The sequence below is a fragment of the Astatotilapia calliptera genome, chromosome 4 (assembly GCF_900246225.1).
Source record: "Astatotilapia calliptera chromosome 4, fAstCal1.2, whole genome shotgun sequence".
In the NCBI taxonomy this organism is placed as follows: Eukaryota; Metazoa; Chordata; class Actinopteri; order Cichliformes; family Cichlidae; genus Astatotilapia; species Astatotilapia calliptera.
Window position 1 is genome coordinate 20,907,449 of NC_039305.1, and position 68,355 is coordinate 20,975,803.

The 68,355-nt window shown below is 41.1% G+C and overlaps 2 protein-coding genes, 2 long non-coding RNA genes and 2 other non-coding genes across 11 annotated transcripts; 3 read left to right on the forward strand and 3 right to left on the reverse strand.

The window, feature by feature from the left end:
- Positions 1-334: 334 nt before the first annotated feature.
- LOC113021043 (uncharacterized) lies at positions 335-3,075 on the forward strand. Its single transcript, XR_003272257.1, has 3 exons — positions 335-349; positions 2,640-2,691; positions 2,854-3,075. It is a non-coding gene; the product is annotated as an uncharacterized LOC113021043 (long non-coding RNA).
- A 3,427-nt stretch (positions 3,076-6,502) lies between these two features.
- On the forward strand, positions 6,503-18,786 carry fbf1 (Fas binding factor 1). 6 transcript variants are annotated; one of them, XM_026165439.1, is made up of 33 exons: positions 6,503-6,625; positions 7,053-7,101; positions 7,257-7,287; positions 8,294-8,338; positions 8,434-8,479; positions 8,589-8,631; positions 8,725-8,775; positions 8,856-8,997; positions 9,128-9,208; positions 9,341-9,388; positions 10,631-10,756; positions 10,852-10,981; positions 11,194-11,348; positions 11,441-11,534; positions 11,621-12,064; positions 12,157-12,222; positions 12,309-12,379; positions 12,651-12,956; positions 13,084-13,133; positions 13,647-13,694; positions 13,789-13,917; positions 14,032-14,132; positions 14,243-14,449; positions 14,759-14,866; positions 15,015-15,154; positions 15,289-15,407; positions 16,087-16,209; positions 16,310-16,486; positions 16,564-16,740; positions 16,837-16,974; positions 17,045-17,144; positions 17,231-17,346; positions 18,601-18,786. In XM_026165439.1, exons 2-33 carry the CDS (start codon positions 7,099-7,101, stop codon positions 18,679-18,681), a joined length of 3,696 nt encoding a protein of 1,231 aa, XP_026021224.1. In that variant the 5' UTR covers positions 6,503-6,625; positions 7,053-7,098; the 3' UTR covers positions 18,682-18,786. The 6 variants fall into 6 exon arrangements, with proteins under 6 accessions (XP_026021224.1, XP_026021222.1, XP_026021227.1 ...); XM_026165437.1 differs by having other exon boundaries at positions 6,503-7,101; XM_026165442.1 differs by having other exon boundaries at positions 6,503-7,101; positions 12,651-12,671.
- LOC113021045 (uncharacterized) lies at positions 18,700-20,065 on the reverse strand. Its single transcript, XR_003272258.1, has 5 exons — positions 19,934-20,065; positions 19,575-19,642; positions 19,337-19,397; positions 19,087-19,150; positions 18,700-18,884 (listed from the first exon to the last, which is right to left on the reverse strand). It is a non-coding gene; the product is annotated as an uncharacterized LOC113021045 (long non-coding RNA).
- LOC113021581 (small nucleolar RNA R38) lies at positions 18,986-19,055 on the reverse strand. The gene has a single exon (XR_003272314.1). It is a non-coding gene; the product is annotated as a small nucleolar RNA R38 (small nucleolar RNA).
- Positions 19,224-19,295, reverse strand: LOC113021582 (small nucleolar RNA SNORD49). The gene has a single exon (XR_003272315.1). It is a non-coding gene; the product is annotated as a small nucleolar RNA SNORD49 (small nucleolar RNA).
- Positions 20,066-21,052: 987 nt separating the features above from the next.
- sphk1 (sphingosine kinase 1) lies at positions 21,053-37,500 on the forward strand. The gene is made up of 5 exons (XM_026165444.1): positions 21,053-21,537; positions 29,611-29,760; positions 33,530-33,624; positions 34,068-34,183; positions 35,143-37,500. Exons 1-5 carry the CDS (start codon positions 21,111-21,113, stop codon positions 36,041-36,043), a joined length of 1,689 nt encoding a protein of 562 aa, XP_026021229.1. The 5' UTR covers positions 21,053-21,110; the 3' UTR covers positions 36,044-37,500.
- The last annotated feature ends 30,855 nt before the right edge of the window (positions 37,501-68,355 follow it).

A 68,355-nucleotide genomic window follows, 5' to 3' on the forward strand; every position in this document is an offset into this window, starting at 1 on the left:
CAGTGCTCTTGAGTTTATGGCTACTAATTGACTTTAAGTGCAATCATCTCAGGCCCCTGGCCCTGCTTACCCACTCACACTGCAATAGCAAACAACGCCAACGGCTACAGCACCATGGAGCATGGCAGCATCTAGCTCACTATTAAGACTGAAAAAAGCAAACAGAAATAAATGAAACAGGAAAAACTGTGCGCACATTTTCCATCATCCAGATCTCAAGATTTTATCATGATAAAAGTGTACATTGTGCTCTTGTTATGTATCACCTCCCACAGGCAGAGAGAGGAGTTTGAGGAAGACGTGCCATACATGAAGAGCAACGGAGCAACAGAAACAGAGAAATGACTGGGTAAGAAAACGCAAACAAATGACCTGAAGGGAAGCATACTGAGAAAATGCAACACCTTTTCTTCAAATTCGAGAACATGCGAGCGACAGATTAAAAAGCGGCAGACAACAAGATCCGATGGCTTCTTTAGTGCTTAGCGCTGGCCAGGTTCCAAAGTTTTAGGATTTACAATTCCCGTAATTCAACTTACAGCCCAGGTTGTTAAATGCTGTTGAAACTGTCAAACATGCATGTCATCCTTCTACTGGCCTGACATGAGATAACGTCCACTGGGTGTTGTTATTGCAGCCTTGAAAAATGTTCTCTGTTTACAGGTTGTTAAATCGCAGCAAACCTCCAGTGCTCATTAAAACACTGTTTTTAATGAGGAATCATTCAAAAACGATCAGGATTTTCAAGGAAGTTTTCAAAATCCTGATCTTTTTTGAATGTGCTTGTGATGAAGATTACGCAACATGTTTTGTTCTAGGATTTGACAGTGTTTATACAGTCAGTTTTTAAGAATCCAAATCACACTACAGAACTCAACATATGATATGTACAAAACATTTTTGTTGTAAATCGAAAAGAAAACTCAATTCATTAAATAAAAACATTACAACATAAGACCAACACACCAAAATTGAGAATCACGACGGGTGACGGAAAGACAGGCTGACAATTATGAGGAAATGGTGTGTGTGTGTGTGTGTGTGTGTGTGTGTGTGTGTGTGTGTGTGTGTGTGTGTGTGTGTGTGTGTGTGAGAGAGAGAGAGAGAGAGAGAGAGAGAGAGAGAGAGAGCGAGAGAGAGAGGAGAGGTTTACAAAGGGGCTTCAGACAAGTGGAGAAAGTGGAGCAGTGGAGCATGTTGGAGAGGCACAGATGCATAAAGAGCCAAGACGCCTGCCCCACATTTGGCTTTTAAGTACTCACTGCTACACTGCTAACACTAAATGATTCAGAAGCAGAAGAAACAATGCACCATCTCTTTAGAGGGTTATTATAAATACATTGCCTTCCTGGAACCGCAGTGTTAAATGCGAATGTGAAAGATCGCTACATAAAATAGTAAACCTGTGCCCCACTGCAGGATGGAGGTTTCATGTAGGTCACAGGCCACCTTAGGAGAGCGCTTTTATGAGGGCAATTGGATTTAGCTGAGTCAGGATGACTATTCCTTCTAAATCATTATTGGCCAATGCCATTCATGACTTTGCAACTAACAGCATTTCAGCACCAAACTGTGTGTTCGCAGTGTTTACAGTTCCAATTGCATAAGTGGAGGAATTGTTTTCCTCTCCAGTGCAGATGGACAAAGTCTGAAATGTCATTGGCGTTTTTTTCTGAACTTCCAGCCATTACTTAGAATGTCATTAGCCATTGCAAACCGGAATTGTGAGTGGAAAACCTCTTCCCACTTTAGTTTATTTTAATTTAGTTTGCTTATGTGTGTCAGATACACCGTGTAGCATTTGATTGCAGTAAATTATTGCCTATAAATAAACTCTCTTTAAAATTTGCAGTGATGTCACGCGTTTCAAAATCATTATAGGATCATTTCCAACAGGAGTGAACTGAGGCACGCACCCTCGGTTAGCTTTATCACAGGAGATAATGAGAGAAGTCATAACTTACGTGCATTCTGACACATTCCTGAGTCGATCTAGTCTAACGTGTGCTGGATTTGGGCTGTTCAGTCTGTTATGATAGAGGAAGGAAAAACCCCACTGATAAATCAATTCTGCAATAAAAAAGAAGAAAAAAAAGAAAACATTCCAACATTTCTGACATTCCAGACGCGATATTTTAAACATAGATTGAAAGATCTGCCAGATCCTCTGTCATCTCTAGAACACCTGCAAACGCTGTGCTGTAGTGATGAAACTGAAGGAGGTTTCGTAACTTTTGTAAACCTTCGAAAGATGCACGAAGAACAGAGATGCCTGCCTCACATTTGGCTTTTGAGGACTCACTGTTACTACGCTAAATGATTCATGGGCAGAACAGCAATCCATCATCTCTTTGGAGGGGTAGTATAAATACATCACCTTCCTGGAACCGCACTGTTAAATGCCGGTGTAGAGGAACTTAATAAAGTAGTTGACCTCCATAATGAACCACAGCATGTTAGCTTCATGAATCATCTTCTGGAGACAGCTGTTTTCCCACATCATTCATGACTTTGCATTTAATATTTACATTTTTTTCCCAATTGCTTGCTCATCCTCCCCTGCAGATGTCATTTGTTAAATCTTAAGTTGAATAAGCCAGAAAACAAGTCTTAATTTATTTTGTGCTTCTTTTTTTCAGTGGCCTCTTGATGTCAACACTTGTTCCACTGATGCTACAGGACAGACTTCATGTAATCTTCTTTGTATTCTCTCAGTGATCTGATTCTAATTCATCTGCATTTGGCAGCTCACAGTAAGGCTCCCACCGGGAGTGAAAAAAATAAAATAAAATAGAGGGCTACAAAAACAATGAGGCTTGTTTTGATCATGCCTCCCCCCTATCTGTCCAACAGATGTTCGTTTTACTGAAGAGGAAACAGCAAATGAGTGAACATGGGTATGTTTCAGCTTGGAAGATGAAACTGGACAAAGGCTGAATTTACAACATTGCTACTACTGCTGTCTGCTTTAGAGTCAAAATGTATCTTTAGCTTGTGAATTTGATCAGATTTCCAGGGTTTAAAGTAACAAAAATGTGCCTCCACACAATAAAATGCCACAATGTTCTTCTCTGATTGTCTGATGTTTTGCTTTGACATATAAAATTATTTTCCATAAGGAAAAACAATAGAACAAAACATTTTCATACCCTCCAACAATATTACATTTTAAATCTCGCGAAATGTATGTTTCATTCACACATGGTGCAAGTAGCTTCTAGACCAAAGAAGTGAATCCAAGGCCATTGCCTTGGAATCCATTGCCTTAAAGCTGCATTCTTTCTAGTGGCCAGCAGGGGGCGACTACAGTGGTTGCAAAAAGACTTCTGGTTATGTTCCTGTGACCACTTGCAGTCAGCTGCCAACTTTAAACTAACTAACAGGAATAAGACGGCAATAAAACAGTTTGTCACTGAATGGGGTCAAGTTAGCAGTTACGTTCAATCTGTTTGTGATCAGCTGTGATAAATCTGTGGAATTACATACACAGAAATTCAATTTAACGATTAACGTTCAGAGTTCAGCAAAATTTTCTTCAATTTGAAACTGAAAATTTACAAATTCCACGAGAAAGTGGGAGGTAGTTACTCCAGGACTGGCAATTTAACTGCAAAATAGCATAGGTGCTCACTATATTTGAGCATAATCAGCTATGTCCATCCAGCTAATAACCACCCACATGACAGATGAGTTGTACTCATTGGAACAGACTGGCACAGACTGATTGCAAGGCAATTATTTGCAAACTTTTACCAATTTGTAATTACAGTCTGTGTGGTTTGGAGCATGATTGCTTGGAGACAGGTCGCCTCTCACCAGGCAACCTGTTCAATCGCCTCCTGATCAAAAGTAGTCACTCAGAGGTTGAAGGTGTTGCATGCTCGAACTACATGCAATCAATTGCTGAATGTGAAAGAATTCAATGTCCTTACCAGGCAACCCCAGTTTTTTTTTTTCCTTTTTCACAAGAAGGTTGGTGTCCTGTTTTTACTCTATTGTTACAGAGCTGTTAGAAGTCCTCAGCTCTCTCACTCGGCCACCGACGTAAACATTTTACTGATAACTTTATGGGTTCAATTAGAAGTTTAAAGTCATGCTGAATAAAACATGAAGTTCACTGTTTTAACATTATTATTAAAATGCTACCAGTTGTAATTGACTTTGTTAGCTGAAGGGCGTACACTGTCCTCGGTTTTATTGTCACTGCCACCCCTCCTTCATGAGCTGCTAAACTTTAGGCTTCATATGGAGTTCACTAACCAGTATGACTACTTACATCTTTTACTGTAAATAGTCTCATCTCACACTATGGTTAACCGTAGATTACATAAAAGATGGACGCCTGTTTGGAGGCCTGAAAACAGCTAACACCACTCAGGGCTAGCTAACTTGGTGAGCAAAGTCCATTGACATGCTAATTTTGGCTATTGGAAAACTAGGCCTAAAACAAAATGTTTTAACGAGAAAAACTGAACAACAAACTCCATTATATTTTAGTGCAACTGAATGCTGATCAAGACCAACCATCCATGCTCCCATGTTTTGCATAACTTCAAGCCTTAGCAGAATTTTAATGGGAACATTAGAGCAAAATTCACATGTCATGAATACAGAACTTAGCTACAGTGGCCCAAATGGTTTTTGCAAAAGGCTGTAAACATATTTATATCGGTGGTAAAACTGAGCATTTTAACATGGTGTATCTGCAGATCGACTCACTTTTGGAGTCAGGCTCTATTGGCTCAACCAAGGAAATGCTGTGCTCAGCACTTCTGCGTTGGCATTATTTTTCACCCCCTAGACTGCTGCTTGTGATTTTCTCAGGAAATTAATCCTTTCACATATTTTAATTAAACTGATTTTTTACTTTATTTGCAATCAGTTCTTGTGGGGGTTTTTCTCCAGGAGAAGACTGCAAATGTAACACTTTCATGGGTAAATCATAGCATGACACATACATTTTTTTCCTGCTTCTTTTCCATATGGTTTGTGTTAAATTGTTGCACGCAGAGGGCTAGACCTTTGGCAGGATGCATCTCAGCATTTCACAAGTGGCCTCATTTCTTCTGAAGTATTGAGTTTACGTCATATGTTGCACTGTATGTGGCATGTAAACATTAAAGCTTTATGCTGTTCTCCCAGAGGAACACCAGCAACTAAATATAGCATTAAAAGGCATTTATGCTCTGCTGTGTGCCACTGAACATCAGGGAGGCTTCTCTGTCATATGCACTAATAATAACTGTTTCATACTTAGGTGATTTATTAAAATGGTTTTCATATCATACAAGTATTTATTTTCCACTCGGTCAAAGTGCTTTTTTTTTTGCCTTCTATCAACATTTAAAATGTCAGCTGACATTACAGTAAACAAAGCATTCCTGTAAAGTATACCGATCACATGATATGCACAGCAGATAATTTGGAAAATAAATAAATTGTTATTTGCACACTTGTTATTTGATATTTACTTTATCAAAGGCAAATTGCCATAGATTATCACTTGTGTGCATTAGTCCGACAGTCTCGACAAAACTGCAGAGTCAAAATGAGGCCTGTCCATATTTGCCAGCAGAGGAAGGAAACCTGTCTGTTAACAGCTTCTGTCTGACTCACCAATTCAGCAAAAATGAAACAATATCGAGCATGTACAGACCTCATGCGCTAAAACTGTTTTGATACTACAATGAATAGGAAACAAAATCAGGTCTAGTTGTATGGAACTCTGTAACACGATGAATGATGGCTTTGAGGAATGTGCTTACTGTAAGACGACAGTCCTCCTGCACCTTCAAACACAGTCCACACAAATCATCACAGAAAATAAACTTTACAGTTCAAGTAAATGTTAAACATTAGATCAATATTGGAAAATGTCATTAAGACATAAAGCTCACATTCAGCCATTGTCTTTTATTTATCCATTTCAGAGCTCATGGGAGGGAGAGAGGCGGACTGAATTCGAACCCAGCGCTAACCACTGCACCTCTGTTCCACCCTACATGAAAATTAGTATTATGTATGAGCACATATGCATGTATAGCTTCAACACTGTGGGACAAACTTCCCTTTGCCATCAGAAAGGCACAAAAACTCAGTTTAAAAGGCTTTTAAAAATCTACTTGTAAACTTTTAAAGATGATTACCCTTTTTTTCATTTTTTTTATAATGACTTTTATAAAATTTCAAGTTTAGGTTAAAGGTACTCTTCTAGTCAATTTGCAAGCTGTTTCTGAGAACAGAAAAGGCTTTAGAATATTAATAGTATTAGTAAACTGATTTTAAAATATTACTCAGCTCTGATTTGCCTTGAGTCATTTTCTAAGCTTTGATGCCACCTGCTGGTAAACCACTTTGGCAGACCTCACTAAGCAGGCCCAAGCACTTTGGTTAAAAATACCAGCTCATGTTCAAAACGACTAACTTTAGTGTTTTTAGACAGCACAAATCAAAAGCCTTTTTTCAAACGCCTTTCCCCGAAGGCTTCCTTGAAACTACTCTACCCATAATGCACCTCAAACAGTAAACAGGAAACGTATGTTTTGCCGGTCGGCACGGTTGTGGCACCCGCTACTCCAGCACTGAGTGGCCCAAACACCGAAGCTGGTGGTTTACTGCTTATTTTGTATGTAGCTACATTTAATGCTAATCACAAGCCTAGCGCTGGAACACTAGTTAGCTTTTGTTTGCAGTGTAGCTAAGGTGCAACCCTCTGTGGAAATGGGTTGTGTGGGGGCGGTGCGATTTGTTTTTGTTTTTTTTACCGTTAGTCTGCTGGCCAACTTTAAGATGCTAAACGCTAAACACAACGAGCTGTATGAATACGTGACTATTTAAACCACAGTAATTAAGACGAAAGGCTCCAGTCGTGTTATGTTCTTGACAAATGCTAGCTAGAGTAGCTGAGCGGTTGCCAATAGAGACAGGAGGCGCTATGTGTGTTCATTTTATGCTGCTCTTAAACCCAGAGCTGCTAACAGTGACGATGAAATGATAAATAAATAAAAAATGGCAGTAAAAATGTATTCTGCTCGGTTCTGTTGCACTGTTAGCTTGATGACTACCCTTACACTGTAAACCCACCAGCACAGATTGAACATGGTAAGTCAAACTGTGCTCTCCCTCGACATTTTTTTTGTATTTATTCATTGACGATGTAACGGGGTTTCATAATCTTCGAGGATCATTTCATTATCATTCACTTTTTTCATGATTATCTGCTAAATTAATAAACTTATTTTCACTGCTATTTTCAGGCTACAAAGCCGAAGGGGAAAGCCTCGAAAAGTAAGTTAAACTTGTGCTATTTGAATCCTACTAACTTTCCTTCTTTTTTTTAATTTTTAATTTTTTTTAAATAAACTTTCAGGAGTATCAAAAATAAGGCCTGGGGCCCAGAATCAATTCGACAAAAAAGTTTAAACGGTCTTGTACCAAGTAGTGATTTCCGATGTTTCTGTGTATTTGTTTTAATGTGTAATGTATTTGCTTATATTGAGTGTAGCTAACATGATTTATTAAGGGGTTATGTATATAAAATAAATAAAAACGCAGTGTCTTTATATAACTATTATTTTGTATTTGTTGCAATTTCTGCTCCTTTCTTGGCCAGATTACTCTTTAAAAAGACACTTTTAATGTCAGTGAGACTTAGCTGGATAAATAAAGGCTTCTATATAAGTTAGTTTGCCCAAAACTGATTGCAGCTTCTACCTTGTGACAGGAATGTTGTTTGTGGCTCCAAACGACTTGATAGCAATCATGAAAGATATGTTTGACAGACAACAAGTCATTTACAAGAGTTTAAAAATGATGAATCTCTTTTGGTACAACACTGACCCGCTGGGTGGCTTTGAACAATCTAAAGCACGGCATAAAATTAGACTTTTAACTGATTTACAGCTTGATAAAGACCTCTCCCATGGTCATTCATACTACACCAAAGTAATTAAGTAATATATAGACAATTAAATGGCAGAAAAGTTAAACTTTTGTACAGTGACAGTTAGGGGAGTTTCACTGGTCTGGTCCACTTTAAATTAAAGTATGTTGTATCTGGCACACAATTACATCCTTGTCCCTCGTGATTGTACCTCAGCAAAACATTGACTGTAAAATGATAAAAGCCTATTTCTACATTAAAATATAACCCAGTGTGTGTCTGTCCTGCTGATCCAAAATCATTGGATCATGAGATGTCGTACCACGACAAATACAGATATAGGCAGCAGCAGTAGTATGCCTCTCCTGCACCTTGCTGAAGTTGACTGTATACCTCTGTTGCTTTTCTAAGGTTCATTCAGGGATGATTTGCTTGACAGCTTGCTTGATGATGACAGTAAGTGAGCGCAGTTGTGCTGTTTTATCAGAATTAGTGTCTATCTTTATGTTAAAGTGTGTCATAATATTTTCTTGAATTAATTTTCCAACTAGAGCAGCCAGTAAGGACGAAAGCATCACACGATGGACCTATGTATAGGTAAGTTAGAAGGAAGATTTGTGAATTGCAATGTGCCAGCTGTAAATTATTACTCCTCTTCATGTTCTGTTTTCTTTTCCTGCTCATCTGCTACTGATTATATCTTCAGCACGCTAGCACAGGAGATAAAAATGGATGGTGCGGACACTGAGGTATGTAGGATAATATGCAAACTGGGTCATATTCACCCCGTTTTTTTTTCCTTTTGTGTTTATTTTGTCTTTTTATATTTTCTTTTGTCCAAGGACTCGGATGTGTCAGCGGCTGATCCCGGCGACATACTCAAGAGCATGAAGGTGGGTCATTAATTGAGGTTGCGGCGGCAAAGATAAAGTTCACACTGCACGTTTCACTTTTCCTCTCTGTCCTCGTGCAGGACATGGACGACATGGACGCTGACCTCTTTGCATCAAAGAAGAAGCCCAGTTCGGCTCCCGCGCAAACAAAGCCACTTGTTAGCGAAGGACCAAAGAAAGACTCTGCTGTGCTCGAGAGTAATGCAAAACCAGAGGGAGCAGGTAATTCAGTGCAGAGTGTTCTCGCATAAATTACTTTCTCATTATTAGCTCCACATTATTACCAGCTTTGAAGTTTTACATTAATAGCAGCGATCAGAAAAAGGCTTTTGTCTGCCTTTGCTTCCCTCAGATGAACCCACCAAAGAGGGGAAGAAGCCGAACTCTGCACCTTTATCCTCAGCGCGGAGTTATAAGAAGTTCACCTTCTCTGGTAAGCGAGTCTCCCCCCTCCCTGTCGTGACATCCGCTTCCTTGACTGAGCTTTGTATAAATGAACATGGTGCAGATGTGTTGTTGACTTGCAGCTTTGCTTTGTTTCTCTCAAAATGTTGCTTTAACTCAGACAGTGGTGGTGAGGATGAAGGTGTTGCTCAGACTTCGTACGCTAAAGGTACATTAGTGTGGTTGATACGTGTTTAGTCCTGTACTTGCAGTTAAGTCACATCAGTGGGTGCTTGTGGGTAGTATTTAACAGTGGAGGTGTACACTGTAAAATGTTTGCTATTCCAAATCGAATCAACAAATCTGGAAGTATACGGAAGGAATTAGATTTGCATACGCTGACACCCAAGAACAATGATCCAACTAGCAGATGGAATTGCCCTTCAGTTATTCCAATATTATATCTATACATGTAAAGGGGCAAGTATAAATAATAATTTGAACTTGTGCCTATGGATAAAGCTCATATATCCAAACTTAATGTCACAAGTTCATCTGCTCTCTTTAATTCTCTCTGCCACTGAAGTTTGTGGTGTCGTCAGAAGTAAAATGTTGTTTTTGACGGTGACTATGAACTAAAGCATAGAACAAATTACAATTAAAGAGATTTTGCTCAACAATGTTCAAAAACTTTGAGTGAGCAATCGTCAGAGATTGTTGACAGACATGCAAAACACCTAAAACAACTGATTTCTGCAAAGAAAAAACTAGATTCTGTTTGATCTAGCTTGTGTACACTTACTTTTTTCACAACAGACTATTTATATTTGTATTTTGTTCAATAAATGGTAAATGGACATGATCAGAAATATTACTCAGGTTGACTGTGAGTTCGTGTGAACTGTAGCCTCAATTTCCTGTTCTTAGCTGACCGAAATCACACCCAGTATTGTCTTCTGCTGTAGCCCATGTGCTTCAAGGTTTGACAGGTTCACTCAGAGATGCTTTCTGCAAAACTGGGTTTTTCAAGTTATTTGAGTTAGTGTTGCCTTCTTATCAGCTCAAAGTAATCCGTGTGCTCTCATCTGATCTCTAGCATTAACTACTCTAGATTCAAAGTCACTTAAATCAGCTTTCTTTCCCATTCGGATACAAAGTTTGAACTTCAGCAGGCCATCTTGACAACATCTGCCTACCTCAATGCACTGCCATGTGATTGGCTGATTAAATATGTGTGTTAATGAGCAATTGAAACGTGTGCCTAACAAAGTGGCCACTAAGTGTATGTTTCACAACTGGGAAATGTGTCAGTTAATGAATCCAGTTCAACAAAGTACAGTTTCAAGTTATTGTATTGGTATAGCAGATAAAAATAATAATAATAAAGTAAGTATTTAAGTGTTTTATTGCCCTTTTACACTCTGGGGCCCAAATCCATTATTCATAATATAAAGACTCTTATTTTTTGCAGATCTAGACGACCCCCTGGATGATTTGCTTCCAGGTGACTCAAAGCCTGACTTGAAATCTAGCTTCTCCAAACCTGAAAAATCTGTGCCATCTCCTTCAGCATCTCCCATTCTAAAGAATGAAACGAGTAAGCCTTAAACTTACCAGGATCCTTTAGTTTCCTTTCTTTTTTTAAATAATTGCCAAATGCTGAAGGCTTGTGTTTTATTCTTTGTTGATCAGCTAAGGCAACAAAGAAAGGCGAGCTCACGTTTGAGGATGATAAGGATGACCTAATGGATACACTCGGATTTGACAGCAATAAAAACAATCCCAAGAAAAAAGAGACACCGCTTTGGTCTCCCAAGGAAAGGTAACAACTCTGTTTTCACTTTTTTTTTTCCCCTCTCACTCTCGTTGTTGTCCTTATTTATAGCACTCAAATGATGAATAATTACTGTGGTATTGCTTTGGGCTGCAGCTAAAAACATAACCAAACTCTGACTTTACAGACTTTACTAGCCTCAGTCTGGTTTGTTAGCCTAGCTGCTTTTGTGCGTCACCTCTGTTCCCTGTTGCTCTCAGAGCCGACGCCCCTCAGAGACCTCGTACCAGAATTGATGAGATTCTGGAGAGTTTCACGTCACCGCGTCTTCTGGAGCGACCATCAACGGGCGAGAGGAAGGACGAGCTTCAGTCTCAAGAAAAGCCGCAACAGGAGAAGACGTCTGCTGGGAGAGGTGATAGAGCACCATAGTTTTGTCCTTAACTTGGCTGTAATTAAATACTATCTTAAAAAAATGAAGTAGCTAATCGTTTTCCCAACTATCAGAGCCTCGTTTAGATGATGACCTCACATTTGGATCCTATCAGCCCACACTGGGATCCACTTCTGAAGGGCGTCAGTCTCGTAGACAGTCTGTCAGGTGTGCCCAGGTTTTGTTATTTACAGTTTGCTTCATGCCTACAGCTTTCAGCAGGACAGAAGTAATCTTTTTTTTCTTACGACCAGATTTTCTACTGAGGACATGAGTGTGTCTACGCCAGAAAAGAAGCCAAAGCCCACCACTCCCACATCTTCTCGACAACGCAACTCAGCTGACTGGCTGGGCCTCAAGACAGAAGATGAGCCGGTCTATCTAGAGGAGGGCATCGATAAGACAAAGAATCCAGCAGAGGCTTCAAAGAGCCCCTCGTCTCCTTTACTGGAAAGAAAGCCCTCATTCACTGGTAGCCATTCCACATCTGTTGCAAAAACACCAGAAGAGAGCTCAGCCCCCGCTGACAATACCATTAAACAGGCCAAGCCTGAGGTTTCTAAGACCCAGAGGAAAGAAGGGGATGATGAGGATGACTGGTTAGCTGGGGCACTGAGCAGGAGGAAAGCTCTGTCCGCGTTAAACACAGAGGCAAAACCATCCAAGCAGGAAGAGTCTTTCACTGACTTCAGTGTTAGGTACGGTGCAATTTGAAGACAATAACAGAAATGCTACAGAGACAGAAAGAGCATGTTCTCAGTAATGATTGATAACCTGATCTCATTTTTAGTAAACAAGTAACGTCACAAACTCCCAAAAGCAGAGAAGACACGCTTCCTTCAATCAAAGAAACGAGGTAAGGGGTTTGTTGTGTAAGTCCCTTAAATCCATGTTAACGTTTTGGCCCTTTTTAAAAAAAAATGTTCCTTATATTTTATGTAGTGACACTTTTCCCGGACGCCTCGGTCCTGCTGCTCATTCCACGCCTGTCAGAGAAGAAAGGTCTAATCATGGTAGCTATCCTTCCATCTTATTAAAGTCACTGATTCAGATTGCCAGCAAATTTGCCCAATTTGCACATTTACAGCAGAAACCCTTTTGACCACTCCTCTCACACAATCATACTAGTTAATGTTAATCATTAGGCTGCTTCCCGTATACTTAAAAAAGCCATCTAATACCTAATCCTACCTTGTATCACATCATTTTAAAATAGAAATAAGTCATGAGCTCATATTTTTTCTAAACCGTGTCTTCCTTTTCTCATACTCTCTCCTTCTGTAGTTAACGAGTATACACCCACAGGCGAGTGTTACCTCCCCTCCACCTTAGCATCATCCCCACCAAACCCACTCCATCCATCAGCTCTTAGTTCGCCTTATCATTCAGTTTACTCTGCTAGCGATACTGATCCCTTGTTAGCCTCTGCTGTTAGCATTAGCCAGCCTCAGCTTCAGTCCAAACCCCACCACTTCCCATCCAGTACAAGATCCAAGGTGCTAACAGAGCCCACTCAGGCTTCAAATGAAACCTTGCAACAACTGCCTTTGCCCAGCCCCCTGTCTGCTGCACTGCCCGGCACAATGTGGTGTAGGTAATCTCAGGGAAACGAGTCAGTTCACTAAAATACCATCAGATTTCTCTCCAGTGCCTTAATATCAGATGTAACGCCTCGGTGTGGTTGTTACTCATGTTTTTTTGTTTTTTTTTCCTGCAGATCCGCAGCAAAATGCAACGCTAAACACATCAGCTGCTTTCCCACAACAGGTACTGTTACCTTCATGCATCAAGGCTGACATAATTGTAATAGATATGTTTTACCTCCACCAAGGAGGTGATGTTTTTGGCACTGCTTCTGCATGTACTTGTCCTTCTGCCTGTCTGTGAACACGAAAAAATGGAGAAAAAGTCTTATAACTTAGAATCTATGATTCCTAAAAGTGCAGTGTGTATTGTCAGCATATAGAAAATGCTGTATAAAGATTTAAAATAAGTCACTGTTGACCTTTACGTCATAATCTCAAATTATTCATGTCCAGTTAACTGCAAATCAATACCTATTATCCATTACCTACGCCTACATAACAAACGCCTGCAGTTTGTAGAGCAGTAAAAACAAGTGCAAACCTCTTTAAGTACGTTTAAAAAGAACAAAGAAAACAAAATGAGCGCAGAGGAACTACAACACCGTTCCCTTTGAAGTAAATACCACCCAAAGACAGGTTTGTAGTCTCTGAGTTTTTCTTGTTGTCGTTTTTAATGCTTTCTTCTTTGGAACAGGCATCATTTTCAGCCGACAGTCTGCAGCAGCTGCTTCTCCAAAACCAGGTAAGGACCTCCTCACTTCCAAAGACCTACTAATGGATGTAATCACCAGATTCATCCTTTGGTTTGTTTTTAATTTGGCTACTTTTTTTCAAAGCTGATGCAGACTCAGTTGCTGGGCCTAGGCGGTGTGGTTGATGCGGGACTCCTGCGGCGACTTAAAGAAAAAGAACAACCTGCAGACTATCAAGCTTTACAGGCCCGCGTCATCCAGTTGGAGGGACAGGTATGTCCTCATGTGGTGACAAGAAGGATGTGAGGTGTGATGGGGGGAGCATTGTTACTGTATTTTTTATTTTTATTTTTTTTTATCTTTAAAGTTTATCGTGTCATCATTCAGGTCAAGACTTTGCAGCTGGAGCGAGACCAAAGCCAAATGATACTGGAGAGCATGCAGCAGCGGCACAAACAGGATATGGAGCTCCTGGAGAACGCACACAAGTAGTCCATTCCTAGACCACATCAATTTATCAATTCAGTTTAGCACATGAAACTGTGGAAGTCTTCTACATACATGTGTCTGTAACCCAAGTCTCTCTGTGTATTTTCAGAGGTCGTGTGAAACTGCTCGAGGATTCGGTTGCCCAGCGGGAGACTCAAGCGCGACATGAGTGCGAAGACCTGATGGAACGCCTGGCAACGGTAACGCGAGCGGCTGAGAAGGAACGCTCAGAGCTTCAGGCTCAGTACCAGCGGAAAATGGCCCAGGCCCAGCAGGAAAGAGACTGTGAGGTGGAGAGACTCAGAGACCTTCAGAGGTAAACGTAGGAAAACCTGTTTTATGGCAGCAGGTTGACTATGAAATGAAAGCAAGAACAAATTTTCTACAGTTAGCGACAAATTTACTGGCTGTGAAGTTGTAGTTTCAAAAGACAACACCATAGGAAAGAAAGAAAAGAAAACCAGCCTTCTTTGCTTTATTGAAATTGGTTTGGGTTTTGGGATTTACTCAACTAAATTATCCAGATAACTCAGTGAAATAACTCAATAAGTCTCCAAATATTTAGTTTTTTATCGCAAATAGATGACTTTATGGTTTAGTGTATATTTGTTGCATTGCTGCTCAGAAAATCTATCTTGGAGATGAAGAGAGACTATGAGGATCAGATCCACAGGCTGAAGAGGCTAAAGGAAGAAGAGATCGATGCTGTTACAAGCGCAACATCTCAGACCAGGTAAGAAAATTCCCAAAAAGTCTAATTGACAGTCACATATTTAATGTTTTTGCTTCTTTTTCTTTTGTGCACGATATCAGCGCCAGTGCTGATACATGTAGCAAGCTTTTCGTGTATAAAAAGTTTTAATTCCACCGCCTTTGTCCAGGTCCGTGGCAGGGGTGATTGAAAGGATGGAGCAGTTCTCCTCACGGCTTGGAGAGCTTTCCTCTCGGGTGGAGAGCACGCACGAACACACCGCTCACGGCCTGGAGCAGGAGGCACGGCACAGAGACGAGCAGCTTCGAAGTATTTTACACACACACACACGCGTGTGTACTTTGTACAAAATGGGTCAAGATGCAGATTGTCCGAGAACACGATGGCTTAATGTCATTCTGTGTGTGTGTGCGTGTGTGTGTGTGCGTGTGTGTGCGTTTTAGCAATGCAGGGTCATCTGGCCCAGCAGCAGAAAGCCATGGCAGAGGAGAAAGCGTACCTGAAGGACATTATTTCCAGGATGGACACTCAGCTTAAAGAGCAGCAGAGACAGCTTGAGAAGGTGATTATGAGAAATGACAGTAACAGACCAAGATCATACACCAGGACCTGCTGCAGTAGTGCATCAACGAAAAATGTCATACTTTAGATTTCTAAACATTCTCTTTGCATATTAAGAAATATTGCAGTATCATTTTTACCTCACATCAAGACTCAACTAAGTATTTGGAATTTGTAGAATTATGGCCGAGCGCTTGATGAACCAGTAAGACTAAACATGGGCGAACGAACAAAAGCGTGGTTCATGTTTAATTGAAATCATAACATTAGAAGTAGCTGCGCAGACTGAGAAGAACAAAAAGACAGAAGATGGTCGTCCTGCGTCTGCAGAGCCTCACACAGACAGAAAGTATGCACCAGACGTGCTTCCCAACCGCACTGAGCTGATCTCCGAACTGCCAGAAGCCTCACATCCAAAAAAAAACTGCTTTTAATGCTGAAGAAATAAAGCCCAAAGCTCATTTTGATGTACGATGTTGACAAAAAACATGCAACCACAGTCATAAACAGTGGTCTTCTGTCCTTTGGCAGGTTCTCTAAGATGCTCAGAGCATCCTACTTATTCATTTTTAAGCTATATTTTATAAGTGTGAGGAAAACAGCTAAAAAACCACCTATAATATAAACTGACCTTCTTCTCATTAAAGACTGAAGATGCCATTTAATTTTGCGTGCTTTAGGAGCGCTGGAAGATGACAGCAGAGCAGGCCAAAGCCGAGTCGACCCAAAGAAGCCTGGAGGAAGAGCGGTGTGTCCTCACCACGCAGATCAGCGTGGAGCGAGAGGAGCTGGAGAGAGCCAAGGTGAGGCCAACGAACATCTGCAGCAGCAGCGCAGGTGTTTTGCACCAACTTGGCGCAGCTTGACCGCCACTTGCTTCTTTGGCCTTTTCTGTGTTTTCAGAGCGCGTTACTGGAGGAGCAGAAGTCAGTGATGCAGCACTGCGCGGATGAGAGGAGGAAGCTGGCGGCCGAGTGGGCACTCTTCCACGCCCAGGAGAAGCAGAGGCATGAGAGGGCTGAGCGTGAGGTCAGCAGTCTGTTGGAGAAGAGGGAGGGCTCCATCATAAGTCTGGCACAGGTGAGCTTGAGCTTAGGTCAGCTCTTTAGCCCACACAAGTCGTGAAAAGGCACAAAAAATGTAAAAACCTTTTGTAGGAGCAAGCTGACTTGAAGCTTCGCACGGCCGAGCTGAAACAGAAGGAACTTGCTGTGGCACGGGAGCGAGAGGCTCTGGAAGAACTTAGAGAAGAGCTGGACAGAGAGAAAGAAAGACTAAGCAGCACGGCCCTGAGACTCAAAACACGAGCCCAGGAGGTCGAGGCATTCAGCAAGGTAATTTCACACTACACCGATCCCTGTGTGTAGTGTGTTGGACATGTTTTTTGTCCAGCGTGTGTTCATATTTTCCCTACACCGTGTTCTTCACAGCTCGCGGCAGAGAAGTATGAGGAGGGGGAACGAGCGTTGCAGGAGGCGAAACGATTGGAGGCGGAGCACGAGGCGCGACTGAGAAATATTCACACCCAAACAGAGCACCTGAGGCAACAGGAGCAACGGATTTTAAAGGTATGTGTGTCACTTTATGAAGCACATAAATGAATGAATGTGGTGGTTATCTTAACACTTGTTGTTACAGGAGCAAATACGATTAAGTCACCTGCATAAGGATACACAGAGGCTGGGGCAAAACCCTCCTCTTACACCTCTACCACAAATTATTGCCCCCGTTTTACCAGGTGAGGCTGAATGTTGGTCTTCTCTACTAGCTTAAAGTAACACATTTTCTGCGATCTCTAATTGGCCTTTGTTACTGTCCCTACAGACTCAGTTTCAGAGCTGCCTGCAACCCTAAATGTTCCTCCTCCAGTTTCATTTACCAGCTCTCAGTCTATGGCACTTCAGGCCAATCTGGCTCTGTGGAGATATACTGCAGAAAAGGTGAGCACATTTTTAGTTGCAAATGTCAACTATCACTAAAACAGAATTGACAAGCAGCAGCTCACATGCTCTATTTTTCCTTACATGTGAAATTTTTACCCTTATTTGATCCTAAATTAAGACACAGGTCTGATTGTTTGTGGATGTTTTTGGATGAAGTCTATTTCATTGAAGCCAAACACATCTTCTTCCCACCACCCTGGCTCCAATTCCACATTCACCTCTGTGCAGAAGTAGCAGCCAATGTGTGTGACTGAGTAATTGGCCCAAAACCTGCCCAAAGAAATTGCACATCATAGACTTCATGGCCTCTGTTTATTTCTGTACAGCAGCGTGCTATACTTACATTTTTAATGTTCCTTGGGGTGGCTGTGGCTCAGCAGGGTAGAGCAGGTTGTCTTTTAATTGGAAGGTTGTTGGTTTGATCCCTGACTGCTCCAGGCAGCATGACAAAGTACCCTTGGTGCTCAGGTAGAGTAGAAAACCAGTCTGTTTACCACTCTTTTGAACACAAACGTCTGCTCTGGCCAAACAAAATCAGAATGGGCAGCGACGTTTGGAAGGTTAAAACCAGCCCAATGCTTTCCTATTTCCATATTTATCAATTTACTGACCTAAAATTAAGAAACCTTCAAAAAAGTGGGACTGTTCTATAAGGAGAGTTCAGCGTATCTCTCCATTATCTGGGTCCCCTTACCCCAACATGTGCAATTGGGATAAATAGTCATGCAAAGCTGGTTATCAACCCAGGGTTTCACATGGAAAGGGTGGCATTGAGCATCTGACCAATAGAACCCTGGAAGTCACCAGGACAGTACAGGCCTCAGTAGCAAAGACAGCAATTTTCACATTTAAGAAACCTATTAATCCATTTAGTTTTAAATGTATCCTAGACAAACTGAAAGAATATATAAACCAGTACAGTCTATTTAAGATTTTAATAACAAGTCTTCAGTTATTCATTGCATTGAGGTTTGTTCATATCTTTTATTTTGGTAACTGTTGCTAAACTGTTGGTGGGAAAAATGGAACCACAGCAAACAATCCAAAAGAAATGACGTCAGATAAACACAAGTGTTATGATCCAGTACAGGCTTTTATTGCACTTTGGAAACTCAGTCAACATGAGGCATCACAGTGCACACAGCTTTTTAATACAATCACTATTTGGCCAGCAATGCTTGAAATCATTTGTCAAGAATTCAAGTGTTCAGATTTTTGACTGACTGGATTTTGTTTTTCTGCCCCCAACAGGACCGTGAATACCTACAAGAGGAGCAGTTCTTTCTAGAAAATCTGAAAAAGAAATCTTACAGATCTTTCAGCACAGATTGACCAACACATGCTGGGCTTTCCTCCCAGCACATATGGAATCACGTTACTTTCTATACTTCAATTTTATAACTCGTAGTTTTATTAAAAAACACGTTTCTGATCCAACATGGTTTTCATCTTTCATAAAGACAAATACTGAATTTAATAGTCTCCTCTGGCATCACACTTGAGGTTGGTATTCCGTCCTTCCACAGCAGCTCAATCTGCAAGTTAGAAAATAAAATAATAAATAAGACCGTAACACTAAATTACAACATGATCAATACAATATTCAAGAAAAACTTTGCTATAAAAACATCAGCAGTCAAGCCTCAGATTACCATGACTCCACACTTGAGTTCAGACAGGGATAACTTGTATCATCACTGGCTTGACTTTAAAAATCACAACTCTTGCATGATTTACCTGCTCAGGACCTGCTGTCTTCAAGCCCAGAAAATCTTCATCCTTTCTTCTGCTGCTACAGCACCTGTACCAGGAAACAACACGTGGATGACCGAGTGCTCAGATCACACAAGCTGAAAGCAAAGAGCTTTGCAGATTCTCAGAACAGCTTTCTATCGTCAGTTATCGCATCAGACGGCACTTCCTATGCAGCAGTTTTCATCACTGAAAAAGTGGCAACAGAGATCACAAGATCCAGTGCAATACAAACCTTTTGACTGTGGTTCCTTCCTTAGGCACTCAGTGGAAAGGAGAACAGATGAGCCACGAATCTGCAAAAAACACACGTCATCAGTGAGGATCCATCAGTAGCATGTGGGTTTCACAAATAAACACAGCAGCTCAGATACCATGGCTTTCCACAAGGTTTTGTTCTCTCGGACAGGGATAACAAGTTCATCATGTGTACTGCACTGACACAAATGCATACAACTGTTAACCAGTTTTACCTTTAATCAGGAAATGAAACTTCGCCCTGTTGCAGGCAGACAAATGAATCCCTCTGCATCATCCAAACCTGTATAAGAAGTTAAATCAGTGATTGGCTGTAACGTGACACAAGCAACATAACATGGTTCGTCAAAAACGTAAATAATCAAACTTATCGTGCTTCTATTCTACGTGCCAGTAAACATGATGCATGTTTCCTTACTTAAACGAAACGCTCATTCTACCACTTTCTGAGTCCTCGACTGCGTGGACTCACTGCACGTGTTCACCCGGATAAAGAGCAGCTAACAGCTAGCACACGCGCACAATTAAAACTTCCACATATTGAGGTCTCATTAAAAGCTCCTCAAAGTCTCACCTGCTCACGGTGGGTCACCAGCAGCAACCTCAACATGTATACATGAATATAATTTAACAAAAATGAACTGCATGGCGAGAGTCAAGAAAGCTGCTTGCGCGTATCTACCGCCTGGAGAAGAAGACCGGAAATCTCGCGTGATAACGATTTTATGTGTCGTACGCGTCACATGCCACGTGACCGTGATTGGGTGTGGTTGAAAAGTTGTTTTTTTTTTTCATTGTTTCTCGCTAAAAATGTGTAACAACCCAATTACCATCCATGGTTATTAATAATAATAACAACAACAATAATATTAATAAAGCTAAAAACTAGCTGGTGATATTGTGGTCCGCTTACGGTTACTGTGTAAAACGAGGTCATGTGATCACATTGTCTAATGTTCTATATTTTTGAACTTTAAAACATTTAGTTGCTATTTATTGTCGCAGATTCTTATCAATAATACTAATAGAAATAAAGTAATAAATGATGTTTGGTTATAGATTTAGATGACCAGCAGTATAAAGCTGGTTAAATGAGCGAGTTACTCGTCATAAATAGTTTACTGGATGCTATACTTTTTCGTTATAAATGCTGGACTTTTACTTGTAATAGAGTATTTCTATGGACTGTAGTATATGTTTACTTATTTTTTCATTTTACTTGAACACTTCTTTTACACATATACGCTTGTGCAGGGGCAATTTTCATGTAATAAACTATCAAAGCACAGGATCCTGACAAGTCTGTTTACTTCTGGTGTGTCATCCAAACATCTGTGACTTCATTCAAGCAGGAAAAAAATAAAATAAAACAAAATAGGAGACATCGCCTGTTGAATTTTAGTCTGGAGTTTGTGAGTCAAATGACACGCAGTTAGTGTCTTAAAATGGACCTACTAGTTTTAAAATATTGTGTAAGACTTGGTGTCACTAGATAAAATCTGCTGCACAGATAAGGTGCAAAGTGTTTCATAAAGTGTGAGAAGGAGACGCGGTTGGGACGGTTCGTTCTGCGCTCTCCTCCAGCTCCATCACTGCCATTCCCCTTCCCAGTCACTAGGGAGAGACTCTGAACTAAGCAAGCTGCTGTTATTACGCTTAAAGGGTCCCACAGCAGGCTGGTAGAATCAGAGTGTGCACCGCACCGCCATCCGCTCACCGGCCTCCGGGACGCGTCGCACTCTCCGTCCGGGATGGAGAAAGACGCCTGTGATCCGGACCCATCCCGCCAGCGGAATGGGTTCGTGGGCGTGCTGTACGGGGAGTTCACCGACATGCTCAACGACAGGGTCCGCTACTCGGTGAGCTTGACGGAGAGCGCCCTGACCATTCAAAGAATCTCCTCTTCACCCGGCCGGACTAAGGTGGTTTTTAACTTGACCGACTGTGTCGGCTGTCGGGCGTACAGAGGGCCGGACAGCGCGGACGTCGGCGCTTACTTTACAGCCTATTTCTACCCGTTCAAGAGGCGCTGGATGAGCGCCGGAGTGACCCGGCACAGAGTGGAGCAGTGCTTTCGGGTCGCACTGGTCCAGGACCCGCTCGCCAACCTCCAGGAGGCTGAGAGGTGGGCTCATGCCATCAGAGATGCTTCGGCGCGCCAGGCGCCCCGGAGAGACGGTGAGTAAACGCACGGGTCACACGTGTGAAGCCTGAGATTCAACTTTATATTGTAAAATAAATAAATAAACTATATGTAGCAAAAAAAAAAAAAAAAGGCGAACGCTGACAAATTTTATGTGCAGATGTTAAAGTATTCAGTGAGGTCAGGGGTGTGAGAAGGCCTTTCTGGCTCTCAGAAAGAGCCTCGTGCACAGATATCCAAAGCAGAGATCTCCAAGTCCCCGGAAAAAGAAAAAACAAACAAACAGGTTTGGCATAGAGGAAACACATTCCACTTGCTACTGTAACCTGTTCTACCTGCTGTGAACGGTTAGCAGTTAACTGCTGTCCCATTCATGCATGTAGCCCATGGTGGTGATTTTTGTTGGATATGAAGCTTCTTTTGAAAAACACACACGCATAAAAATGATCACTTAAGTAGTTGGATTTTCAACTGATCTTCTGTCAGCAGAGGCTGTAGCTGCTGTTCATCCTTCCATATTCGCGCTCAGTAAATTCCCACTGAGAGTTTATTGTTGATGGGTGGAGGAAAAAAATCACATCAAAACAGCGTCTGTTTTTCACCCAGCTTTGCAGCAGCCTCGTCTAATTAGGCCTCGTCATGTCTCGCTCTGTTTAAAATGCAGACTGTCCTCAAGTTCCTTTTGTCTTCCGATCTCATTATCTCCTCTGTGCTCCAATCTGGTATACAACAACAGGATAATTAACGTGAATACTGTATGAGAAGAGTTTATGCGCCTAATTATCACTATCACTCATTTGGGAACTGATTGGTGATACTTGCTGAGGATGCAGGGCAGAACAGTTTTGGTCTCAAAACTGTGATTCTGAATCCTCTTTGTCGGTCCGGCAATATCTCTTCACACCAGAAATATGAAAAGAAGAAGCGGATATTTGAGTGAGCGGTGACTAATTTGGAATGTTGAAGTGTTAGGATATGTAATGAGGTTGCCCTCCTGCAATAGCAGCCTCCAGGTGTACACAGCACACACACACACACACACACACACACACACACACACACACACACACACACACACACACACACACAGCACACACACACACACACACACTGGACGCTGTGATACTGCAAATTGTGACATCGATCTGATACCAATATAAATACAGGCCTGGTATTATCATACAATACTGATACCAATATTTCTGACCCATAAAGGCCGTTTGTGTTGGGCAGAGCAGTGTGTCATGATTCATGAGATGAATCATCATCAATTTGCAAATTCTGAAAACATTTATGATTTTTACCCCCCATTATTGTGAGTTAAGACAATACAATACACCTTTTAGCTTTTCATGTATTTTGAAACTGTTTTTTTTTTTTTTAAACCTAAGATGTATATGTGACTGTCTTTAAAGCACTTTTGGTCAGCTTTTGTTGGTTAAATGTTCTTTAGGCTATAAATAAAACTGACTTGGCAGTCAACAGAAAAAAAGTTTTTATTCCCCTGTTCAGTTCAATGGGCTGTATACTCAATTTAGAGGATGGAAACTAAATATCGATCCTATTACACTAGTATCAAACTAATACTGATACCAGCATTGGTATCGACACTCTCCATATTTGGATCGTTCCACCCACTTCTACTGTGTGATGAGGAACATCCAGCCTCCCTCTGCTTCTGAACTGTTTATTTGCGGCAGGCAGACAGATGGTAAGCTCAAGGTAACTTGGTTGCTCACTGGACTCCGCATCAAAGTGCTCCAGCCTGGGAGCATTTCAGTCAGACATACTAATGAACCGGCTCAGGCCTCTAACAGTTTGTAGCCTTTTATTCCTAGCTTTCTTTCACTTGTCTTCTTCTTTTGAACGCAGCATCTCACGCGATGATGTGATCATATCATTAATTCTTAAGCTTGTTTTAGCGTTCCAGGTCCGGTCGAGCTAATAAAAGAGCATTTAACGGAATATATTATGTGCTTTAAGTGAATAATGTTGTACTAATGATGTTGCAGAATTGCTGCTTGTCACAGAGGAAGCAGGGGAAGTCAGAGTGACTCACTAATCCCCAATAGTGTATTTACCCCCTGAGTTAATTGCATGCCATCTCATCTGGGATTGCAGATGGAAAGGTTGGATTAAACGTGCAACCACTGCACAAGATTGGTATTTAGGCAGGGAGTTATCACGGTGACACACTTACACTCAGATATAAAGTGATTTAAACGTGTAATCTAATCTATGAAGGTGTAGTTTACAGTGAGGCTGGAACTCTGCTAATTTAGCTACTGTTCTGATGTCTATCACAGTGGTAGCGTCGCAGGGTTTTTTATCCTCACTGTGGGTTCACTGGAATGAATGCGCTGTAAATAATGAAGAGCACACACTATGATACAATCCTGCTGCTTAGAAGATCCGCTGGGAGATTGCATGCGAAAGAATGAGATGATAGTTACTTGATTTGACTTATCTTACAAGCGCCTGCTTTTTTTTGGCTACTAGCCGTATCCTTTTTTGGCTCTTCGGATATTTGATAGAAGGCAGATTGTAAATTCCACTTTTTTTTTTTACATGACATGTTTCCTTCTTTCCTTCCTGCTACACCGGTACATCATCAATGAGGATTTGTCTTGAGTTACTCCAGAAAAAAGTGGGGCCGCACTTTTTAAAATCTGCAAATAAGCTTCTCCAGTGGTGATGTGAGTGTGATCCTGGCACCCACTGTGTCTGCTATTTAAGATGAAGAGTGCAAAAGAGAAGGAGAAGAGGGTAGGAGCTACGAGTAGTGGTGTGCCATACTGCAAATGTTGGTATCAACCCTATACCAAATAAATACAGGGACTGCTGATACTGATACAATACTTTCACCGTATAAAGGCAGCTTATGTAGGTGTGTCATGACTTTTAAGATCATCATCACTTTGCAGATTCTGAACTGATTTTAATGACCTAATTTGACCTAATGACCTAATATTGAATTTACTTTGGGTCAGCCTCTGTGGTTTAAATGTGCTATGGACTAGAAATAAAATAGGCGTGACAGTCAGCAGAAAAAGGTTCAGGTATTTTTCAAAGTAGGTATATTATTTAATTTAAAAAACAAGACTATTTAACACAATTCAGTCAGCTTAGAAATGACGTATCGACTCTGTTGCACTAGTATTGTTCCAATATCGATACCAGCACACTAGTATCAGTATTTGGATTGATCCGCCCACCTCTAGTGCTCTGCTACCTCAAAAGCAACTGTTTACTAGAAGCTTTGGGGTCAGGTGCGCCTGTCATTGTGTGATCTCCCATGGGGCCCTCCACTGAAGCAGTCATGTCTTCCTCATTGAAGGAGTCGAGAGCTAAAAATGCGTCACGAGAAGACCTCTCACCCCGGCCAGCATCTCGGTCCCCCTGGAGCTTCTGTCTTCTGCTCTGTGACACATGGCTGTGATGGGCTGTCAGCCGCTGCCACAGCGGGCACTGGTGTTTGTACTCTCTGGATGTCTTCTCCTCCTCTCCAGCAAACACTCGCCCAACCTTGGAATGCAGTGTGTGTATGTGTGTGTGTGTTGGCAGATGCTTCTTTGCTGCCTGAATTTAGTGCTGCTCCTGAACAGGAATGCTCTCAGTAAATAACCCACATATTTGTTTCTGTTCCAGGAGTTTTCATTCAATGTTTTCATGTTTTAACAAATCCCACCTGTGCTGCCGCTTGCGAAACTTAGAAGCACATTTTGTCTTTATTTAGATTTTTTTTTTCCTTTATAGACGTACACCTTTTTGGAAATGAGGTGGCAGATTCTCTCTGTCAGCGCGACACTTGTTAGTTCTGACACACTGTCATTTCCCGTCTGCCTGTCACCTCGCTGCCGGTGTGTGTTTACCCACTCGTATCTGTGAAATGCACACCCTGAAGATTTTGTGGCAGGATGATGCCTGCAGGTATCTGACTTCACATCCCAGACAGACTTCACATTCACATTCATATAACCCCTATAAGTCCCTGTCATATGCACAGGTGACACAGAGGTCAGGGAAGTAGAAATGTCTGGGAAGTTGTCGTTTTCAGAAATCTTCTTCAATGTGGCCTGTATGTACTGTCTGGGTATGCCTACTTAAATCAGCCTCATTTTATGGGCAATTTCCCAACGTATACCATGCAAATCTTCTGAAATTAGAGTATAAATTTCACCAGCAGTACTTACTAAAATATGAAAACAGCAGAGCACAGGATTACTGATATGCAGTTTTTAAGGAAAGAAGTAGCTTACAAAATTAATGAGCTACTCTACAAGACAGGAGACAAGTAGTTTTAGTTACCATTACTGCTGATAATACTGCTTATCAGTGCTGCTGTGCAACATGGGTTCAATGAGATAACATCAAAACACAGAAAGAGAAAGAAAATCTATTTTTTTCATTTTAATCTGATAAGCTGCATGTGCATATTTCTTTCTCCCACCGTAATCTCAGTTTTGTAAGAGACCCAGTTCATATACACTTGCAGCCACTTCATTAGGTACACCAGTTAAACTGCTTGTTAATGCAAATATTTAATCAGCCAATTGCATGGCAGCAGCTCAGCATATGGACATAGTCAAGTTGGCCTGCTGAAGTTCAAACTGAGCATCAGAATGGGGAAGAAAGACAATATACGTGGTTTTCAATGTCGCATGGTTGTTGGTGTAAGACGGGCTGCTGCTGATCTACTGGGATTTTTCCTACACAGCCATCAGGGTTTACAGAAAATAGTCTGAAAAAGTGGAGCAGCAGTTTTCTGGGTGAAAATTTTGTTGATGCCAGATGTCGAAGGAGAATGGTCAGACTGCTTTGAGGTCTGAGGGAGGCACCCGTGCCTCAAATTAGCATTTTTTACAACCAGAATATGCACAAGAGCATCTCTGAATGCAGAACTGAACCTTCAAGCAGAAGGGCTACAGCAAAACAGAAGACCAGACCAGGTGCCACTATTATTAGCTGAGAGAAATCTGAGGCTACAGTTTGCATGGGCTCACTAAAATTGGAAAAGAGAAGATTGGAACAATTTTTGCCTGGTCTGATGAGTCTTGATTTTGATTTGCGGTATTCAGATGGTAGTGTCTGAATATGGTGTAATCGGCATGCAAGCATGGATCCATCCTGGCTTGTATCAACCGTTCAGGCTGGTGCTGGTGGTGTGATGGTGTTGGGGATATTTTCTTGGCACACTTTGGGCACCTTAGTACTAATTAAGAATTGTTTAAAATACCACAGTCTACCTAAACATGCCCACCACATTTCAGCCACGTTAGCAGCCTGTGACTCTCAAAATTGCAATTCTGTCATATCACTGTCACATATGCAAGAATTCGTCACCAGGCATGTTTTTACATATGTTTTGGAACTGTCCAGTCATATCTGACTTTTGGGTCTTTGTAAACGCTGTGCTATCTGATGTACTTGAAGTTTTTTTACACCTCAATCCTGGTCTTTGCCTCCTTAATGATACCTCTGACATGTCATTAAAATGAATTCAACGCAAAATGTTGCAAGATTTCTGCACCTTGCACGCATCATTGTAGATGCTAAACACTTTGGCATTATTATTGCAGACATATTAATGTTCTGATGATAACATTTAGCTTAAAAAAACCCCAGCTTGGCTCTTTATTAGCTACATTAGGTTATGTTATCTCAATGCTTGCAGTGATTCTCAATTAGAACACATTCATGAAGATCTGAGAAAATCCCTGCTGTAAATTAATGCAGCAATGGGCAGTGGGTTTGTTTCAAAGTAAAGCTACACAGGCTAGAATGAGTTAGGTGGGGGACTGAACACTGTTTCTTTCTTTTGTTGCATTATTCTATTTGAATCACTGACAAAAACTCACAGGTGTAATAAGCATAGTTCAGGATGAGCACATCTTTTGCTTTATGTGTCATATATCCCAGTGTGAAAAATGCTAAAGGTGTTTGCTTTAACAAACAAGAATGCCTGTGTTGGGTTTGACCCTTTTCAAGGGTGTCTGTAGGTATTGAATGGGATGATTTTCAGCCCTGCAGACTTGAGGGCAAAAACCCAATTTGAAAGCCCTTTCACTATCAGCAGCCATTTTCCACTGTATTCTGGAAGTATAGATAGGACCTTTGTGTCTGGATGCCACATTGTGCTCAGATTCAAGTAAACAACAATGCTAACCCTGTGTGACTGAATGGAGGCACAGTTTGGCATGCACCTGTGTTTTTGCCCTCTCACCTTATTCTTTTTGGCGGGTTCACACCTCTTTCTCTGAGATATTTTCGTACCGTCACTGTTTCCTGTCATCACAGGCCATATAAAGTAGAGGATGGCAGTAGCACAGACAGGTCACAGACCTGGAAATTGAGGTTATAAACTATCAAGAGGACAAATACCCTGACAGTTCAGCCAGAGCCAACAGATAGTGAGTCAAAACAAAGACGGCAAAAGCATTTGCTCTGTCAGTTCTAAGGTTAAAAACGACAGCTGAAATTACTAAATGATGAGGATCTTTTTTTTTTTTTTTTTACATCTGTCACATTTTATGACTCTGAGAAACTTTGCTTGCCTGATACCGAAGGCAGTATCATCTACAGCCATGTATTTATGGCAGAAATCAATACCGGTTCTGCTCTCCGTGCCCCAAAATGGGATGATGTTTTTGTGCTTTCTGATTCATTTGATATGGTCTCTGGCGAGTCTGTGTGTGCTCTAAAGGTCAGGAGCGTCTGCTGCAAAATCCAACTCGAGTGGGGGAAACTACTCTGTAAAAGCTGCAAATCCTTTTAGTTGCAACCAACAAGTATTTTACAATTAAATCTGCAGTAGGCAGAAATCTTTTCCAGATTTCTGCCTACTGCAGATTTAAAATTAGACAGCTCTCCTCCCGCAGCTCTCTGTTTTAAGCCCCCAAACAAATGAGCATGGGCTAAAAATAATTAGCTGCCCTGGGATTTAAAACCCCACTCTCACTGGTGAATGTCATTTACTTAACCCATTACGCTACCACATCTCCTGCGCTCTTTCTCTACATTTCACTTTCAGTTTTTCTGCAACTTTATATTGTTCCTTTAATAAGCTTGCAGAAGTCTAGTTCCCTCTCAGAACTTTCAGATTAGAATATGATGAAAAGTTGTAGTTAAGATATTGCAAAGTCCTGTAGTAGCCCTTACTACGATCATTACTTTACATTTCGCAGTTGATTTTTGGCATCAGGAGCAATGTGGGGAATCATTGTCTGTCTACAGGATGCACTGTCATGTGGACAATCTACTATAACTTCATCATTATTCTACTTCTGACAGTGGTTATTTTGGGGAAAAGGATGTTGAAGATGGAGCTGCCAAGCAAGCAGCGTTTAATTTTTAATTATAGTTATTGTCGGGGACTTTTTTCAATCAGAACTAGAGGCGGGACAAGGTTGGAAGTGATCCAATCACAATCTTGTGAAGGTTAAATGTACACATTTGACGTGAAGTGGTACAGCTATATTGTTTTTTTCTTTTCTTTTTTACCAATTAGCAGTGGTGTGCAGTTTTTTTTTTACCAAGTAAATACAGGGCAAGTGTTGCCAATACCAGTACAGGTGCTGATACTTTTAATTTGTAAAGGCAGCTTATGTAGGGGAGAGCACTGTGTCACGATTTAATCATCATCAATGTGCCAAATCTGACCAAGTATACCAATGCTGATACTGGTATTTGACAGCTAGCATCCACAGTGCACATGTGCCCTTGAGTAAAAAGGCAGAGTCCCTAAAAACCTCAGGAAAATGGATATTCTCATTCCATTAATCTGTCTTCTCTTGAAAGACACAAGCAACAGGAGGATTTCCCTCATGGGGACGACAACATGTCACGAGTTGCTAATAATACATGGTGAGATCTCGAATGAGAAGCATCTGTAAGCCCTCTCTCTTTGAAGAAAGTAGCATGTCACATTAAAATGAAGCGTTGTCAGCCTGAATGCTCTCACGGCCCGTGCCTTTACTGCCTCATCCTTCTTTTTTTTGTGCCAAAGAGACCCTGAGGGAAAAGGCTGCCCTTATACATTCTTTAAAAATCCTACTCCTTCATCTCTGTCCTCGCCTTCACTCACATCCACCTTCCTCTGCCTCTCTCAGGTGTGGCGTATATGGAGGTGCGTCGGCCTTGCAGAATCATGATGCTGGTGAATCCTCAAAGCGGGCGCGGACAGGCTCTCCAGCTTTTCACCGGCCACATACAGGGCATGCTCACGGAGGCCTCTGTTCCCTACACGCTTGTCATCACAGGTCAGTGGATTTCACGCACTCGTAAATATGTTTTCCCTGTGCAGTTGGCTGGCAATGTTCTCAAGGTCACCTCCATATGAAAATATCAGATTGAAGTCTTTAACCCCACCGTGGACGATCATTTAAAGAACCTGCCAATTACACACACACGCACATAAGTTGACATAACTGCACTCTAAAACAACTTTTAATCTCTGCAGGAATTATGCATTGCCTGTGTGATCACAAATTTACAAACCACATGTTCAAACACGAGTATGAGCAGGCACTCAGGCACATGTGCAGTGATACGCATTTAATATCTCTCTCAAGCTGCTCCATATTCCATATGAATTGCTTATGCTTTTTTGTGAATTCAAACAGTGTTGCGTTGGTTGCTGTCATCAGAGGCTTTAAGCTCAAAGTGACCTCCCTCGGGATACCAATAAGCTGATAAAGAAATATAAAAAGGCTTTAATACCCAAACATATGGAATAAAATATAAGCACATAGACTCATTTACCCTCCTGCCTTTAACTTTAACTATACAAAGTTTGATAAAGCCTTTATAAGCCTATGTCAACCACTGGTTTATAAAATCATGTTCTAAAGCCTCAAGCCGCTATCATGTGTTTACCAGCCAAGCTAGCAACCTTGGCAGCAACCTGCATTCATATATTTTGTTTGTACGTTGCATAGATGACTCAACAAAAAATTGTTTTTCAGGGCTTTCATTGCAGCCAGTGGATATGTGGTACAATCCTACCCACTCCATCCATTAATCCTTTACATTGAAGATCAAATAAATCATCAGCATATACAGCATTTACAGTTAAGACTGCATTTTATAAATTACATTCATTCTTTGATTTCCACATGCACGGTTCACCCGCATGCAATGAAAGCCTGTTCAAATGTGATTGGTCAGTAGTACCTGGTCTACAAACAAAGTACTAATGGAAAGCAGAAAGCTCCCAGTGGCAATAATGTTGTTCCTTACTACAGACTCTCCGTTTTCATATGTATGTAAGTGTTTATACGGACTGCTATTTCAGTGCCTTGAATTAACTGAGTTGAAGCTCAGCAGAGAGCTACTGGCTACAACTGTGTCAGAACCGATATTTCATGTACCTAATAATGCATAATTTAAGCCTTCATCAAATTTTGGTTAAGGAAAAGAAGAAGTCATCTCCGGTACCACTTTACACAAAGTTATAGAGAGAAAAATATTTTTTATATCAGCTTGTCTTTACTTCAGTCATAACATTGGCCAATTTAATGGGAATCTACCACTTGTGCCAGCCTCTAGAACAGGGGTAGGCAACTCGAGTGCCAGTGGCCTGCAGGTTTTAGATGAGTCCTTGATCGACACTGCTAATTTGATGTCTAAATGACCTCCTCAACATGTCTTGAAGTTCTCCAGAGGCCTGGTAATGAACTAATCATCTGATTCAGGTGTGCTGACCCAGGGTGATATCCAAAACCTGCAGGACACCGGCACTCAAGGCCTGGAGTTCGACACCCCTGCGCTAGAAGTGAACTTCTCATTAGCGATCGTGATTGACTACAATTATGTGTTTGATAACACTAATTGGATTGATCATATCTCAGAACAACCCTGAAAAGTCCAATGAACTCATTGAAGAACTAAAGCTAAGTCCATGCCAGGTAACCAACCAATTTAAATGAACTCAACCAGTTCTACCAAGAAGAGTGGTCAAATGTCCTGCCAGAATTATGCCTGACGTTTGTTGCTGGTTAACAAATCATTTGGTAGAGGTGTAATTTGCTAAGGGACATTTAACCAAATAGTGGGGATGTATGTATACATCTGGGCAAGAATGCATACTTTTGACCCTGTATAGATACAAGAAAATCCTAAATAACTTCCAACTTTTGCTCCTAATTCATGCTTTTTAAACTCGCCAAAGATGTATGTAGGTTTCAGTTATTGTGCAAATGTACTGTTTATAAGGTTGGGGCAACCTGCAGTCAGCTGAGACTGAAGAAGTCACTTGGATGAGTGACGAAATGTTTCTCCCGTTGAAAACGCTACGTCCAGATGAACAGAATGAACCTTTTGGGATATGCTGTAAAATCATTCCACGCTGGAAAAAGAGCAGTTCAAAGAAATCATTAAAAGCCCCAAATTATCATTACATTCGTGCCCATGATTAGTGTATGTGAACTTCTCACCACAACTGTAAAAGCACTGTCTTCTTATTCAGTCCTGGAGGTTACCACTTGCCTCCAGCCAAACCCTGCTTGACAGAATCAACAGAAGCAGCTGTTGCTTCTAGCATCAGCTTGGTAGCGTGTAGCTCAATGTGAGATGAACCACAACAGCAAATTCAAAAAATAACAGGACAGGCTCTGTGTTTGTTTATTTGAGAGAGGCTGCTGATGTGTACTCATTATACAGACCTCTGGGATTCAAAGGAAGGCTGGCAGCTGGGTGGGGAGGTAAACAGACAAACAACAATAACTAATGTTAAACAGAAATAAGGTGGGGGTAGGGAACACTAAAGGGCTTCTTTGGTCTGATACAGATTAACTGGCATAAACCATTTACTGGGACAGGTCCTTGATGACTGTATCACACTGCCTTAGCCTGAGGAAGGACAAGTACCAGTGGAGGCACCTCTTGTGTCAGCATGTACCTTTTACATACTGTATGAAGTGCACCAAGTTTAATCTTTACCCAGCTTAACCTCAGAAGGAGGCACACGAAGGTGACACAACTTGGGAACAGCTGTATTTAAAGTGGAATTTACTGAGGATTTTAAACAGAGCAAAATCTTTGGTAGTCGTGTGCAGATGGTGGAAAACTCAACAGCGAGCGTGCCAGGTGAAAACTTTGTGGCACCTCTGCCGTCAGGTTTAAGGCTGTATGCGTGACAGCGACCTCTTGAATAAGGAAGTGGCTAGGAAGTAAAGCATCAACTCCCTCGGCGGGCTCAAGTTGCTGAGTCAGCTGTGCAGTGCAGTTACTCCCTCTGCTTCAGTCTGTCAACACAGCACTGCATCAGTGCCTCGAGCCTCCCCAGCAAACAGCAAACAAACAGCAGCAACATGGGGAGCACCGCTGGGGAAAGGGAGACCCAAGAGACTTTCCAGGCATGGGGGTTGTGGGGAAGACAGGTAAAAATTGAGCAAAGTGAAAAGAAAAGACGATGCCACTGTTTTTATTTCCATCAATAGATCAGAAAACAGTATTTCAACCATGATGTGAGCGTATCAGTGTTTGTTAATTTCATATCTGCCGTCCTCTTTTACCATGCACGACTTCACTGCGGAGTGTCGGCTGGCGGGACGGTAGAATTTGATGCTGACAGGATGAGCCCCCTGCAGAGGGACCTACTCAATGATGCTGCCAATAAAACTAGGCTTAACAAATAGCTCAGCGCATTAACCAACATTCATGCATGCACACACACACACACACACACACACACACACACACACACACACACACACACACACACACACACACACACACACACACACATTCAGATATTTGTCAGTCACAGATGTTTGCAGGCTGGCTAAAGCTGCCTTGGAGCTGTTGAATAGCCACTGGATGGGCTAATGTGATATGTCTGCCCTGATAAGGGGAAATTGAATCTCTTTTCTGCCTAATCTCCCTGATCCTACCCCAAAGGCTGGCGATAAAGGGGAGCATATTTCTTTCACTGACCTTGCCCTTTTTTTTATGTCTTTGCTACGTCCTGCATTTCACCGCACTTTCTGCTTCGTGTTTTACTTCTCGATCTCCTCTCGTGTCTTCCAGAGCATCAGAACCACGCTCGGGAGCTGGTGAGAAAGGCGGACCTGTCGCAGTGGGATGCACTGGTCATCATGTCTGGAGATGGGCTGCTGTTTGAGGTGCTTTAACTTTACTTGGCAAGGACACAAGTGCTAATCAGCTGCGGATGAAAATCATACAAACTCTTACAACCCTGCCCTATTCTCAGGAACTTCTTAGAATAGGACTATAAAAATTTAATTTGTTCTCAATCTTGACAAAAGAGCTGGCACCAGATAAATAAAAGCCTTAATTTTTTCTGTGGATGTTTTTCAAGCTATGATGTAGAATATAAGTAATGTCAAGGTTTTTCTTTCTTTTTTCTTTTTTGCTTTTGATTCTCTGATTCTATAAATCTTCCACCGTGGTACCTTTATGTTTCCTGGAAGCACTACACTTAACACAGAACAGCTGTAACTATGAGAGAAACACTTTTTATCAGAACTTGCAGTCTTCCACAGTCACTACTTTCTATTTAGAACCACAGTCTGATTCTGCTCTTCTATTCTTCTTGCTTATTCAGGTGATAAATGGTCTTATGGACCGAGAGGACTGGCAAGAGGCCATTCAGATCCCTCTGGGTATTCTACCAGGTGGCTCCGGCAATGCCCTGGCTGCATCCGTCCACCACTACTCACAGTGAGTTGATCCATTAATGAGTCATTTAAATGCATGGGCTAACAGTCCAAAAGATAAACCTTCCTCAGTTTTGGAAAAAAAAGACAATTTATCTCATGCTTGTGTAATTATGCCAAAGGCTGACTGGGCACATCATTTCCTCAGGAGAGAAACAAGACTTTCAACTGCTTTGCTGTGCGGCAAGGTCATTTCAGGTTCCTCCAACTCTCAAAGGAATGATGTAATGGGTTTAAAAACTGGCACATTATGAGTGATTATAGTCCAGAGTGCAGCTGGGGAACATGTTGACCCAGCACATGTTCAAGGTGTCATCTCCATCTGCTGGTTGGTTGTTAGCACAACATCAAAGGGGCGAACAGAAATATACACTAATGAGTCAAAACATTATGGCCGCCTCTGACTAACAAGCTGTTGGGCCTTCAGTGCAGCTCTGACCTGCTGATTCATGGACTTATAACAAGATCTGAAGGTCTGTAGGTGTAGCACTGAAACTTTGAAGATCCGAAGTTTTGAGATCAGACTTGATCAATGACACCCTCCAAGACCAAACTGCCAGTTCAGTAGTTAAATGTTGTTCAGTAGCATGCTGTTGCTACAGTAATATCAGCATTATGTGCAGCAGTGAGTTTATTTAATTCATTATGTGTCTATTTGTGAGCATTTGTAGTGCTTTAGCTCATTCACACATTTGTCACCCCAGTTTTTGGGGTTCTGTGTTTTTAATGTTAGTTTATTTTTAATGGAGAGAAAGAGAATATCAACCTTGCCTGAGGACATGGTGGTTGATATTCTGTCTCTTAAAATGAAACTACCATAAAAGTTAGAGACTTTTCATTTCTTTGGCAGTGAGTAAACTTACAAATTTAACAGGGGTTCAAATAATTTTTCACCCCACTGTAGTCCCATGTAGTAGTTGTGAAATTGAGGCTTACCTCATGATCTCTTAAACAACTTTTCAGGTCACCTCCAGCATGGAATGAGGAGCTTCTGTTGAGCTGTGGTTTCATGCTGTGCAAAGGCCTGGTTGGCCCTCTGGACCTGGTGTCTGTCCACCTAGCCTCTAAACAGCGCCTCTTCTCGTTCCTCTCTCTGGCCTGGGGCTTTGTGGCAGATGTCGATATTGAGAGCGAGAAGTACCGCCACGTCGGAGCTATCCGGTTCCTTATGGGCACCCTGGTACGTCTGGCCTCACTCCGAGTGTATCAGGGCAGATTAGCATACCTTCCTGTGAAGGAAGCACCAAAACTTTCAAAAGGGAGCTTCACAACAAACCACCCACCCTCCACACCTCAGCACCCCTCACTCTGTTCTTCACTTCCTTGTCAGTTTATCCCCAACACTTCCCCAAACCCGAGCTCTCGCCATGGCACGAACTCAAACCACAACACTAGAACCAACTCTTCCAACAACGCCATCACCACCAAGAGGCCTCAGATCGAGAGTGACACCAAGACAAGAGCCCCTGTAGACTCTCTGCTCCCTGACCTGGAGCAACCTGTCCCAGACACATGGACAGTAGTCAAGGAGGAAGACTTTGTCTTGGTGCTGGCTATTTACCAGTCCCACCTGGCTGAGGACCTGTGGACAGTCCCTGGTGCAATGGCAGATGATGGTCTGATCCATCTGTTCTACGTGACAGCAGGAATCTCCCGGCCTGCCCTTTTGCGTCTCTTCCTTGCCATGGAGAAAGGTGGCCACTTGGCATGTGGCTGCCCCCACCTGGTGTATGAGAAGGTGAAGGCTCTGCGACTAGAGCCCATAACTCCACAAGGCATGATCACCGTTGACGGAGAGGTGGTGGAGTACGGGCCGGTGCAGGCTCAGATCCACCCCGGAATAGCTAGACTCATGCGTGGATGAATTTGGAGCATCGCAACCTTTTCCTGGCTGTAGAGCTTTCTAGATTGGCCTTTTATACTCAGTGTCAATTTCTTGATCTGTGCTGGGTTTTTTGTTTTTAATTATTTTATGTTTTTTCAGAAGTGCCAAAGACATTTTATCAGCCTCTGTAAATTTCTCTATTTTTCTACTGAAACAACTTGTCCTATTTTTATGGATCTCCGTCCCCTCTTTCTCCAAATGTTTGATTCAGGGTCAAAGCCATGGATGGTTGGTCTTGCTGCTGGCTGGTCCAGGCTTAGGGAAATACGGAGGGATTATGTGTCTGTGTGAGTATGTGTGTGTGAGTGCATAAGAGAGAGAAATCTTTATGTATGTTTGTGTGTGAGATCGTGCATGAGAAGCTTTAGCGGGTGCTGGCGGAGGAGTGCATTGTGCTCTCTGCTGTCAGACCTCATAAGCATGGAACACGTGAAGAGAAGCACATTTCCCCTTCCTGGGAGACTCCTGGAAAAAAAAAATCAAACACACCGCTTGTACCCAGTGTACCACACCAGACCAATAATCTAACTCCTGGGCATCGCCTCCCTCTCAGCTTCATAGAGAGGAGATTTCTTAAAGAGGAAATGTAAATCTACCAAGGATTTCGCATTAACGGAGCTTTAATCTTTGATTAATGTGTGTTAAAAAAAGCAACAGCGAGATCTTGTCACATTAAGCTTTATCACTCTATGATGCCCACTCCATTTTCTTGAGCGTGGAAGCATTCATCAGCTGACAATGCATGAAGTGCTGGCAAGGTAGACAGAAACCCGGCCACCTGAGGTTACACCTCCACTGCTGGCTGCTCCTTTTCCTCTCCTCCTGTTCCATCTACAACCACCATGGATCTGCCTCTGCTCGCACGCAGATACACACTCTCACTTTCTTTCCCCCTTCCCCCTCCTCCTATGCACACACACACACATACACACACAGATACACACGTACCCTTACATCTCTGCAGCACTTAGCGAGGGGGAGGTGCATGGTCTGCCACTGTGCATATGATCCCTACTCCTCTTGCCGTCTTAAGATTGTACTCATTCTCTCCCTCCCTCTGTTAACGAGCCATCAGCACCTAATGTGTCCTTAATATGAGGCTTTACATCTGTAAAACCATGCTCAATAGAGAGCCTCTCTTTTTTTTACTCATATGAAAGATTTTAGGTGGGCTTCAAACACATATTAGACTGGTTGAAACACACTTAAATGGAGGAAGTAGGATTTCATTTTGAGTCTGTCAGCATTGAATATTGAGAGGCGTGCAATCAATGTGGGCAAAAGCTCTGCTCAGCTGTGTGGCCTTTCCTCTGGCTGTCAACGCAGCTGTGATGAGCATTAGTGTGCTGGAGAAGTGCAAAATGTTAGCATTATTATCCGTGCCCTCTCCACACACACACACACTAGTTTAAATTATAAAAAATAATCGTGTTAACAGAGCAAAAGAAAAGATAAATGCAGATGCATCTGCTAAAAAGAAAATCACATGTAATGCTGAAGGTGAAAATATGTAATGTCGACAGGCAGGTAGAGATCAAAATTCTGAAGATCAGCTGCTTCAAGGTTTTGATGAATACATCACTGTCATCAGTGAAATACAGTCGGTGTGATGAGCTGAATTCGCACACCAGTTTCTGCTGCTTCTGGGGGTTCCATGAGTGATGGACCCTTTTTCTTTCTTAGAGTCGTAATGAAAATTATTGGGCAATGGCAGCCGGCCACCTGGACACTGGCTGAGACTGCTACTATTAGTTACACTGGGGTGGCCCAGAAACTTACGTCTCCATTTATTTTTCTGATAACACACATGCAGAAGTGCACCACCAGGAAACAACAGCTGCTGAGAAATGCTTCAAAAAGAAAAAGCATATTTTTTTTTAGTTCACTCTGTTCAGTAATAGACACAGTAATAGTAGACACATATAGTTCCCAAATAGGCCACCCCTGGCCACCACTTGGCTCCACCCCTGCAGTATATCATAGGCTGGATACCAGACAAAATGGTGCCTCATATGTTTGGATGAAAGCTGCACAGTGGTAATTACACTGGGAAAAATGAAATAAATAATTGCACGAGGGACTCAGGTGCTCTGCACATGCTCCATACCTCATAAAAACATACAGCTCTTCTATATTTCCTAAATCGTATGAAATTGCGCACATCAAATCCAGAAAACAAAATCAGCTCATGAGATGTTTATATTGGATCGTATTTTAATGATTGCTTATGAAGAGGGTAAAAACAATTCTTTAGTCCAGCCATCCTCTGTGTACATCACGTGATAAACACAGAGGATGGCTGATTTATTTATATAGTTTAGATGGATTATTTAGGACATCAAAATCCGACTGAATAATGTTTAAATACAAGTTAAATGTATCTTTAAAAACAACCTAGACATTTGAAACAAAACCCAAAAACAAATGAATTATTAATTTATTGCTGCTGTTATCTGTTTTATGATAAATCCTATAAGTAAATAGCAGTTTAAAATATAGCGGGTGAGGAAGATAATATCAGAGAATTATAGGACACTGCAGAAAAGGAGACAAACCTCTCTCCCTAATAATACTTTTACAGTCCTTTAATGAACTGCAATATACTTGAAGTTGACCTGACTCAATATGCATATTTTTGGTTTCCATCTTCACTGCAGTGCCGATCTTTTTCCTAATACTTGATTTTCCGTGCGTTCCAACTCATACCTGACATGCTGTACCTTCTACCCTTGCTGTGTCCTCAGCGATGCTATTCAGGTGCTTTGAATGCATTGTCACGCTCTCGAGGGTGCACTCCTGACATTGCTGTCGCCCGCCTGCACTGTTCATTATTAAATGTACATCTCATAAGGGTAGAGATGACCTATGCAAATGCCTTGTCATGGCTGCAGATAGTTGGAGTGAGGGTTCCCTCTGCTGGACCATCACTGAACATCGAGTGAAGGTTTTATCTGTGATAGTTTCTTCTTACATTATTCAATGCAATCTACTGAAACTACCACCTGCTTCCTGCTTTTTTAGATTTGCAGTGATGATTATCGTAGGCAGAGCTCAGCTGCAGAAGACATTGCATTCTTTGTTGTTATTAAAACCGAACATCCAGCTTATTGTAATGAAATATTGGGGAAACTTTTTGATACTTCCATTGAAGCACAGCTGCAAATAATAGCTCATCTCAGTGTAGGGTTTTGGCACACTGCTGTTAATCTACGGTACTATACTGTTGACTTGTTGTACCCTGTTGGCTGCTTGAATGTAACAGCAACATTTTTTTTCTCTATGTCAATAATGTTACAGCATTTTACAAATGATTTATGAAAAGTGAGACTATGAACTGATATTATACAAAACAATGATGTTTTTTTTTTCTGTTCCTGTAAGAATCTGAATATGTTATCCTTTCTGTATCATGTACACTGTACTTAGGAAATTGTCAGTTTGTGTTTCTGTCAGTGCGTCATCCTGCCAAAACATGGTCCTAGAGAAACTCGCAGCAGGAACTACTACGCAGATAGATTTGAGTAGGTGTTTGTCTCTCTGTGGACAGATTGTGTCACCATTCAAGAAGTCAGGACATTTGTAAAGACAGGTCTGGTCCAAGGAAGCATTCGTGTCATGGCTGGAGTGATACACTCACAAGAAAACATCTGGTACATGTGTTATTTGTTTTATGTGATGTTATAAAGTGCTAAATAAGCTTTTAGTGCAGAACATCAATGGTTTAGTGCATTTGAATGTGTTATACTATTTGTGTCTATAAATAAAAAATGAAAAAAATATCTATACATGTGGCACAGTTTTGTAAATTGTGCCAATTAAAGAGCTTTTTATGTAAAATTAAGTAAAAGGAAAGCCGTTTCTCTAGAAAGTGCCTTAGTCTTAAGCCAAGACAGCAGTTAGGTGGTGCACTGAAAAAATAAATAAGTGCATGAGAAAACAAACTGTTTACCATGTGAAATCACAGTTTAGCTTTATGAAAGACAGATTTTTTCTTTCTTTTCGCATATGTCAGTGTTATACTGAGGCTCTGATCTGCACAGGTTACAATACAATCACAAAGAGTGCAAGTGAAGCGCTTTGACTGACTGTAAATGTTTAATAGTGACATATAAGGGTGTTATTACGTCTATTCAACTGGCTGATGACAACCAGGCATTTATCATCTCCTTTTATTTTGTTATGAACTTCTTTAAAAAAAAAAAAAGACCAATAAACACATTCATATACAAAAAATGCTTTATGTGTTGTTCTCTGATTCATTGAAAAGGTGTCAGGGCTGAGCAGCCGGTGTGGACCCAAAAAGCAGACAGGAGAGCGATGGAACAGAAGTTTGAAAGCCGAGCCATTTATTTGGCTGAAAAAACATGAGCACAAAACAAGGTAAAGCATACAGGGGTGTAAACTAAAACTAGAACCCAAACTGGCAAAACCTAGACTATCACAACTGTGACAAAGTCACATGAACATGATTCTGAGCAGGAGCATGTGAGAAACTATGATGAGAAAAACATGAACATGACCATGACCTGAACAGAATTATGAAATACTTTAAAACAGACGCGCTAACACTGAAAAAAGGAAAGCTGTGGCTCAATTCAGGAGCTGCATCCTTCAGAGGACCCGGCCTTTGTGTCTACATCTGGGCCGGGTCCTCCAAAGACAGAGAAGGCCGGGAGGCTGTAAAATGGGACAGTCCAGCCTTCAGATTTGCGTTACCACTGTCTCGGTGGAGTTTAATAAACTCAGCCGTCTGCTCCTTGCTATCTAAAATATAACAGGAGATTGGAGTAAATTCTCTACCATCTCACACTTCTCACATCATTTAAAGTGACTTATATATCATGTTTAACCTGAGTAGTGAACGACCGCGCGGGCCTGAAAACGATCCATCCATCCATTCGCGTCCGCTTATCCTTTCCAGGGTCGCGGGGGGCGCTGGAGCCTATCCCAGCTGTCATAGGGTGAGAGGCGGGGTACACCCTGGACAGGTTGCCAGTCTGTCGCAGGGCCTGAAAAGGATGTGCCGAGAATTCGTTGTTCTCGCCAGCTTTAGTGAGCCTTGACCTCTCAGTCACTGATCGAGCTGGTGGGTAACAGACGTCTCCGAAAACGGCAGAGCACTTTTGCAAATATGTGATGTCTTGATAAATCGAGAAGATATTTGAAGTTTACACAGCTACATTCTCACCTCAAAATATCTTAAAAGTTTATTTTCAGGCGAGAAAGAGTCATATTAAAACTCTTTAGCCGTGCTCCTCTGCCATTGCTGCGTTCGACAAGTATTTTTATATTATTATAAAAATTTTATAAATACTAATTTAAATAATAAAGTATTGCAAAGAGTAATAAGAGTAATATTAAAATTAAGTAGCCGCTGCCATTGTTGAAAACTGGTATTGGCCGCATTTGGAGCAGCCTTCGAATTGGGACAGCCTTCTTTGCGTCGCTGTGATGTAATCGGCCATCAAATGCAGCCTCCAAAGGATGCAGCCCCTGAATTGAGACACAGCCGAAGACAGAGGACTTAAATATGCAGAAGGGTAATGAGGGAAGTGGAAACACCTGGGGAAACACAGCTGACACAAATGAACAAGACGCCACAGGGGAAGCAAAATTAAACAAACTGAACATGGAAACACTAGAGTTTCAAAATAAAACAGGAAATATAGAAACTGGGACATGCAAGCTTGACGCAAGAGAATGAGAGGGAGCGAAACACCAGGGGAACCTAGATAGACAAGGAGATAACACATGAAAAGAAAAAAAGACTCATTAACAAGGAGACATGGACAATAACATAAACTAGACTGAACTTCAACTAAACCCTAACTAAATAATAACACAAGAACGTAACATATTTTCAATTTAACATAAGAAATCAAAACTAGAAGATAAACTCAAAATGCTGGGTCACCTCCCTAACCCTCTGTTGAAAGTTATTATGTGTCCTAAACTAATGTGTTCCTAAACTGACAAATTCACACACTGGCCATGATTGATTGCCAGTATAATAAATGCTCTTGGTCCTCTTTCAACGTTTGTAAAACCATCTGTCAGGAACTTAGGGATTATCCTTGATCCTGCTCTTACGTTAGATAGTCATGTTAAATCTCTTGTTCGGTCTTGCTTTTATCATCTAAGAAATATTTCTAAATTGAGCTCTATAATATCCTATACCGAACTGGAGATTGTTATTCATGCTTTTATCTCATCACGACTGGACTATTGCAATTCCCTGTTTACTTGTTTAAACAAAGGTCCTTTGGAGCGTCTGCAGATCGTTCAGAATGCTGCAGCAAGACTTTTGACGAAAGCTTCTAAATATTCACATATAACACCGTTGCTTATGCAGTTACATTGGCTTCCTGTCGAATTTAGAGTCCATTTTAAGATTTTGGTTTTAACTTTTAAGGCTCTTCAACAACAAGCACCACCATATATTATTGAACTTTTACAGCCCTATGCCCCTAGTAGGTCTCTGAGGTTGAGTAGTCAGGGCCTACTTGTCATTCAGTATACGAGACTGAAAACTAGGGGTGATAGAGCTTTTGCTACTGTGGCCGCCAGACTGTGGAATTCCCTTCCTCAGGACTTACGATCCGCTGATTCATTGATTACTTTTAAAAAACAGCTAAAAACACATCTTTTTAAAATTGCCTTTTGCTAACTTTGTTTGTATCTTGTTTGTTTTTTTTATTTTTATAATCTGTTATATCTTGTAAAACACTTTGTGATTTCTATCTAGAAATGTGCTATATAAAAATTTTTTACTTACTTACTTACTCACTTTACTTGATTGTACACCTCATGGATTAGGAATAATCGGGCTGCTACTATAGTCACATAAACATATTCAGTTCATCACATGGATATCTTTTGCTTATTGGAACAGTATTTGAAACGGTGCGTACAGGTACAGGTGATCACTTTCATAATTTAAATAAATCCAAGAACAGACCAGCCAAGTGAATGAAAAAGTAAGTAAATGCCTATTTTTATAAACTACAACGCAAAGATTTCTGTCAGGGATGTCAAACATAAGGCCCGCAGGCCAGAATTGACCCTGCAAAAGCTCCAATCTGGCCTTATGAGCGGCATTGGAAAATGTGAAGGACAGCATACATTTTGGACTTTTAACAGTATTTTCATAGGTTTTGCAGCTTCCCCTGACAATAAAGATTTCCTCCACAGTCATTCTTCTCTTTCTCCTCACCTCAACTGGCCTTGACAGATCACTCCCCTTCCCTGAGCCTGGTTCTGTTGGAGGTTTCTTCCTGTTAAAAAGGAGTTTTTCCTTCATTTATTTCTTACTGTTTAAGCCCAGAGACAGACTATATACATTTATACACAAACACACACACGTATGTGTATATACATAAGGCTTTTAGGGACATCAAGAAACAAAAATGTGGATGATGCCTATAAATCTAGAAAATAATTTACAAAGATTTGTATACCACTCTAAAATAGTACATCCATCATTTCTTTGTATTTGGCAAAGACAATGGGGAAATAGATGCGGTGATTTATTGAAATGTATAAATATACATAAAAATACAGTGTGTGAGGCAAAACAGAATTTGTACCACCTTTATTCTTCAATTTGAACTCTCTTAGGCAGTTTTCATGTCATGTCTTTAAGAAGACTTCAGGAATATTTCCCCGGGTCCCAGCACGCTACTAAAATAAAAGGAGCCAAGATTAGACAATCACCGCCAGCCTCCCCTGACACTGACCCTCAACCCACTGCACCACCCCTCCCCTGCAGCTGAGCCACAGACTCCTGCCACATTCTGGTTTTGTATTTTTGATTAACTTTGTTTTATGTATCCAAAATTGGTTATGTTTAGCTCTGTTATTTCTTAGTGTTTGCATGTCTATAATTTCCTCATGGTTGGTATGAGTTTCTTTGGTGTTGTGTTTGTGCCTGTTTATCTTTTGTCTCTGTCAGATTTGTGTGTTATGAGCCTGCCGTTTGTTACTTCCTGTTTTACTTTGGTGGTCTTTAGTCTCTTGTGTTTTGCAAAGTATTACTTCCTGGCTTGTCATCTATAATTTCGCTCACCTGCATTTCCACCTGTTGCCTCTCCCTCATTAACTTGTGTGTATATTTTCTTAGTCTCTTTCTCTGTTTTTCTCTGTACTCCCTCATTGCTGTCATCCTCCTAGTTGCAGGTTTTAAGCTGCATTATCCTTTATTTCAGGTCGGCATTAAGGCTGCTTTTAACTTTACCTCTCCTCTTCTGAGTGCTGCATTTTGGGCCCAACTCCTGCCTGTCACGCTTCCAACCTCGACACCTTTGCTATTTAGGCACTTTTCAAACAATATATTATTTTTTCTGCTACTTTTCTGTGGTCATAACTTACTAATTTTGACAGTATCCCCAATACAACTGTCTGAAACATAGCCCTAAACCTTTAGCGTCTGCCAGCGTGCACATTGAGCAATTATGTAGGACAGCTTTCATTTATTTTTGCATTATCACTAAAGTTAGAAACATATTGTCTTTCACTGACGCTGAAAAGCTAGTTCCTGCATTTATTACTTTTAAACTAAACTATTGTAATTAATTATTATTATTAGGTCACTCACTACAACTCCTTGAAAGCCTTCAGTTGATCCAGAATGCTACAGCAAGAGTACTCGCTGGGACTAAAAATCTTAGATTTACATCTTAGATGACCTTATTATCCTAGCAGAGCACTTTGCTTTCAATATGTCGTTTTCAAATGTAGACTGGGAGGCAGAGCCTTGAGCATTCAGGCCCCTCTTCTGTGGAACCAGCTGGATTTAGGAGACTAACGCTCTCTCCATCTTTAAGATTAGGCTTAAAGCTTTCCTGCTCTGATAAAGCTTTTGTTTTATCTCATTGCCCTCTTCTCTTTCTCCTAATCTCAACTGGCCTTTGAAGGTCACTGCCCCTTCCTGAGCCTGGTCTTTATCCTTGACTTCATTGTTGTTGTGAATTGGCGCTATATAAATAAAACTAAATTGAATTGAATAAGGCATGTTGCTGCTGATTTTCAGCCCAGTTCTTGTGTAATTTGGCATACCTCAGATTTTTCTCTGTCTTTTCATTCTTTAAAAACGGCTTCTCAAAAACCAACCAATGTTCTCTCTACGCTGGCACTGGCAGAGAAGATTTGGCAAGTTTTTCATGTGTGGAACGGACTCTCACAAATGCATTTTCCGTATAAATGTGGCACTACTTAAGTGGAAATAAACAGGGTTTCAAACAGTAAAATTTGTATCACCAAGAAGTATTGTTACAAGAGAAAAATAATTTAAAAAAACACTAATTTCCTTGATTTTTATGTTCACAGTCACCCTCTTTGAATTGGAGTCACCCTCCAATTCAAAGAAATGGAGGTGACTCCGAACTAATGGGCAGTATTGTTTCCTCGACACTTCTCTTTGCAGCAAAAAAGTCACCCTCCATTTCTTTGAATTTGCACTATGACAGGATTTATCTCCTACATCCTTTTATAAAATGCAGATGTTTGCACTCAAAATTCTGTTGCATAAGAGTAGTGAATCCCTCTTCTCACATCTCTAATTCCTCTTCTCCTGTGTACCTCCTGCCAAGGATGCCAGCAGAGGTGGCGAGGAACAGACACAAGGAGAGCGGAAAACATTTAAACAAGTGAGACATCCTCAGCACGGAGCCTCGTTTTAAAGCGATGTCAGTCCAACACAGCCGGGAGCACAACTGTGTCACAGCTGCATTTTATGTCAGATGTAACAGTGTTGATGACTCGCCTTACATATCGGGCTACTTTGAATTACATTTAAACACATGATGCAAAGTCACAAGATGTCCTACTTTTTTAATCAAACACACACACAGTGAAGGGCAGAAAGCTGCTGATCATCTCAACTGAAACAGCATATGAATGAAATCGATGAGTGTTTTTAAGAGTCCTGCTCCGCCTTGGTTGTGAGCCATGTCTACGTTATACTTGAAGGTAAAAATGTTCTGTAAAGGGTACACCTGTGCATCTTCAACCACAGCTCCTCTCCTTTGTCCTCTAAATGCATTAAAAGATTTGAGATGGCCTTCATTGTGATGCACCAAGATGAACTTCTGAGTCTCAGGCTAGAGGACAGAGAAGACGCGTAGCTGCAAATTAGAGCTGGGGAAGGGCTAAAGGGGCTCAGGGTGCTTTATATTTCAAGGTAAAGACCCTACAGTGATACAGAGAAAACTCCAATAATCAGACAAAACATTCTCAGCAAACACTTGGCGACTGTGGGAAGGAAAAACTCCCTTTTAACAGGAAGAAACATCCAACAAAACCAGGCTCAGGGAGGGCCGGCCACTGGCAGAAACAAAAGACACACTGTGGAAGAGAGCTGGTGATGAAAAATAACTAGCAAAACTACCATGTCCTGCTTATCTTAAGACATGCAAAAATATCAACAGTAATCATTTAATGATATTCTGTTGAAAGTGACAATGCCAATAACTTTCTGCAACTGCTGTTATTCATGATAACACCTTATGCAAATAAATAAAAGAAACTACTCATATCTGCCATTTATATTCATCAATATTAAATTAACATTAATTAACATTTAAAGCATAAAACCTGCTTATTGGAAACTAGTCTGGTCATTTAAAAAAACCTTGCAGATTGGCAGATTGTAATCTTATGAATCCTCCAATTCCTCTTTGATCTCTCTTTTAATCCCAGCTCAGAGTAAATGGATTTGGTTTTGTTTGATGCAGTAACAGATAGGCATGTAATCTGCTCACATTTATACAGCACTTTTCTAGGATTACTGATCACTCAAAGTGTATTTAACTACAAGTCCCACTAAGTCCAAGTTCATACAGCACTTCATTCTATGCACTGTTAATGTTAAGGCACCCTCTGACTTCTGTGTGACCTCTCTTCCTTATCTGCACCATACATGATCACTTTTATGTCCTTTTAGTGTTAAACTCTTTGAAAATTCCACCCACAATCCTTCAAAGACCAGCGAGTGTCTGTCTCTGTGGGAACCTGGGCAACTATAGAGGGAACATAGACTCAAACTCCTGCCTTGATCTCTGCGACTGCTGTCCCATAAAAAATACACATAGACAGGATATGTGCAGTTTCAGAATTGCCAAAAACAAACTATTTTCCCTTGATTTGACCCACGCTGTCCGTCTCAATACATACAGGTCAAATCTGTATGGGTTTTTTTTGTATTTTGACTCAATTTAGGAAAAATACCCATCAAATTTGCGGCTAAAATAATCAAATTTACTGTTGTCAAAAGTCAAAGCAGGTGAAATTTGACCTAAACTGTATGTTAGAGTTGAGAAATTGTATAGTTTACTGAGAGTTTATCAACCTTTATTTATATCCTCTGTTTCAGCAGTGTGTTAATATAACTATTTATTTAAAGGATTGCTATTATACTGGTTGCACACTCACAATGGACTCTGTATTAAGTATCAGTTTAACTACTGCCAGCTTGAAGGCCTGCGGTTCATAGCTGATTATTAGAGACAGGTTGATCATTTAACATTGAAGCATTAATTAACCATAGGACTTCTTTGAGGAGTCTTGTAGGAATGGGGTGTAAAAGACACGTTGATGGTTTGGAGGAAGTAATTACTGAAGTTAACTCAGAAAGATCAATTGGAGAAAAAGAGTCTAAATGAATATCAATGGTGCTGAAGAAAGCTGTAGATAATGCTAAATCTGTGAGATGATTATGAGTAATTTTTTCTCTAATGGTTAAAATTTTATTTGTGAATAATTTCATGTCATTACGTTAAATAAATGGTTGGCTCAATGTGATCCACACAGATATGTGGTCACAATTGTTAAGTGCCGTGATATATGGAGATTATTATGCATGTTTTATTTTGCTGGTTTACTGGCGTGATTTAAATCCACAACGTCATGTAAATTCCCTGTTGCCAGGAGAGTGTATAACACTTTGGACAGTAGAGGGCAGCAGCGTGCTTTGGAAACTGAGTCGGGTGCATAGTTGCCGTGAGCTTTCCATTCTGCTAAGATTAACCAGGTGAACGGCAGCGTGTCTCCTGTGTTCACTTTGTCTCCTGTTTTACAGGATCGTAATCTGGCTGCGCGCCCACCATACTGGGGCCTGTAACATCAACAGTGCTCTGACTTTTTGTCAGCCTGGCTACAGTGTTGAAAAGAGGGTTGTTCTTATTTTCTTATTCTTATTTTCTTCAACCAGTGATGATCAGTAAGATGTTCTAGCTTTACGGAGGGCTTTCTTATAAAGCAGCCAACTATTTCTCCAGGCTAAATGATGATCTTCTGAATTTGTGACACGCCATTTCTTCTCCAGCTTACGAGTCATCTGCTTTAGGCTACGTGTTTGACAATTATACGAGGGAGTCAATTACTTCTGATTTGAGGCCTTATTTTTCACAGGAGCTACAGTATCCAGAGTCATACAAAGTGAGGAGGCAAAATTATTAACAAGATAATCGACCTCTGTTGGAGTAGCAGCCAGGTAGCTGATCTTCTCTGTGTTCCCATACGGTAAAAAAAATATATTTTGAAATATATTTTGAAATATATTTCAAAATATACAAAAATTGGCCAAAAAATATATGCGCTAAAATACATTTCAAAATATATAAATATATTTTGAAATATATTTCAAAATATATTTCAAAATTAATTAAAAATCTTTCAAAAATATATTTTTCCCTTCATATATTTCAGTCAAAGAAAACACATTCACATGTAACAACTGAAAATCTTTATTTGATATCTAAAACAAACATAGCATATAAATCAAGCTAGGAACATACATTATACAACCTTATTCTCATAACATTCTTAAAAATTGTAAAATAATTAAAAAAATAAAAATAATATAATATATATATATACACACACACACACACACACATATATATACACACACACACACATATATACACACACACACACATACATATATATATATATATATATATATATATATATATATATATATATATATATATATATATATATATATATATATATATATATATATATATATATACACATACATACACATACATATATATATACCTCGTCAATCTCTAGCTGTTGAGATCGTTGAGTGCGAGAGGAACTGACCTGAAAAATAGGATCATGGCCAAGCTTGAAACCTGGATCCCGCGTAGCCGGTTACCAAGATTACGTGAAGTTCCCTCAGAAGGTCTGCTAGATGATGTTAATGCAGCACTACGGGCAATACCTACAACCACGATTACCGACACTAACAAGCTGATCTACAATACGGCAGCAGTGATCAGTGAGATGCTTGGCTACAAGTTGAACAGCGACAAGGGGCAGTACCCTCCATGGAGAAGGAGGCTAGAGGGCAAGATCAAAGTAGCACGGAGGGAGGTTAGCCAACTAACGGAGTTGCAGAAAGGTGCGACAAATAAGGTGCCTAAGAAATACAGCAAGCTGTCCATACCTGAGGCCTTGGAAACTGCCAAGCAAAGACTCACAGCCTTGGCCAGCCGCTTGAGGAGGTACACCAGAGAGATAGAAGGCAGGAGAATAAACCAGCTGTTCTCCACAGAACCAGCAAAGGTGTACTCTCAGTGGCAAGGGAACAATAAGAGAACAGCACCACCAAGGCTGGAGACGGAGCAATACTGGAAGAGCATATGGGAGAAGGATGCAACCCATAACGGCAATGCTCAGTGGCTAGAGGATCTGAGGGCTGACCACAGCGACCTCCCTGAACAGGGTCCAGTAACCATCACAGTGGCAGATATCCAAGAAAGGGTCTCCAGTATGAAGAGTTGGACAGCACCAGGGCCCGACATGGTTCACGCCTACTGGCTGAAGAAGCTGACTGCACTCCACGAGCGTCTGGCAGCACAAATGAACCAGCTGCTAGTTAACGAAAGACACCCGGAATGGCTAACTGAAGGCCGGACGGTCCTGATCCCCAAGGACCCCAAGAGGGACCGGTCCCCTCCAACTACCGACCAATAACCTGCCTCAGTACTACATGGAAGCTCCTGTCAGGCATCATATCGGCTAAGATGAACAGGCACATGGGTCAATACATGAGCGGGACACAGAAAGGAATTGGCAAGAATACCAGAGGCGCAAAACACCAGCTACTGGTAGACAGAACAGTCAGCCGAGACTGCAAGACCAGACTGACCAACCTGTGCACTGCCTGGATTGATTACAAGAAGGCCTATGACTCAATGCCCCACAGCTGGATACTGGAATGCCTAGAATTGTACAAGATCAATGGGACCCTAAGAGCCTTCATCAGGAACTCAATGGGGATGTGGCGTACAACACTAGAGGCCAACTCCAAGCCCATAGCACAAGTCACCATCAAGTGCGGAATCTACCAAGGAGATGCTCTGTCCCCACTGCTGTTCTGCATAGGCCTGAACCCCCTCAGTGAGATCATTAACAAGACTGGCTACGGATACCGACTACAGAACGGAGCAGTTGTCAGCCACCTCCTGTACATGGATGACATCAAGCTGTATGCCAAGAGTGAACGAGACATCGATTCACTGATCCACACTACCAGGCTATACAGCAATGACATTGGAATGTCGTTCGGACTGGAGAAGTGTAGTCGGATGGTAACAAAGAGAGGGAAGGTAGTCAGAACTGAGGGGATTGAACTACCAGAAGGCAACATTGCAGACATAGAGGACAGTTACAAGTACTTGGGGATCCCGCAGGCGAATGGGAACCATGAAGAGGCCGCTAGAAAAGCTGCAACCACCAAGTACCTGCAGAGGGTCAGGCAAGTCCTGAGGAGTCAGCTGAATGGTAAGAACAAGATCCGGGCCATCAACACGTACGCCCTGCCCGTGATCAGGTACCCTGCTGGGATAATAGGCTGGCCAAAGAAGGAGATAGAAGCCACTGACATAAAGACAAGAAAGCTCCTTACCATGCATGGAGGGTTTCACCCCAAATCCAGCACCCTGAGGCTGTACGCTAAGCGGAAGGAAGGGGGCCGGGGACTGGTGAGTGTCAGCACCACAGTCCAGGATGAGACAACGAACATCCAAGAATACATTAGGAAGATGGCCCCAACTGACCGAGTGCTCAGTGAATACCTCAGGCAGCAGAAACCCAAGAAAGAGGAGGGAGACGAGGAACCATCATGGAAGGACAGGCCCCTGCACGGTATGTACCACCGGCAGATAGAGGAGGTGGCTGATATCCAGAAATCCTACCAGTGGCTGGACAAAGCTGGACTGAAAGACAGCACAGAGGCACTAATCATGGCAGCACAAGAACAAGCTCTGAGCACAAGATCCATAGAGGCTGGGGTCTATCACACCAGGCAAGACCCCAGGTGCAGGCTGTGTAAAGATGCCCCAGAGACAATCCAGCACATAACAGCAGGGTGCAAGATGCTAGCAGGCAAGGCATTCATGGAACGCCATAACCAAGTGGCCGGCATAGTGTACAGGAACATCTGTGCCGAGTATAACCTGGAAGTCCCGAGGTCAAAATGGGAGATGCCCCCAAGGGTGGTGGAGAATGACCGAGCTAAGATCCTGTGGGACTTCCAGATACAGACGGACAAAATGGTGGTGGCTAACCAACCGGACATAGTGGTGGTAGACAAACAGAAGAAGACGGCCGTAGTGATCGATGTAGCGGTTCCGAATGACAGCAATATCAGGAAGAAGGAACACGAGAAGCTGGAGAAATACCAAGGGCTCAGAGAAGAGTTCGAGAGGATGTGGAGGGTGAAGGTAACGGTGGTCCCCGTGGTAATCGGAGCACTAGGTGCGGTGACTCCCAAGCTAGGCGAGTGGCTCCAGCAGATCCCAGGAACAACATCGGAGATCTCTGTCCAGAAGAGCGCAGTCCTGGGAACAGCTAAGATACTGCGCAGGACCCTCAAGCTCCCAGGCCTCTGGTAGAGGACCCGAGCTTGAAGGATAAACCGCCCGCAGGGGCGTGCTGGGTGTTTTATATATATATATATATATATATATATATATATATATATATATATATATATATATATATATATATATACACACATACATTTAACTATACAAAATGCAACTGCAACAAACACTTATAAGTAACGATACTGTGAATTTGATGTGAACTGCTATTAACACAATAAAGATGTGATCACTCAAAGATGTTTACTGATCAATAACAAGCAGAGGAATACACACACATATACATATATATAGATACAGCGGGGAAAATAAGTATTTGACACATCAGCATTTTTATCAGTAAGGGGATTTCCAAGTGGACTATTGACACAACATTTCCACCAGATGTTGCCATCAAGCCAAATATTGAAGTCATACAATCAAATCAGAACATATAAGTATACAAGTTAAACCATAATAAATAAAGTGAAATGACACAGGGAATAAGTATTGAGCACACTTTATTCAATACTTTGTAGAAAAGCCTTTGTTGGTGATTACAGCTTCTAGACGCCTCTTGTATGGATAGACCAGTCGTCTGCATTGCTCAGGAGTGATTCTGGCCCATTCTTCCACACAAACGGTCTTTAAATCTTGAAGGTTCCTCGGGCCTCTTTTATGAACTTTAATCTTCAGTTCTCTCCATAGATTTTCTATGGGATTTAGGTCAGGTGATTGACTGGGCCATTCAAGCAACTTGATTTTCTTTCTTTGAAACCACTTCATTGTTTCCTTGGCCTTGTGTTTGGGATCATTGTCTTGCTGAAATGTCCACCCTCTTTTCATTTTTAGCTTCCTGGTAGATGGCAGCAGATTTTTATCCAGAATGTCCCGGTACATCTCTCCATTCATCCTGCCTTCAATAATATGAAGTCTGCCAGTACCCCTTGCTGAAAAGCAGCCCCAAACCATGATGCTTCCACCCCCAAACTTGACTGTTGGTATGGTGTTCTTGGGGTGGTGAGCAGTGCCATTTCTTCTCCAAACATGGTGTGTAGAATGACTGCCAAAAAGTTCAATTTTGCTTTCATCTGACCATACTATAGTCGTCCAATAATCCACAGGCTTCTCCAAATGCTGTTGCGCAAATTTTAACCGAGCCTTGACATGCTTTTTGTTCAGCAATGGAGTCTTGCGTGGTGAGCGTGCATGGATGCCATGGCGGTTCAGTGCATTGCTTATAGTTTTCTTTGAAACAACAGTACCTGCTGATGCAAGGTCTTCCTGAAGTTCTGTCCGAGTGGTTCTTGGCTCTTGGAGAACCCTCCTGATTATTCTTTGGACTCCTCGGACAGGGATCTTGCGTGGAGCACCTGATCGTGGCAGGTTTATGGTGAACTGATGCACTTTCCATTTCCGGATAATGGCCCCCACAGTGCTCACAGGAACATTCAGCATTCTGGAAATGCACCTATAACCATTCCCATCAAAATGCTTTTCAACGATAAGATTACGAAGATCTTGAGAGAGTTCTTTGCTTTTACCCATCATGAAGTCTTTCCTGTGTGCCTTCTGGGTAATGAGGAGCCTTTATAGGCCATCAATTAGGACTAAAGCAGCTGATATCAATTGGTACTGATAGGGGACAGGATTTCTCTATCAATACTGACAGATTTCAGGTGATCTCCTGGCTTTCTATGTCATTTTGCCCCTTGTTATCTCCATGTATTCAATACTTATTCCCTGTGTCATTTCACTTTATTTATTGTGGTTTAACTTGTATACTTATATGTTCTGATTTGTTTGTATGACGTCAATATTTGGCTTGATGGCAACATCTGGTGGAAATGTTGTGTCAATGGTCCACTTGGAAATCCCCTTACTGATAAAAATGCTGATGTGTCAAATACTTATTTTCCCCGCTGTATATATACACTGAACAAAAATATAAACACAACACTTTTGTTTTTGCTCCCATTTCTCACGAGCTGAACTTAAAGATCTGAAACATTTTCTACAAACACAAAGGACCCATTACTATCAAATACTGTTCACAAATCTGTCTAAATCTGTGTTAGTGAGAAGGTTTGCCGAGATAATCCGTCCCACCTCACAGGTGTGGGATGTCGAGGTGATGATTAGACAGCATAAACATTGCACAGGTGTGCCTTAGACTGCCCACAATAAAAGGCCACTCTGAAATATGCAGTTTGATCACAGAGCACAATGCTACAGATGCCGCAAAACCAGTCAGTATCTGGTGTGGCCACCATTTGCCTGAGGCAAATGGTGGACATAGAGTTGATCAGACCTGAAGTTCTCACTAACACAGATTTAGACAGATTTGTGAACAGTATTTGATAGTAATGGGTCCTTTGTGTTTGTAGAAATTTTATTTTAAATTTCAAAAATATATTTTTTTGGAGCATCACAAATACAAAATATATTTACCATATATTTGAAATATATTTTGGCCAGGAAAAATGTATTTTTTTACCGTATGGGAATTGGTACAGGGCATTGAAGATGATAACAGTGGGTGGATGATATCCCTAAATTTAGTTACAGCGCTTTCAGAAAGACATCAACTGTGATGAAATCTACTCCCCATTGTTGTGTAATCAATTATTGTACATTTAAATGTTATCAGGAAATGATCAGACAGGAGAAGGTTTTCAGGAAACACTGTTAAATGTTCAGTTTCTGTACCATATGTTAAAACAAGATCTTGAGTGTGATTAAAGTGGTGGGTGGGTTCCTTTACATTTTGAGAGAAGCCAATTGAGTCTAATAACAGATTAAATGCCATGTTGAGGCTGTCATTTGTAGCATCTACATGGATGTTAAAATCACCCACAGTAATTATTTTATCTGAGCTCAGAACTAAATTAGATAAAAACTCTGAGAAATCAGACAGAAACTCTGTGTAAGGCCCAGGTGGACAATAGATGATAACGAATAAGACTGTTTTTTGAGTTTTACAGCTGGGGTGGACAAGGCTAAGCATCAGGCTTTCAAATAATTTAAAGTCTGCCTGGGTCTTTGGTTGATTAATAAGGTTGTGTGGAAAATTGCTGCCACACCGGCCTCGGCCTGTGCTTCGAGGTTTCTGGTAGTTAGAATGACTCGGGGGTGTTGATTCATTTAAACTAACATAATCATCCTGCTGCAACCAGGTTTCTGTAAGGCAGAATCATTCGATTTGTTGATCAATTATTAAGTCATATACTAACAGAGACTTGGAAGAGAGAGACCTAATGTTAAATAACCCACATTTCACTGTTTTATTCTTTGGTGCTGTTGAGGATACCGTATTGTTCTTTCTTTGTGTTTTTTATCTTTAAGTTGTTTTTTGCTGGTTTTTAGTTTGTTTTTTGTCTGTTTGTCAAATTGTCCTTCCATATGTTTCTGACAAGAGCAAAATATGCCACTGATTTTTCTTTCATTTTTTCTTTTTTTGTTTTTTAAATTGGTTACGGTTATTTAAAGAATGGCACCTGGTGTTTCCACAGCAAACTGTGGATATACTTCCTACCTCACACTGCATGAAATTTGCACAGCATTATTTTTGAAATCCCTCAAAACCTTTTGAAGATTTAATGTACATTTATCTACAATTTAATTTACAGATATATGCATTTGTCATGACTTTTCTAAAGGCTTAGCGAAGCAAACAATGTTTTAGCTGTAAAGCTCTAGCCATTGACAGTGTACGGCTGTAGTTACTGTAAAGCCATAATGAATGCAAGTCTGTCAGTAAAGCCACAAACTAGTGATGGCCCGCTTGAAGCTGACGCTCCGGAGCGTGTGTCGAAAAAAACAACACACTGGTTCAGAAGCACTGTGTCGAGGCTTGCTTCGTTTGGCAAAAGTCACGTGACCAGTGACGTCCGAAGCTTCATTACGCACGTAACTGCTTCGGTACCTGATTCAAACAGATATAAGGAAGTGAATCATCCACGGGATTCGTGGAGTGTGTTGATGGTGACAGAGAGCGAAGAGGTGATCATTCCACTGACAGATATGGAACCAGCGAGGAAGAGAGGATGTTCTGGCGTGTGGGAATATTTTGAGTTGATTTTGCTCAATTCATTTTATCTGCCGAAGTGAAAAACTTGAAATGTCCAAAATCATGTTTTCATAATGTAAATATCATTACAGCATATGACTTTAGGAACACTTCCATGTGAATTAAAGCTAATGAAGACTACAAAAATGTATTTGGCACTATACGTACATTACATTGCTACACAGTTTAGAAAATCATTTTGTTTATTGTTTTTAGGTGATAGTCTGCAGGACCCAGGAATACCTGCATATCTACCAGCTTGCAGTGCGGTTCCTGCACTCCACAGCCTCTTCTGTTCCATGCAAGTGGATTTTCTCCAGGGCAGGAGAAACTATTTCTAAGAAAAGAAACAGACTCAGCCAGCGCACAGTAACACTAATCCTCTTTTTAAATGTAAATAACAAAAGGGCTACCTTACATTGATCATGTTTTTACTTTGCAAGTTCTTGATTAGGGGTGGGTTTTGATTATCACTTTTCTGATTACAATCCATGCTAAATTGAATAAAGTGATATTGATTCATTAAAATCCCGTGTCGATTTGTAAATTAACGTTATTATGCCTGAAACGCCAGCATATCAGGTTAAACCTCACAACATGTCGTCAAACACCATGCAGCTAAAACAGTAACTGGGAGCAGGTTTACGGATTCTGCATACAAACGTGAACACAGAGCGCGGACCCGACGCGTCAGAATCAGATTTTGGTGTGTCGTCGGGTCCGCGCTGTGTTTGCCTCTTTTTTTCCGCTGGCTTCTGCAGCTGCAGGTTTCATAACTCTCTGTTTACATCTCTAATTAAGTCTCACATGTGTCAGCTTTCTTTTAATAGATACGAAATTATGGATATATACTGATACATGACCAGAATTGTAATATTTCTGACTGAGGCAAAACTTTCCAGGTTCCAATCAAAGTGAATCGGATCCTGTATCGAATCAAAATGATTCTACAAATCAGTAACGATGCAGCCCTACTCAGCTTCCTAAGCATTTTCCCTTTCCAGTTCACAATCAATCCCACCCCTAAGTCAAAAATATGTATAGGAATTGGCCTAATCTAATATTTTGTATGAACCTGTCCAGCTGTCCAGTGATTAAACGACAAGTGGATGGAGGCAGGACTTCACAGCAGGGGCATACTCCATAATGTGCTGTGCATTCTCATATGTATATTATATATATTGCTCACTTATTGTATTTACCAACATCAAGGAGTTATGAGCAAAGAAAGGCCACACCATAGTGCATGTTTAAATAGGGAAAGTTTATTGATCAAAATGTATTACGCAAATACGCATTACATTTTTTTCAGCCCCCCCAATCGAGAAAACAAAACCAATTACATGTTCAAAGCAACGGAACGGTGGCCCAATATCAGAGAGAACTCCACTCTTGAGTGAGCACTGATAATTGAGCAGTCCGTTTTATTTTGCAGATTCAAGCTGCTCTTCAAAATTTTCACCACCAGATGTCACCGGAGAGGACTGTGTTGAAAAGCTTCGAGTAATGAACCGTTTTTCAATACAAGCTTCAGTGCTTCGGAAAGCTTCATTTGGCCATCACTACCACAAACTGTTATGAGTAGGCTGTGTGCAGACAGGAATCGTGGACCCAAAAGTGCAGACACTCGGAGGCACAAAGTAAACTTCAAAAAACAGCTTTAATTCTGAACTAAAAAGATACCAGAACTGAGACTTTAACCATAAACTCAGGCAAGCAGACAAAACACACAGCAAAATAAACAGTAGATCACAACACAGACACAGAGAAACACAGGGCTTAAATACACAGAGGGAGCAATCAGGGAATGGGTAACAGGAGGGAAACACAGCTGGGGCAAATCAGGCTTAACGAGACAAGGGGAAGCAAAACCAGATACATTAACCTCAGACAAGGACCTTCAAAATAAAACAGGAAACATGACACAGACTGAACTAAAGACGCAGACTTGCACGCACTGCAACAAAGGGAACAGAGACGTGGGACCAGGGCAGACACAGACACTGACTGCACACGGGGATATAGCAACTAAGGATACACAGAGACGCGAACTAGACAAGGGGATACAGCTGACAGGGGAGACAGAGCAACTAGAGAAGACAGAGACATAAACTATAAGACAGAACTCAAAGAAAGCAAGACTAGAAATAATAAATAATATAATAAACTCAAAAACCCTGGGACAACGACCCAGGCATCCTAACACAAACAGTCAAAGCATATATGCAAAGGTTGACACATCATCCTGTTGGTATAGTTTGCAGAGACAGTTTGACATCATGTTTTAAGTATACTGTTAATTTTTTTTCCCATTAAAAGCAATTCTTGCTGTTGTGATTTGACACCATTGTTTCTATGGATAAATACATCATGCAAACATAAATCACTGTTGTTTTCTATCAGAAACTCAATATATGAAGGTTTTGTGCCTTTATAGATCCACTGTGATCTGCATATTATAATGTAGATGTAACATCACTAGACTCATGAAAAGACTGAAATATATTGCTGAAACAGAAAAATATCTCTTGCAGCTCATAATCTTTTTATATAAATGGCAAATTTATAGTTAAAATCAACATTTTCAGAATACATTTGACTTTGTCTGGGAAATATCTGTCTAAAACAATGAATAAGGGAATGATACATACTCACTTACAGGGAGTGCAGAATTATTAGGCAAGTTGTATTTTTGAGGAATAATTTTATTATTGAACAACAACCATGTTCTCAATGAACCCAAAAAACTCATTAATATCAAAGCTGAATGTTTTTGGAAGTAGTTTTTAGTTTGTTTTTAGTTTTAGCTATTTTAGGGGGATATCTGTGTGTGCAGGTGACTATTACTGTGCATAATTATTAGGCAACTTAACAAAAAACAAATATATATACCCATTTCAATTATTTATTTTTACCAGTGACACCAATATAACATCTCCACATTCACAAATATACATTTCTGACATTCAAAAACAAAACAAAAACAAATCAGCGACCAATATAGCCACCTTTCTTTGCAAGGACACTCGAAAGCCTGCCATCCATGGATTCTGTCAGTGTTTTGATCTGTTCACCATCAACATTGCGTGCAGCAGCAACCACAGCCTCCCAGACACTGTTCAGAGAGGTGTACTGTTTCCCCTCCTTGTAAATCTCACATTTGATGATGGACCACAGGTTCTCAATGGGGTTCAGATCAGGTGAACAAGGAGGCCATGTCATTAGTTTTTCTTCTTTTATACCCTTTCTTGCCAGCCACGCTGTGGAGTACTTGGACGCGTGTGATGGAGCATTGTCCTGCATGAAAATCATGTTTTTCTTGAAGGATGCAGACTTCTTCCTGTACCACTGCTTGAAGAAGGTGTCTTCCAGAAACTGGCAGTAGGACTGGGAGTTGAGCTTGACTCCATCCTCAACCCGAAAAGGCCCCACAAGCTCATCTTTGATGATACCAGCCCAAACCAGTACTCCACCTCCACCTTGCTGGCGTCTGAGTCGGACTGGAGCTCTCTGCCCTTTACCAATCCAGCCACGGGCCCATCCATCTGGCCCATCAAGACTCACTCTCATTTCATCAGTCCATAAAACCTTAGAAAAATCAGTCTTGAGATATTTCTTGGCCCAGTCTTGACGTTTCAGCTTGTGTGTCTTGTTCAGTGGTGGTCGTCTTTCAGCCTTTCTTACCTTGGCCATGTCTCTGAGTATTGCACACCTTGTGCTTTTGGGCACTCCGGTGATGTTGCAGCTCTGAAATATGGCCAAACTGGTGGCAAGTGGCATCTTGGCAGCTGCACACTTGACTTTTCTCAGTTCATGGGCAGTTATTTTGCGCCTTGGTTTTTCCACACGCTTCTTGCGACCCTGTTGACTATTTTGAATGAAACGCTTGATTGTTCAATGATCACGCTTCAGAAGCTTTGCAATTTTGAGACTGCTGCATCCCTCTGCAAGATATCTCACTATTTTTGACTTTTCTGAGGCTGTCAAGTCCTTCTTTTGACCCATTTTGCCAAAGGAAAGGACGTTGCCTAATAATTATGCACACCTGATATAGGGTGTTGATGTCATTAGACCACACCCCTTCTCATTACAGAGATGCACATCACCTAATATGCTTAATTGGTAGTAGGCTTTCAAGCCTATACAGCTTGGAGTAAGACAACATGCATGAAGAGGATGATGTGGACAAAATACTCATTTGCCTAATAATTCTGCACTCCCTGTATTTATTGCACAGGTTGGCTCGTTTATATTAATACTAATCTGTAATTTTGACAAGCCCAGTAACCGGTCTGTTCAGTGAAATTAATTAGACAGAGGCTTAAAACTGCTGCAGGAGCAGGTGTGGCAGCAGTCTCACCTTGAGTATGACATTAATATTTGTACAGGGAAGGAACCGTAATTTTACTCAGCTGCTGTAGAGAAGTATATTTTAGCTCAAACCTTTCTGTTTTTTTTCTTTCATAAATTGAAATGAATATTTTGCACTTTGTATATTTTGCTATTAATATTAATAATATTAATATTAACTGTGGCAGGGGTGTGGTCTGTTGCAGTGGAGGCTCTAAGCAGTGGAGTGCTTAGAGCGGTGCCGAGGTGTGGCAAAGTGGGCAGGTATGAGAGCTTAATGTAATGATCTTCTTCTTCTCTGTGTATATATAGTGACGGCAGAGGCGGAGGAGGGGATGTGCTAGGCCAAAGCTCTTTGTAAAACTCTGCAGGAAAACCATCTGTACCTGGAGTTTTATTGTTTGGGAGATGCTGTCTTCATGAACTCAGACATTAAAAAACATGAATCCAGTGCCACTATTTTTTTGCCATTTAGTTTTGGTAGATTTATATTGTTGAGAAATTCTTTAATGGCAGCATCAGATGGATTAATATATAATGTGTATATAGCTTCATAAAACTCTTTAACACATCTATTTATTTGTTGTGGATCATGAGTAATGTTCCAAGCTGAATTCTTTATTGAATAAAGAGTTGTTGTTTTCTTTGTATAGTTTTAACTAGTTAGCAAGGAATTTCCCAGATTTGTTGCCCTGTTCAAAGTTTTTCAAATGCAGCCTTTGCACATGAAATTGTGTTTTCTTAGTAATTATTTAATTTTACTCCAGTTTTAGTTTTCTCGGGTTGTTGATTATATGTATATGAGGGTAGCAAAGGCAGCTTCTAATGACTTACTTGCTATTTACTTATTTATTACTTTCTTATTATTTCTTATAAGAACAGTAAGATATTATCCTCCCCCCAGCATTTCATAATACAGATGGACAGCCAAAACACAGCCAAAGCAACCCAGAGGTTTATTAAAGGAAAAAAGTGGAATATTCTTGAATGGCCAATTCAGTCACCTGAAAACCAATTGAACATGCATTTCATTTATTGAAGACTACACTTCGAACAAATGTATAATATATCCCAAAGTAACATAATCCCTGCAAAACAATCCCATTCATTCCCACCCAGGTCACTGCCTGCACCCGCACACTGTTTTTCCACACCTGACTTAAGAGAGTTTGCTGAAAAATTCTTATCCGGTTGTTCAGTGATGACGCGACGAATCCGACGAATCCTACTTCCGGGTCTAAACGCTCCTGTGTTCAATATGACACAATGCTGTGTTCCTGGTTGTTTTAACCAATCTGGCTCAAAACAACAGTCTAAACTGTCATTTTACCGGTTTCCTTGTGAAAAGAGAGAGAAGAGGAAGTGGCTGAAGTTGATAAGGTATGTTACAACTCGTAAGTGAATGAATAAATTTGTAAGATAAGAGCTAGTGGGCTCTTACTTTAGTTAGCTAATATAGCTAGTGATGAACAATTAAAACCCGCTACTAAAAGACAAACTGGCTTTTACGAGTAATTGTACTTATATAGACAATGGATTTTATTGTGTTTTTTTAATACAAAGACGTTGTTGCATTTTTGAAGTCATTTTTATTTCTCCAAGCAAAGATTGAGAGCTAAGGGTCACTTCGCTATATATATGAACCTTAGTTAGCTTTCGACGCTCAGAGGAATAAAAATTACGTCCAAAAAGCGATGTCTATGTAAGAAAATACATTACAATCCCCAGCCTATGTGCCAGTTAATTACCAAAATAAAGACCTAACCAACAAATAGCTAGCAAAGGTTGTCAGTACATATCTTTCTGGTAAGCTTAAAAGCAAATTAGTACAATGATGTGTAAGAAAAGCATCTGGACTTCTTTAAGTTTTAAGTTTCTTGAAGCTTCTCTCATCTGGATGAAAGAAGCTTCTCTCTATTATTTATCTCTATTTTTTTTTCTATTAATCATAACTAATGGAGGGCTAGCGTATGATCTGAAATTTCTCTCTGCCTTTTTAAACACTTCCACAGACGTGAAAACTTCACCCCAAACTGCAACTCAAGAGTCTGCAGTTGGCACTTCCCTCAAGGAAAAGCTGCGGGGCCAACAAGATTTGCATGGAACGACGGGAAGTCTTTTCAGTTCCCAGATGACCACAACCCTGTTAGAAAAAAGAAGAAAAAAGAGCAGGTCCCAGCTATTGGTGAAAATCAGAGTGAAAGATCAGATGAGCTACATCCTTCCAACAATGCAGATACACAGACAGCTACTGCAAGTTCCACAAGTTCTTCCCAAAGTCTTCTGGTGCTAGAGATTCAGAATGACATGCTAAGAATAGAGAATGAAAAACTTAAAAAACAAGTAGAGAAGCAGAAGCAGACTTTCTCATTCAGTCAAATATCTGACAATCCTGAAAGGGTCCAGTACTATAATGGATTGCCCGATGCTGCTTCTGTCCTGTTTTTAGAAGCGCTTCTTTCCAGATTTGATCTTAAATATCATTCTGATTGGACTGTCTAAATGATGCCCCTAATTGACCAGTTATTTCTAACCCTGATCAAGCTCAAACTTAATTTTGGTCATGAAGACCTTTCAACAAGGTTTAACTGCAGCAGAGGCACAGTAACTAATATTTTTACAACAATTGTTAGTGCACTGTATGACAATTTGTATGTTGGCATGCTGGAAAACAACATTCCCTCGAGAGCCAAGAATCAAACATCGCTGCCAGATCCGTGACGTCTGACTGAACAACCGGATAGATTTTGAAAAGCATCAAGAAAGGGTCCCCACATGTTTTGAAATTTCCCAGTGGAGTTCTGAAGTGAGTGTCTTATCTTTTCCAGTTTTAGACAGGCCATGAGGTCATATAACCACTGTTTGTGAGTGGGAGGGGCAGCGTCCCGCCACCTCAGTAGGATTGCTCTCCTGGCCAACAGGGAACAGAATGATAATGCCTGTTTTTTAGAGGCCGGTAGAAGCACCTCATTCCCACTGATGCAAAACAGAGCAAGAAGGGGGCCGGGGGCCAGCGTCACACTGAGAATCCTGGACAGGGTACGAAAAACCTCTGACCAGAACTGAGTGAGATTGGGACAAGACCAGTACATGTGGACCAGTGAGGCTTCAGCAGTTTTGCATCTGTCACAATATGGAGTGATTTCAGGGTAGATACGGGATAATCTGGATTTTGAGAAATGGGCTCTATGCACCACTTTGAACTGGATTAAACAATGACAGGCACATAGTGATGTTGTGTTGACATGTATGAGTATAGAGGCCCATGTTTTGTCAGAGATTGCCATGTTTAAGTCTTCTTCCCACAGTGTCTTGAGCTTGGATGAAGAGGTATGTGTCAAATTTAACATTTTATTGTAAAGTAAGGAAATCAGCCCTCTATTGGTTGGATTGAGTTGTAGGATAGTTTCTAGTAGTGTAGGCTGGAGGTGGTGGAGGGCTTGAGCCTGAAGTCTGGGAATAAATAAAGTGCCTGACTTGCAAATATCTGAAAAAGTGTGATGGTGGAAGAATATATTTATTAGCAAGTTGTTCAAATGATGCTAGTTTGTTGGCTATGAATAGGTCCTTAAAGCAAGTTATTCCACTTCTGTGCCACTCCGCAAACCCACCGTGCTGGGTAGAAGGTTTAAAGAGATGGTTAGATGCAATGGGGCTGAGAAGGGAGAAGTCACAAAGTTTAAAATATTTCCTAAACTGGCCCCATATTTTTAATGAGTGCACCACTACAGGGTTGGGAATGAAGTTGAATCAAGAGGATGAGAGTGGAGAACAAAGTGCAGCTGGTAAGGATATACTGTTGTCACTATGCAATTCCATAGTGACCCAGTCAGGACAACCACTCCGATTATGGTAAAAATACCAAAACACCAAACATCGTATGTTAGCAGCCCAATAATAAAAACAAAAGTTGGGAAGTGCAAACCCACCTGTAGAGGCTAAGCCTACGCTTGAAGCCACTGAGGTGGTCGTTAACGGGGATGACGCGATGTCACTGGTATGCATGAATTAAGTTCACAGTCCAATAAATCCAGCAGTATGTATCTTGTCCTTTTTGGTCTTTATTCCGTATCGACATAGCATAACAGCACAACGGTCACAAACTGTTTGCCTTCTCAATGACACACCTGACGCCGATTACGTGCGTCTACCTTAAATACCTTTACATTACATAATCAAAACAAAAAGGTGACCTCTAGTGACCACATAAGGTATTAACCCAAGAATGGCTCCTACACCCCGGCCCCTAATTGAAATGGCTATCAGACATGGCAATTCTAATCACAAAGAAAATAAGGAGCCACTAATACAGTCTACTTTAGACCTATACATTCACATAAATAAACATAAATAACACACTTTTAGATTACAGTCTCATGTAACAAGCAAAGTTTAGTTACAGGTCTTTCCAGAATATTAGTCTTTGTTTTTAAACGTGCAGATCGCACAAGTCCTTTTTTGTCACGAATGGCTTCCAGAACTCTTCCAAGTGGCCAGGAACCACGTGGTGCAGAAGAATCCATTATAATGACTATATCTCCAGGTTTTAGATTCTTCTTCTTTTGGTTCCATTTTTGTCTCTCCTGTAACAAAGGCAGGTATTCACGTATCCATCGTTTCCAAAAAAGATCTGAGATGTACTGAGCCTGTTTCCATCTTCTCTTCAGATACATATCCTGAGGGTCAAATAGTCCGGGTGGTAAAGATGGTTTTCCTTTCATCAGGAGGATGTGATTTGGTGTAAGTGGCTCTAGGTCTTTTGGATCATCAGAAAGCTTTGTGATGGGTCTGTCATTTAAAATTGCTTCAATTTCACATAGAACCGTATTTAATCCATCGTCGTCCAACTGTTGTTGCTGAAGAACGGATCTCAGAATCTTTCTGATCATACGAATTATCCGTTCCCAAATTCCACCATGATGTGATGCTCCAGGCGGATTAAAACTCCATCTTATTCCAATGTGTCGCAAAGCATCCGCTATTTGGGTATGTTTCAGCGATTCAAGAGCCTCCCTTAACTCTCTGTCTGCTCCGACAAAGTTGGTTCCATTGTCCGATTGGATGTGAGCGACTTGACCTCTTCGACTCACAAAACGGCGCAAAGCATTAATGCAGGCATCTTTGTTTAGAGAGCTAGCCACTTCCAAGTGCACTGCTCGGCTGGCTAAACAGGTGAAAATGACTCCATAGCGTTTAGCTGTACCTCGTCCTCTTTTTACTTCAATAGGTCCGAAGTAATCAACTCCGACATTGGTGAATGGTGGGTTATCTGGCAAAATTCTTTCCTTGGGTAAATCTGCCATCCTTTGCTCCAAGGCTTTTCCATGATATTTCCTGCAAAAATTACATTCTGCGATAACCTTCCTCACAGCTGAGTTGGCCTTTGTGATCCAGTATCTTCTCCTTAGTGTGGATAAGGTGTGGTTACGACCGCTATGACCAAGCTGTTGATGAATGTGCTTTAGGATGAGATTTGCTACATGTTGATCTTTTGCAAGAACAAGGGGATGCTTCGTTTCTTCTGGTAAGGAGCCCTTTGTCAGTCGTCCCCCAACTCTTAAGAGGCCTTCATCGTCAAGATAAGGATCTAATCTATAAATTGAGCTGTGCCTGCTCACAGAACTTTTCCCACTTGACAACGTAGCAATCTCCTCTCCAAATCGTTGTTGCTGGCAAAATCTAATAATGGCAAGCTCAGCTTTAAGAAGATCCTTTGAAGATAGTCTGTACAGCTGCGGTTTCTTTACTTTCTCCTTTGTAGTACTTTTACAAATTGGGTTATCTGAGTAAGGTTGCGGTCCTTTTTTCTTATCTCTCATTGAACGAAGGATTGCCTTCAGTCTAAGGAACCAAGCAACAGCAACCTTGAGCCTTCTCCAGTCTGAGAAGTACACCATCAATTGACATGTAGCATCAAGCAAGTCTTTTACCTGAGTAACATTTACTGTGGCCTCACCTTTGACTTCAGGGTCCTCTGGTTCTAAGGAGCATTCCATTAAATTGGTTGGCCAATCACTTTCTGGCTTCTGCAGAAAGCTTGGTCCTTCGATCCAGCGGCTGCTATGAACAACGTTCCCAGCCTTGAGCCCTCTTGTAGCATCATCTGCTGGATTTTCCTTTGAGCTTACATATCTCCATTGTGATTGTTTAGTTGCAGTTGTAATGAATGAGACTCTGTTTGCCACAAAGGTAAGGAATCGTTTATCCTCATTCATTATATATTTGAGTACGGATGTACTATCTGTCCAAAATATAGATTGCTCGAGTTTCATTCTCAACTGAGCCCTTAACATGAGATCCACTCGGACGGCAACTACAGCAGCTGTTAGTTCCAGACGTGGAATAGTGACAGGTTTTAGAGGTGTTACTCTTGCCTTGCCCATCAAGAATGCGACGTGGATGGATTTCCTATTATCTTGCATGCAGAGAATTATGAACATGAATAAAACCTACAGCACGGAAGGCTGATTACTACAACAAGCCATGACTTTACAGTAAAGCCTCTTGTGTCTGCTGTACTCAACGACACACACTGGAGGAGTGTCAACAGTTTCAGCGGAAGAAGCACAGAGACAAAATGCTTTTTCTAAAGGAGAAAGGGCTGTGTTTTGGTTGCTTAGGTGCTGGGCACATAAGCAAGGACTGTGCTAAGCGTTTGATATGTAGAACGTGTGGTAAGGTCATCCCACTGTCCTCCATATTGATAACAATGGTGTAATCCCTGAATGCTATGGAGAGCCCTCCTCTTCAAAGAATGTAAAAACTTGTGGTCATACAGGGGCCGGAAGAGAAAGCGGTTTGCTTTCCATTCTGCCAGTTCAAATAAAGTCTGTTAAAGGTACTAATGTCATACAGACATATGCTTTTTTAGATCCTGGCAGTTCAGCTAGCTTCTGTTCAGAGCACCTCATGCAAAAGCTAAATCTTGTGGGCAAAAGAACTCAATTCCTGTTACAAACGATGGGTCAGAAAAGGTGTCTCTGCCCACTCACTTACTGGTCTTGAAGTTTCTGGTTTAGGCAGCAATGCCTTCTATGAACTTCCAGAAATTCTAACACAGGAAAGGATGCCTGTCACCCACGAATAACTTCGTAAAGGAGAAGATCTGATCAGGTGGCCATATCTGTCAAAGGTTCAAATTCCCCACATAATGGCTAATGTGGACCTGTTGATTGGATGCAACGCTCCCAAGTTATTGGAACCATGGGAGGTCATTCATAGCCAGGGGAATGGCCCATATGCTATAAGAACAGCATTGGGCTGGGTCATAAATGGGCCCATGGAAGATGGTAAAAGCAACTTGGACAGCGAGCACCACAAACAGTTGTAAATAGGATATCTGTTTGTAAGCTGGAGGAGATGTTGAAAAGTCAATATAACTATGACTTTAATGAAAGGGTTACAGAGGAAAAGGGTTTGTCAAGGGAGGACCTTAAGTTCATGAAGATCATGGAAAAATCTGCAACAATGGAAGATGGACACTACTGTTTGAAGTTACCTTTTAAAAAGGATAACATAAAGATGCCAAACAATTTTTCCATAGTTAAACAAAGATTGCAAAGTCTACAACGAAAACTTCTCAACAATGAACAGTTGCATAAAGAATATAAAACCTTTATGGACGAGATGATAAGTAATGGATATGCAGAGCAAATACATTCAACTTCAAAATGGATATCCCTCAAAAATCCTGTACTAGGCGTGGAATGTTATCAATATCAAGTTCCATTTACGATCCATTGGGATTTCTTGCACCAGTCCTGCTGCCTGCCAAAGGAATGCAGCAGGAGCTTTGCAAAAGGAAACTGGGATGGGATGAACCAATACCCCAAACCATGTTGCAAAGGTGGAAAGGTTGGCTCAGTGATTTGCAAAGGCTTTCCCATTTCAAGGTTAAAAGGTGTATACAACCAAGAGGGTTTGGACCTCTCTCACATGCACAGCTAACCATTTTTCAGATGCTGGTGAATCTGGATATGGAACCGTGTCATATCTGC

Bases quoted from the DNA above. Each gene is read 5' to 3' on its own strand.
- fbf1 (XM_026165437.1), top strand. The intron at 9,389-10,630 runs GTACATTAGTGT...TATTTTTTGCAG, and splicing joins TCAGACTTCGTACGCTAAAG to ATCTAGACGACCCCCTGGAT. The intron at 17,145-17,230 runs GTGAGGCTGAAT...CTGTCCCTACAG, and splicing joins TATTGCCCCCGTTTTACCAG to ACTCAGTTTCAGAGCTGCCT.
- sphk1 (XM_026165444.1), top strand. From the start codon at position 21,111: ATGGAGAAAGACGCCTGTGATCCGGACCCATCCCGCCAGCGGAATGGG. The intron at 21,538-29,610 runs GTGAGTAAACGC...TGCCTCTCTCAG, and splicing joins CCAGGCGCCCCGGAGAGACG to GTGTGGCGTATATGGAGGTG. The intron at 29,761-33,529 runs GTCAGTGGATTT...CGTGTCTTCCAG, and splicing joins CTACACGCTTGTCATCACAG to AGCATCAGAACCACGCTCGG.